Here is a 72,089-nt window from a genome sequence, read left to right as displayed (position 1 = left end):
TTAAAGAAAAGGTGTACAGCAATAACCCCAAAACAATTGCTGAGCTGAAAAGAGCCATTCAGGAGGTCATCGACAGCGTCGATGTTGCGACACTTCAGCGGGATATGCAGAATTTCGCTATTCGTCTGCACCACACAATCGTCATTGATGACAGGCATATCGAATATGTTGTTGTTGTGGTCTTCAGTCCTGAGACTGGTTTGATGCAGCTCTCCATGCTACCCTATCCTGTGCAAGTTTCTTCGTCTCCCAGTATCTACTGCAACCTACATTCTTCTGAATCTGCTTAGTGTATTCATCTCTTGGTCTCCCTCTACGATTATCACCCTCCACGCTGCCCTCCAATGCTAAATTTGTGATCCCGTGACGCCTCAGAACATGTCCTACCAACCGATCCCTTCTTCTAGTCAAGTTGTGCCACAAAGTCCTCCCCAATTCTATTCTATACCTCCTTATTAGTTATGTGATCTACCCATCTAATCTTCAGCATTCTTCTGTAGCACCACATTTCGAAAGCTTCTATTCTCTTCTTGTCCAAACTATTTGTCGTCCATGTTTCACTTCAACCGATCCCTTCTTCTAGTCAAGTTGTGCCACAAAGTCCTCCCCAATTCTATTCTATACCTCCTCATTAGTTATGTGATCTACCCATCTAATCTTCAGCATTCTTCTGTAGCACCACATTTCGAAAGCTTCTATTCTCTTCTTGTCCAAACTATTTGTCGTCCATGTTTCACTTTCATACATGGCTACACTCCATAAAAATACTTTCAGAAACGACTGCCTGACACTTAAATCTATACTCGATGTTAACAAATTTCTCTTCTTCAGAAACGCTTTCGTTGCCATTGCCAGTCAACATTTTATATCTTCTCTACTTCGACCATCATCAGTTATTTTGCTCCCCAAATAGCAAAACCCCTTCACTACTTTAAGTGTCTCATTTCCTAATCTAATTCCCTCAGCATTACCCGACTTAATTCGACTACATTCCATTATCCTCGTTTTGCTTTTGTTGATGTTCATCTTATATCCTCCTTTAAAGACAATGTCCATTCCGTTCAAGTGCTCTTCCAAGTCCTTTGCTGTCTCTGACAGAATTACAATGTCATCGGCGAACCAAAAAGTTTTTATTTCTTCTCCATGGATTTTAAGACCTACTCTGAATTTTTCTTTTGTTTCCTTTACTGCTTGCTCAATATACAGATTGAATAACATTGGGGACAGGCTACAACCCTGTCTCACTCACTTCCCTACAACTGCTTCCCTTTCATGTCCCTCGACTCTTATAACTGCCATGAGGTTTCTGTACAAACTGTAAATAGCCTTTCGCTCCCTGTATTTTACCCCTGCCACCTTTAGAATTTAGAAGAGAGTATTCCAGTCAACATTGTCAAAAGCTTTTTCTAAGTCTACAAATGCTAGAAACGTAGGTTAGCCTTTCCTTAATCTTTCTTCTAAGATAAGTCATAAGAACAGTATTGCCTCACGTGTTCCAATATTTCTACGGAATCGAAACTGATCTTCCCAGAAGTCCACTTCTACCAGATTTTCCACTCGTCTGTACAGAATACGCATTAGTATTTTGCAGCTGTTACTTATTAAACCGATAATTTCGTAATTTTCACATCTGTCAACACCTACTTTCTTTGGGATTGGAATTATTATATTCTTCTTGAAGTCTGAGGGTACTTCTCCTGTCTCATACATCTTCCTCACCAGATGGTGGAGTTTTGTTAGGACTGGCTCTCCCAAGGCCGTCAGTAGTTCTAACGGAATGTTGTCTACTCCCGGAGCCTTGTTTCGGCTCAGGTCGTTCAGTGCTCTGTCAAACTCTTCACGCAGTATAGCATCTCCCATTTCATATTCATCTATATTCTCTTCCATTTCTATAATATTGTCCTCAAGTACATCGCTCTTGTATAGACCCTCTATATACTTTTTCCATCTTTCTGCTTTCCCTTGTTTGGTGAGAACTAAATCCGATTATCTGTAGAGACGTTTACATGTCGAATAAAGTGTGTGCAAACCGTAGTTTGTAAGTAATTTACTTTTTTTCGTATAGCTCAATAAATGTCACCCGGTAATAAAGCATAAGATACAAAAACAGCTCTCAAACTTATTTAAATCATCTACATAGCACGTACTTACATAACAGCCACCAAGTTGTTACTACAACAAGATACCATCAACGCCCTACTAGGCTTCCTACGTATATATAATCCAAGACAAAAAGCACGAAGCCCACAAAGGAATTATCCGAAGAGTCGGAATTTTGGAACAATTGGATGATTTATTCAAATAAAGCTTTTCACAAAGTAAGCAGGCCAATAAAATGTCCTTACCCCTCTGCCTCTTATCTAAGCAGTTATCCGGCTTGCCATTGATTGATACAGCTGTTTGATATCCACAAGAGGGATGTCGTGCTAAATTCTATCCATCTGGTGCGTTAGATCGTCAAATTCGAGGGCTGGTTGAAGGGCCCTGCATATAATGCTCGAAAAGTTCTCAGCTGAGATGAGATCCGGCTATGTTGTCCGATAAGGTAGGTTTAGCATACACGGAGAGAAGCAGCAGAAACCGTCATTATGTGGGAACGATAGTTGAGCCCTCACGACGAGCGAAGATGTGTCTGGAGACGTCCTGGACAGCAGTGGGATACCAACCCAACTCTCTGGCGCCATACGGTCTGACAACCAGGAGATGCTATCCCTTCTTCTTGTCAATATTTTGTCCTGTCAGTGTTTCTCATATATTTCTTTAATCACCGATTCTCTGGAGAAGCTCCTCATTTCTCACCGTATCAGTCCACCTGATTTTCAACATTCTTCTGTAGCGCCACATCTCAAACGCTTCCGTTCTCTTTCGCTCCCGTTTCTCTACAGATCATGTTTCACTACCACACAGTGCTGTGCTCCAAATGTACGTCCTCAGAAATTTCTGCTTCAAATTAAGATCTGTGTTTGATACTTGTAGACTTCTCTTGGACAAGAATGCTCTTTTTGCAACTGCTTGTCTGCTTTTTACATCCTCATTCCTCCATCCACCATGGTTTATTTTACAGCCTAGGTGGCAGAAAACCTCAAGTTCATCTCCTTCTTGATCACCAATTCTGATGTTAACCTTCTTGCTGTTCTCATTTCTGTAAATTCTCATTACTTTCTTCTTTCTCCAATTTACTCTCAGTTCGGATTTTATATTAACTAGACTGTTCGTTCCTGTTAATAAATACTGTATTCTTCTTCACTGTCTCCGAGGATAGCAAAGTAATCAACAAATCTTATCATTGAAATCCTTTTACCTTCTCTTATTTCTGTCATTGTTTCTTCGATGTGTAGATTGAATAGTGGGAGCATAAGAATAGACCCCCGTGTTATACTTTTTTTAATCCAAGCAGTTCCTTCTTGATCTTCCACTCTTATTGATCACTCTTAGTCCTGGTACAAATTGTATATCATCCGTCTTTCCCTATAACTTACACCTATTTTTCTCAGCGTTGCGAACGTCTTGCACCATTCTACACGCTCGACCGCTTTTTCCAGGTCGACAAATCGTATGAATTTGCCTTGATTATTCTTGTCACGTTTCCATTAACAACCGCAACGTCAGAACTGCCTATCTAGTGCTTTTACCTTTACTGAAGCCAAACTAATCGTCGTGTACCAGATCCTAAAGTTTCTTTTTCCATTTTTTTCAATATTATTCTTGTCAGCAACTATTTAGCTGATTGTGCGATAATTCTTGCACTTGTCGGCTCTTGCAATCTTCGGAATTGTGTGGATGATGTTTCTCCGAACGTCTGATGGTATATCGCCAGTCTCATAGATTCTACATTCCAACATGTATAGTCATTTTGTCGCCACTTCCACCAATGATTTTATAAATCCTGATTGAATGTTGCCTATTCCTTTTGCCTTATTTGGATCTAAATGTTTCAAATTTAGATTCTAAGACTGGATCCCCTGTCTGTTCCCGACCGACTTCTTTTTCATCTTCTATCAAGTCATCGGAACAAGTCCTCCCCTTTATAGAAGTCTTCAGTGTGCTCCTTCCACCTATTCGCTCTCTCCCATTGCGGTCTTATTGTTACCGCTCTTGCTTTTCATTTTACTGAATGTTTTTTTGACGTTTCTGGACGCTGAGTCAGTTCTTCCGACAATAATTTCTTTTTCGATCTCTTCACATTTTTCATGTAGCCATGTCGCCTAAGCTTCCCTGATCTTCGTACTTATTTCATTCCTAAGTTACTCATATTTCTATATTCTTGTACTTCCCTGAACATTTTAGGAATTCCTTCTTTCGACGACCAAGTGAAGTATTTCTTCTATTATCCATGGTTTCTTTGCAGTTATATCCCTCGCACCTATGTTTTTCTTTCCAACTACTGTGACTGGCCTTCACAGAGATGTCCATTCCTCTTCAACCGAAATTCCTGCTGAGACACTCATTATCGCAGCAACTACAGCCTCAATCGACTTCAAGCGTATTTCTTCATTCCTTAGTACTTCCGTATCCAGTTTCTTTGTGCAATGATTTATCTTGTTTAGTCTGTTCAGCCTACTCTTCATCATAACCAAATTGTGATCTCAGTCTATATCTGCTCCTTGGTATGCCTTGCAGAACAATATCTGATAATCTGATTTCGATACGTGGATGATAACGTGCGCTCCGTTTTCTTGCCCTTCATGGCAAGCCATCCTGGGCTTTCATTTCAGCAAGATAATGCCCATCCCCAAATGACGAGAGCTTCTAATGCTTCAAATGGTTCAAAAGGCTCTGAGCACTATGGGACTTAACTTCTGAGGTCATCAATCCCCTAGAACTCAGAACTACTTTAACCTAACTAACCTAAGGACATCGCACACATCCATGCCCGAGGCAGGATTCGAATCTACGACCGTAGCAGTCGCGATTTTCCGGTCTGAAGCGCCTAGAACCACTCGGCCACCGCGTCCGGCTTCTAATGCTTGTCTTCGTGCTTGCTAAACCCTGGCTTGGTCCGCAAGATCGCCGTATCTCTCCCCAATTGAGGAAGTTATGAGAGGGCCTTAGTACTAGGTAGGAATTTTGACGATCGAACGTGCCACTTATCCCTGAGGAGGATATCGAATCAATAACCAAGCCGAATAACTGCTTGCGTAAAGACCAAAGGTAGACAAAGGCGTTTCTTACTCATTTTGTGAAACCCTTTCCCTTGTGTAAATCATTCAATTTTTCTGAAGTTGTACTCATTTGTTTACTGATTTGCGTAAAGACCAAAGGTAGACAAAGGCGTTTCTTACTCATTTTGTGAAACCCTTTCCCTTGTGTAAATCATTCAATTTTTCTGAAGTTGTACTCATTTGTTTACTGATTTGCGTAAAGACCAAAGGTAGACAAAGGCGTTTCTTACTCATTTTGTGAAACCCTTTCCCTTGAGTAAATCATTCAAATTTTCTGAAGTTGTACTCATTTGTTTACTGATTTCCATCTCATTCGGTTAATTCCTGCGTTGCTTTTTTATATCTACTTATTTACTTGTACTGTATCTCAGTACCTATACAATACCACGTACAACTGATCACTCACACTACACAGATAGAAAGAGATTTTCTTAGTAGCTTAAAAATAAAATTGCTCTCGCTCTCAGAGAACTCATCGCACGTCCATCCACAACCACTAAAATGTCTCAAAAAGGGTATACGAAAAAAAGTCTGGACTATATATAATAATTTTGTTTCTAAAATAGTGACCGGTTTCGGCCAGCGTTAGATCGTCTTCAGAACTTCACTGTTTCCTGACTGCAGAAAATGGTGGTACGGAGCATTAATAGCTCTAAGATGGCGTTAAGTGTGAACCGTTTTCCAGTGTATGAGCCTGTTGTCATCAAAGCCAATAAAAAGTTTATGAAAAAATTTGGGAAAAGTATTATGTATGATGTGGTTGTGAAAAAGTCATCTCTGACAGTGCGATCGTGACGTAGCAGAAATCATTAAACTAAGCATCGAATGAAAGAAAAATGAGCGTGAAATGCTGTCAGTAACTCAGCAAACGGAAAATTTTTCATTCTTCATTTCCGTGTGCACCGTTTCAAATTCTCTGCCCCTCACTGTTGCCTTTGAATCCAAACTCTTAAAACTGACACGTTTTTCCACACCGCACAGGAAACCACACCTCTACAAAACTCTGTACTTAGCTCCACACCAAAGAAAAGTCTTGTGCAGTTTCCAACAAGTCTTTAAAATACAGTCTTTCATCCAAGCAGAAATATTGGCGCTTGCTTCAGTAACTAACACTCTTATCTGCGATTGCCCTCGCTCCAATCTCTCCCTCCGTACTTCATAACTGCACTTCTCTGTCTGATGTTGATCTCTTCCAGATCGTATCGAAGCCCTTACTTCTGTCCTAATCTTCTACTCGTAATAGGTTTCTGCTGACCTCACGGTTAAGTTTGTTGAAAATATCGCATATGCAATGCGTGCCGGTTTCTCCACTAATATAGATTTTGTTGACACAAAGTTAACATAAGTAAAAGCACGTCAAGGACACAAAAGCAACATCAATATAAAACATATTTTTACTATGCTTCTTATTAAGTTTGATGCAAGATTTAAACGACTCCCACAACCGGGGCCACCTTTCGTAGTCACCTGAAAAGGGCTCCACTTTTAATCGTAGCAAAATCAGTGCATGCGGCCACAAACCGATGCAAGGTCTACATAGGAGCCACCCGCGCGGGCCGATTATGATCCAAAGCTCGACCTGCCTTGGCTTAACTCGTTCCTTCCAGGAATTATTCGATACGGCGCGATAATTCGTTTATTGCTGCTGTGGTGGCATTTTTCGGTCGGAAGAGCTTTCCGCATTTCGGCAGAATCATGGTGTCAGCGCCGCTTACCCCTGGCTGTTTGTTCGTAGTATGAAGGACGATTAGAGGTCCAGTGGCGGCTTGCGCAAAAAGAGGCAGTCTAGCGATCTATTATCACAAGCCTTTAAAAATGAATTGGCATGATAGAAGAGAAGGATCCGAATTCTTAGTGTGTATTATGCAGACCCATAATCAACAGATATTGAAAGTTGACAATGAAACGGCAGTAAAATACCATAAGAATTTAAAGATTTATTTGACAATGGCAGAGCAAAAAATTACAATGATTGACACATAGGGTTCGATGTTCTGTTCATCACGAAGCACTTAGTGTACAATATTCAGTCATGCAGAAGTGAAGAAACTCTAGTATGAATAGTAAAACTTTCGAAGTCGCACGCAGAATTCCAGTGTCAGTTGCTACAATTTCCGATGTAACTGAAGTGTGGAGACTATATATTATTGCAACGTGCGTTGATTAAGTAGGGTAGCATGCCTGGAAAGATTTCTGTAATTAAAACCCACTGCTGTAGAATTTATGAAGGAAAATTAGAAAATTCGGAATGGATAGCAGACCTCGCATCTTAAGTGGATTTGACTCCACGCTGCCCACAGTAAGACACTGTAAGGTGAGAAACAACTTCTTTCTGGTCTGATGGTGATCTATTTAAAAAGAAAATTGAGTTTTCTAAAGTTGCTAAATTACCTGGAGTGACTTGTTTTACTTGGTTAAAACGTGACTGTAGCCAACGTCGTATAAATTCGTCTTCATTTGTGACAAGGGGTTTCGACAGATGAAACCGTAATTTTCTGGTCTTCAAAAGAAAAATAATTTTACAAAATATTCGAGTTTGTTATGGTATCAGATTCTAACTTACAGTGAAAACGCTTTGTAACAAGAAAATTTTTGAAGATCAGAAAATAGTTATATTTGTTAAAACCGTTTCTCAAAAGTAAAGAATAATTTTTGCTATCTTGGCTGTAGAAAGTTTATCATTTAAAAAGGATATAGCATTATAGAAGAGACACATTCTGACAAACACACCCGCCAGGGTAGCCGAGAGCGCTAACGCGCAGCTGTCTGGACTCGGGTAGGCGCGCCGGCCCTGGATCGAATCCGCCCGGTGGATTAACGACGAGGGCCGGTGTGCCGGCCAGCCTGGATGTGGTTTTTAGGCGGTTTTCCACATCCTGCTAGGTGAATACCGGGATGGTCCCCACGTTCCGCCTCAGTTACAGGCGTCGCAGTCATTTGAAACACGTTCGCACTATTACACGATTTACTCTAGGTGCAGACAGCTGGGGTACACTGATTGCATCCCTGGGAGTACGGGGTGGCGGCAGGAAGGGCATCCGGCCATCCCTAACACTAACCTTGCCAAATCCGTTCTAACCACGCCGACCCTGCGATCGCTGCAGGACTATGACGTTAGCGAAAGAAAGAAAGATTCTGACAAACACAGTCCACCTGCTTAAACTCACTGCCACTAAAGAAAACGCGAGGTCTGAAAATTCATTGTGGCGTTGAACGAATTACAAGGATAAATTCCTAAACGCTTTGAGGACACTGTCAATCTTACATCCGGTTCCGAGCTGCCTCCGAGATCGTTTCCCATTACAGTTGAAAGCACTGCTATGTCGGTGGAAATGTAACTCATTGGCTTGCAGGGTGATTCCCGTTTTAATGACGAATACTTTTACGTTAAAACTGCCCAAGTTGTCTACATGAAGTAGCAAAAGAGTCGCAATATTTTATACTATGAAATAAGTCGCGATTGCGTGGCAACCTGAGTGCGAAAATCTATGAAACTGTGTAAGTGAGACAAAATTTGTTTCGATTGTTATCTATGTTGTAGCAAAGTGTGAGATATAGAACCAAGTCATATACATTGCTAGTGTACTGCCTTTTAAATGCGGCATGTTCCTCAGGTCCAGACAGCGTGGCATCACGACGAGGAAAATATGAAGCATGGCTGAGCACTATTACACTCGTGCCCGTCACCTGGACTCTTGATCGCCGCTGTGCTGTATGATTAACAGTGGAACACACGTAGAGTTTGCTTCCAGTTCCCTTAGGCGCCTTGTAAATAGCAAGCTTGTAAGAAGGCTGTTTAGGTTTTTAAGTTCGTAACGCGACGTACCGCTCTGTATGAAAATCACTGACAGTGCTGTGTGCAGTCAGTGGCTGGTTGCATTGTTGGAATATTAGCTTGTGTAGTGTTGGGCAGTTGGATGTGAACAGTGCGTGCCGTTGCGCAGTTGGAGGTGAGCCGCCAGCAGTGGCGGATGTGGGGACAGAGATGCCAGAGTTTTGAGAGCGGACGATATGGACGTGTGCCCATCAGAAACAGGTAATTTGTAAGACCGGATATCATGAACTGGTATATATATGTTGACTTTTGAACATTATTAATGTACATACATTGTTTGTTCTCTATCAAAATTTTTCATTTGCTACCTATGCCTATCAGTAGTTAGTGCCTTCCGTAGTCACAATACTTTATTTAGCTGGCAGTATTGGCGCTCGCTTTATTGCAGTAGTTCGAGTAAATTCAAATGACTCTGAGCACTATGGGACTTAACTTCTAAGATCATCAGTCCCCTAGGACTTAGAACTACTTAAACCTAACTAACCTAAGGACGTCACACACATCCATGCCCAAGGCAGGATTCGAACCTGCGACCATAGCGGTCGCGCGTTTCCAGACTGTAGCGCTTAGAACCGCTCGGCCACCCCGACCGGCAGCAGTTCGAGTAATGAAGATTTTTGTCAGGTGAGTGATCCATGAAAGGTACAGGTTATTGTTAGTCAGGGCCATTCTATTGTAGGGATTACTGAGTCAGATTGCGTTGCGCTAAAAATATTGTGCGTCATTTTATTGACGATCAGAATAAGTAAAGAGAGAACTGTCTGAGTATGTTCAGTTTTACTCAGCTACCTCTGTATCAAATAACGTAGAAGCTTACCAGTAAAGTAATTGATAATTTTTCTAAGGGGACGTTTCAAGCTTCTCTTTGTCTATATATTTATAGTATGCTTCGCTTTATCAGCGTACGAAGCATGTGACAATACTGGTGTCACAATCATCGACCGGCAAGAGTTCATAAACGGCCCTACCCACATCGCTCCAAACGTTGCCAACGGGTACAGATCCGTCTACCTTGTTGGTCGAGGTAAAGTTTGGCAAGCATGAAGAGAAGCACTAGAAACTCTTACCGTGTGTGGGCAGGCGTTATCTTGCTCATGATGGCTTGCAAAAAAGGGCAACGAGATGCAGCGTAGAATATAGTCGACGTACTGCTGCGCTGTAATGGTGCAGCGGATTGTAACCGAAGGGGTCCTGATAGGAAAACAGATGCCTCCCCTGACCATCACTCTCATTTGTCTGGCAGTACGGCGGGCGACCATCGGGTAGATATGGCATCCAACCACTGTCTGTGTGCCTTCAGACAATTCTTCAGGTGGTCATCGGAGCGGATCACAGAAGAAAACTGTACTTCAGTCAATGAGATTCCGAACCGAGGGTTTCTACTGCTTGCCAAACCTTGCTTCAGGGATCAAGCCCGCCGGACATCTCCCCAACTGAGTAAGTTTCCAGCATTATGGGCAGGGTCCTCCAAACAGCTTGGAATTTTGAAGATTGGACGTGCCAGCTGGACAGAATACGGCATGATGTTCCTCAGGATGAAATAAATACCAAGCCGAATTACTGCTTGCATAATGGGCAGAGGTAGACCAAGGCGTTATTGACTAGCGCATTTTGTAAAGCTCTTTCCCTTGAACAATTAATCCAATTTTTCTGAAATTGTAACCTTTTGTTGGTCTGCACATGTAGATCACATCTTCCGATTTGCGTCCCATTCGGAAAAGTCATTCATGGTGCATCGTTTCTGCTCTCTTAATGTGTACATTTGCCATAGCCGAGCAGCAGTTAGCAGGCATCAGTAGACTATGAATACGTTTATGAAATGTTATGTTTTATGTAATGTGTGCGCTGTGTGTTGCAGGGCCTGCACATCGGGTCTCCAGCGGAGGACTTGCATTACTTTTTGCACACGAGCGCCAGCCCGGAGCTGCTGCAACAGCACACGGACCTGCTGCTGTCCGAGTACCACAGCACGCTGCAGCACACGCTGCGAGCCCTGGGGCTGCAGCAGCAGGCGGACGCCTACCCACTGGAGCAGCTGCGCCGGGACATGGACCACTTCGCGCTGATCGCCGTCTTCATCACTTTCGGCGTGCTGCCGGTTATTGTCTGCACGAACCAGGAAGATGTACCTACAGACATTACAGCTGAAGATTACGACGAAAGGGTCGAGAGATTTCGTCAGAAGACCTGCAAGAACGAGAAGTTTCTAAAACATGTTGAATACCTCGTTCGTACTTTCGACTCCAGGGGACTTTTAGAGACACAAGTTGCATGAAGTTTCCTTCTCTCCTAAGATGACTTTACTCTGCCACACTCTAAAAAGCCTGTGCTCTGAGTGCGGTGACGAGAGATCTGAATTCGTAATAATAAAATCTTCTTCTTAAATCTTATGCTATCGTCACTTTTTCTCTTAGCTCTCATTTCTTATATATCTCAAGTATACTGTAATACTTAAATATTTACAGAAACTTTCACTTATGATGGTGAAAAAACTACACTACTGGCCATTAAAATGGCTACACCACGAAAATGACGTGCTACAGATGCGAAATTAACCGACAGGAAGAAGATGCTTTGATATGCAAATGGTTAGCTTTTCAGAGCATTCACACATTGTTGGCGCCGGTGGCGGAACCTACAACGTGCTGACATGACGAAAGTTTGCAGCCGATTTCTCATACACAAACAGCAGTTGACCGGCATTTCCTGGTGAAACGTTGTGATGCTTCGTGTAAAGAGGAGAAATGCGTACCACCACGTTTCCGACTTTGATAAAGGTCGGATTGTAGGCTATCGCGATTGCGGTTTACCGTATTTCGACAATGCTCCTCGCGTTGGTCGAGATCCAATGACTTTTAGCATAATATGGAATCGACGGGTTCAGGAGGATTATACGGAACGCCGTGCTGGATCCCAACGGCCTCGTATCACTAGCAGTCGAGATGAAAGGCATCTTATCCGCTTGGCTCTAACGGATCGTTCAGCCACGTCTCGAACCCTGAGTCACAGATGGGGACGTTTGCAACACAACAACCATCTGCACGAACAGTTCGAAGACGTTTGCAGCAGCATGGACTATCAGCTCGGAGACCATGGCTGCGATTACCCTTGACGCTGCATTACAGACAGGAGCGCCTGCGATAGTGAACTCAACGACGAATCTGGGTGCACGAATGGCAAAACGTCATTTTTTTCGGATTGCTCCAGGTTCTGTTTACAGCATCACGATGGTCGCTTTCGTGTTTGGCGACATCGCCGTGAACGCACATTGGAAGCGTGTATTCGTCAACGCCATACTAGCGTCTCACCCGGACTGATGGTATGGGGTGCTACTGGCTACACGTCTCGGTCACCTCTTGTTCGCATTGACGGCACTTTGAACAGTGGATGTTACATTTCAGATGTACCGTGGCAAAACCCTACATTTCAGCAGGATAATGCACGACCGCATGTTGCAGGTCCTGTACGGGCCTGTCTGGAAAAAAAAAGTTCGACTGCTGCCCTGGCCAGCACATTCTCCAGATATCTCACCAATTGAAAACGTCTGCTCAATGGTGGCCGAGCAAGTGGCTCGTCACAGCTTGCCAGTCACCACAACTGTGGTATCGTGTTGAAGCTGCATGGGCACCTGCACCTGTACACGGCTTCCAAGGCTTATCAAGTCCGTCATTACGGCCAGAGGTAGTTACTCTGGGTACTGATTTCTCAGGATCTATGCACCGAAATTGCGTGAAAATGTAGTCACATGTCAGTTCTAGTATATTTGTCCAATGAATACCCGTTTATCACCTGCATTTCTTCTTGGTGTGTCAATTTTGATGGCCAGTACTGTATTTGCCTCCCTCCTGTTAATGTGATTAATAGTGGCCGTACGAGAAGCCTGGACGTTAGTGTTTAAAAGAGTGGTGAAACTGTGCCCAGCTTCCCTAAGATATATTTCACGACGGGCCAGGTGACTTGTGCTGGTCCCTACCACCACAGATCTAGCGAAGCACGGAATTCGATTAAGCTGATGGTTACCGTGCGGTTGAAGAATGTCCATTGGATAACAGCCCCATTGGATTTGCTGTGGCTGTAACACATCGGCTTCTGGCTGAGATAACTCGTTACTAAAAATTCCTAAAGTGAAACTTTTAGCCACTAAATGAGATAGTTTGGTCTGACTAAAGTGCATTTTGTATTGAATTGTACTGTATTGTAACCGGGGACCTAGAAACGACGGAAAGGCTCCGTCGCCGCCCCAGCCGCGGTGGTCCACAACCCCACGACGACTACCGCAGTCCACTTCACCCCTCCGCCGCCCCACATCTAACCCAGGGTTATTGTGCGGTTGGGCCCGCGGTGGAGCCCCCAGGGAACTTCTCATACCAGACCAGTGTAACCCCTACTTTTGCATGGTAGAGTAATGGTGGTGTACGCGTTGAGAACTTGTTTGCGCAGCAATCTCCGACATAGTGTAACTTAGGCGGAATCACAGGAAGCAGCCCGCATTCGCCGAGACAAATGGAAAACCGCCTAAAAACCATCCACAGAGTGGCCGGTTCACCGGACCTCGACACAAATCCGCATGGCGGATTCGTGCCGGGTACCAGGCGCTCCTTCCCGCCCGGAAAGGCGTGCGTTGGACCACACGGCCAACCGGGCGGGCAAAAAAAGTGCAGTTTACTAACGCTTATCCAAGAAATGATCAATGAAACAGAAATTTACACTACATTAATTTTAAAATAAAAAGGATAACATTTGGATAGGCAACAGCGATGTATAACTGGAAAATACAGTATGTTGAATTAAAATTCTGCGATCACAGATATCACCTTTACCAAAACATTAACTCCGTCTCGTCATCAATTTTTCTCTTCCCGCCTTATGTAGCTCCTTTCTTTGGGCAACACGTATTTTACATGTTACTGAATTTGTATTTTATATAAATCGCTGTTTTACGAAAAATTTGTGTGAATTTCTAAGGAACCAAACTGCAGAGGCAATCGGTCCCTAGACTTACACACTACTTAAACTAACTTATGCTAAGAACAACACACTCACCCATGCTCGAGGGAGGATTCGAACCTCCGGCGGGAGATGCCGCACAATGCGTGACGTGGCGCCTCTAACCGCACAGCCACTCCGTGTGGCGCTCTGTTACAAAAATGTTGTGATTTCATATACATAAAAAATTCTATCATTCTTTCCACTTACCTGCACTCCATAAAAGGAATAAAAGCCTGAAGTTGGCACCATTACTAACCCACCTATATATTCGTAAAAGAGTCACACACATGAACTAGAGTAAATACGGGGTGACGATTATTGAAGTATGTGGAATAAAGTCCTCATAGCTGGCGAGCGGTTTGTGTTAGGACTTTCAAACTGCACGGTTGGCCGAGGAATATGATGGGAATTAGTAAATGAATATGGTTTGGCTTGGTGACGGAGCCCCCATTCATTTGGATGGGTTCGTCAATAAGTAAAGTTGGAGCAATTGGGGAACCGGAAATCCGCATTTTCCGATCTAGAAGTGTCTTTTCCTTCAAAGGGTGACTGTGTGGTGTGCAGCGTCCAGTCACAGAATAACGGTGCGATATCCCTTGATGACAAGTTGACTACCGAACGGTACATGAAGGTTTTTGAAGATGATTTCATTCTCTCACCCAAAGTGACGCTGATTTCGACATGATGTGGTTCATGCAAGATGGAGCTCGACGCCATCGATGAAGGAGAGTGTTGATGTCCTGGAGGAGCTCTCTGGGGACCGCTTTCTAGCTCTGGGGTACCCAGAGGTCTCTGGCATGGGCCACATTCTCCGGATCTGAACACATGCGACTTCTTTTTGTGGGGCTATATTAAAGAAAAGATGTACAGAAATAACCTCAAAACCACTGCGTAGCTGGAAAAAGCTATTCAGGAGGTAATCGAGAGCATCGAAGTTCAGACACTTCAACGGATCGTTAAGAATTTCGCTATTCGTCTGCGCCATATCATGATCAATAATGTCAGGTATCGAACATGTCGTAACCTAAATCCAAATATCTGTAGTGACATTTACATGTTGAATGAAGTATGTGCACGCCGTAGTTCGTAACTATAATTTACTGTTTTTTCGTATGGTTCAATAATTGTCACCCGGTAAGATTCTACAAGGTGCGAAAATGTAGTAACTAACTTTTCAGATTTGTTTCATTGAATCTAGCTGAAGATGTTATCTGTTAATTGGAAGAACAATGTCCACCAGTCTTACTATGTCACATGTAACAATCGACGAGCACACATCCAACACTTGGTTGCAATCTACCAAATTTACACCATTCCCTAAGTAATATCCTATAACTCCAAAACGATAGAAAAGCTGTGTCATTTTGTTGATCCAGCAGGAGAAAATGGCTAAAAACCACGCGCTTCTTTTCATATTACACAAGTAATCTCTCTGACGAGGAACCCAGAGAAAAACCACAGCTTCCTGTAGTTTTACTAGAAGTTGCTATGCCACCAAATACAGTGGACCGAATTTCGTTTCTTAGGTTCCATCCCCTCATATAAATACCAGGTGCATATAATGAAAGTGAAGCTACTCGTGGAGGTACAGTGTGGGCTGCGATTATCATGTTGTTGTTGTTGTTGTTGTCATCAGTCCTGAGACTGGTTTGATGCAGCTCTCCATGCTACTCTATCCTGTGCAAGCTGCTTCATCTCCCAGTACCTACTGCAACCTACATCCTTCTGAATCTGCTTAGTGTACTCATCTCTCGGTCTCCCTCTACGATTTTTACCCTCCACGCTGCCCTCCAATGCTAAATTTGTGATCCCTTGATGCCTCAAAACATGTCCTACCAACCGATCCCTTCTTCTAGTCAAGTTGTGCCACAAACTTCTCTTCTCCCCAATCCTATTCAATACCTCCTCATTAGTTACGTGATCTATCCACCTTATCTTCAGTATTCTTCTGTAGCACCACATTTCGAAAGCTTCTATTCTCTTCTTGTCCAAACTAGTTATCGTCCATGTTTCACTTCCATACATGGCTAGCGATTATCATACTGCAGCGAAAGTTGATTGATACGCTATTGCATTAATGCAGAATCTGTTTACGTTCTAAAAAAAGATTAGTTCATATTTTGACCACCAGGTTCAAATCTGGTGCCTTACTCCGTTTGTATAACGAAATGATACCCACGCCGTCATTTGACAAGCCATAACGTGAGTGAACACTATGGCTATCGAGAAGAGAGACAATGCGCCATTAGCGAAATTGTTTTATGTGAACGGCAGCAATTACAGTGCTACGTTGAGAGGTTATCGCTGACTGAAAGATCTGAGGAGAGGCTCAATGTCATTAAATGCCTACAAGAGGATGACAATGAAAGTCGAAAACAAGGGTGACCTTCATTGCGGCACCTGGAAGAGGAAGGCGTCCTATCCCAGTGGATGTTATGGAGAGGCTGCAGTTGCTATAACTGTCGATGCAGCACATCCCCCGTTGTAGTGCTAGTGCTCGTGCTGTGTCACGAGAATTGTCCATCGCGTGGTCAACAGTATGGAAAGTTCTACGATCTGTTTGACACTGGTATCCGTACATAGTCCAAATGGTGCAGCAACTGTGAAACCTCGTGATCTGCAGCAAAGTTCTGAATATGCTCTTAGATTTCTGACACATATCGAAGTGGCAGGGCAATATTCTATGGAGTGACGAGTCACATTTTACACTACAGGACGCAGTGCATATACAGAACCGCCGAATTTAGGGTATTGTTAAACCGCGTATTGTGCATGAGAGCCATTGCACACGCCGCATGTGACTGTGTTGTATGGATTCACAAGCAGCTTTATGGATTCTCTTCTTTGTCCGGTGTACCGTGACATCTGCACATTATCGAGACCGCACCCCACTGCATTTGACTGTGTAGAATCCGCTGTTTTCACGCAAGGTGGAGCAACACCCCATTTCCCTCACCCAATGAATGATCTGCTTAATGCAACATTCCGGAAATGTGTTATCTTCGGAAGTTTCCCAGACACATGACCTGCAAGATCATCTGATCTGAATCCATGTAACTTTTGGCTCTCGAGAGCTAAAAGAAAGCGTTTACGAGAGAGAAGTTGGGCCCTGCTCGACCTGAAGGCCGCTATACATGGACACGTTGTTGAGATTCCATTCTCGTGCGACTGTTGATCACGTCGTTTCACGGATGCAGCATCTCGCCTACGTCTCTGGTGTTCATGTTAAACACTCTGTGTGAGCGGCGTTTAATGTTAAAATCAACATTATGTCTTCCTCGTTTATTTGACCTTTTGTTCCCACGTAGTGATACTAAAATATTACATATGTAACCGTCTCTGCACGTTTTTATTGCATCACAGCGCCAGATTTGCAGCTGGTGGCACAAAATTGTAAGCTTTCCTTTTTTCATCTTAAATTGGTCCTGCATCAACGCTTTAAAATATTTACACGTTTCACTGCCACACGATAATTCAGGCCGCACTGGATCGCTCTGAGTAGCTGCACTTTAATCATAAACACCTGGTATTTTCGACTTCCTAACACTGAGAAAGCTTGAAAAGTTTACAACTCAGAAGCCAAGTTGATGCACTCTTTTACACGTATACAAAAGAACAGCAGAGATGGAATGCATGCAATGAAACTTACTTAAGTGTTACATGTAAATATCACAAAACATTCAAAATGAAATAATTCGTAGCTCTAAGAGGCTAAATATATACATAACTTTGCGTGAAGAAGTACAAGTTATAAGTAGTAAGGAAATTAAATTTAATTAGAACTTATTGACACAGTTTACTGAATGAAGTTGTACAAAAAATCGAATATAAAAGCAGCTACATTTTCACCAAAATTATAACTGTACTTTCACGTCGTAGCTAACAACTGTACTATTTTTTATATAAGCTTTAAAGCTCTCCCCGAGACGTAATATACATACGACATCTATGATACGGCACGCGTGTGAACAGGGATTAGTCTTCGGCAGAGTGCTCCAAAGTGATTCTTCTTGACCTGCAGTAATCTACACAACTGGCCATAAAAATTGCTACACCACGAAGATGACGTGCTACAGACGCGAAATTTAACCGACAGGAAGAAGATGCTGTGATGCGCAAATGATTGGCTTTTCAGAGCATTCACACACGGTTGGCGCCGGTGGCGACACCTACAACGTGCTGACATGAGGAAAGTTTCCAACCGATTTCTCATACACAAGCAGCAGTTGACCGGCGTTGCGTGGTGAAACGCTCTTGTTATGCCTCCTGTAAGGAGGAGAAATGCATACCATCACATTTCCGACTTTGATAAAGGTAGGATTGTAGCCTTTCGCGATTGCGGTTTATCATATCGCGACATAGCTGATCGCACTGGTCGAGATCCAATGACTTTTAGCAGAATATGGAATCGCTGGGTTCAGGAGGGTAATACGGAACGCCCTGCTGGATTCCAACTGCCTTGTATCACTAGCAGTCGCAATGACAGGCGTCTTATCCGCATGGCTGTAAGGGATCATGCAGCCACGTCTCGATCCCTGAGTCAAAAGTTGGCGACGTTTGCAACACAACAACCATCTGCACGAGCAGCTCGACGACGTTTGCAGCAGCATGGACTATGAGCTCGGAGACCATGGCTGCGGTTACCCTTGACGCTTTATCACAGACAGGAGCGCCTGCGATGATGTACTCAACGACGAACCTGGGTGTACGAATGTCAAAACGTCATTTTTTCGGATGAATCCAGGTTCTGTTTACAGCATCATGATGGTCGCATTCCATTTGACGACATCGCGGTGAATGCACATTGGAGGCATGTTTTCGTCATCGCCATACCGGCGTATCACCTGGCGCGATGGTATGGTTTGCCGTTGGTTAGACGTCTCGATTATTTCTTGTTAGCATTGACGGCACTCTGAACAGTGGACGTTACATTTCAGATATGTTATGACCCGTGGCTTTGCCCTACATTCAATCCCTGCGAAACTCTACATTTCCACAGGATAAGGCACGGTTGCATGCTGCAGGTCCTGTACGGGCATTTCTGGGTACAGAAAATGTTCGACTACTGCCCTCGCCAGCACATTCTCCACATCTCTCACCAAATGACAACGTCTTGTCAATGGTGGCCGAGCAACTGGCTCGTCACAATACAGCAGTGACTACTCCTGATGAAATGTGGTATCGTGTTGAAGCTGCATGGGCAGCTGTACCTGTACACGCCATCCAAACTCTGTTTGACTCAATGCCCGTTATTACGGCTAGAGGTGGTAGTTCTGGGTACTGATTTCTCAGGATCTATGCTCCCAAACTGCGTGAAAATGTAATCAGATGACAGTTCTAGTATAATATATTTGTCGAATGAATACATGTTTATCATCTGCATTTCTTCTTGGTGTAGCAATTTTAACGGCCAGTACTGTATGTCGTCAGCCGCTCAAAATCTTCCTCACACAGTTAAATATGGCGCTCTGTACCAACATCACAGCAGGTGAGATGCCTTTTTCATACACCACTGAGTTGTTGTTGTTGTTGTTGTGGTCTTCAGTCCAGGGACTGACTTTATGCAAGCTCTCCATGCTACTCTATCCTGTGCAAGCTTCTTCATCTCCCAGTACGTACTGCAACCTACATCCTTCTGAATCCGCTTGGTGTATTCATGTCTTGGACTCCCTCTACGATTTTTACCCACAACGCTGCCCTCCAATGCTAAATTGGTGATCCCTTGATGCCTTATAACATGTCCTACCAATCGATCCCTTCATCTAGTCAAGTTGTGACACAAACTTCTCCCCAAACCTATTCAACCTCCTCATTAGTTATGTGATCTACCCATCTAATCTTCAGAATTCTTCTGTAGCACCACATTTCGGAAGCTTCCATTCTCTTCTTGTCTAAACTATTTATCGTCCATGTTTCACTTCCATACATGGCTATACTCCATACAAATACTTTCAGAAACGACTTCCTGACACTTAAGTCTATACTCGATGTTAACAAATTTCTCTTTTTCTGAAACGCTTTCCTTTCCATTGCCAGTCTACATTTTATATCCTCTCCACTTCGACCATCATCAGTTATTTTGCTCCCCAGATAGCAAAACTCCTTTACTACCTTAAGTGTCTCATTTCCAAATCTAGTACCCTCAGGATCTCCCGACTTAATTCGACTACATTCCATTATCCTCGTTTTGCTTTTGTTAATGTTCATCTTATATCCTCCTTTCAAGATGATATCCATTCCGTTCAACTGCTCTTCCAAGTCCTTTGCTGGCTCTGACAGAATTACAATGTCATCGATGAACCTCACGGTTTTTATTTCTTCTCCGTGGATTTTAATACCTACTCCGAATTTTTCATCGGGGAGAGGCTACAATCCTGTCTCACTCCCTTCCCAACCACTGCTTCCCTTTCATGTCCCTCAACTCTTATAACTGCCATTTGGTTTCTATACAAATTGCAAATAGCCTTTCGCTCCCTGTATTTTACCTCTGCCACCTCCAGAATCTGAAAGAGAGTATTCCAGTCAACATTGTTAAAAGCTTTAAGTTTACAAATGCTAGAAACGTAGGTTTTCCTTTCCTTAATCTAACTTACAAGATAAGTCGTAGAGTCAGTATTGGCTCACGTGTTCCAACATCCAAACTGATCTTCCCCGAGGTCGGCTTCTGCTAATTTTTCCATTCGTCTGTGAAGAATTCGCGTTAATATTTTGCAGCCGTGACTTATTAAACTGATAGTTCGGTAATTTTCACATCTGTCAACATCTGCTTTCTTTGGGATTGGAATGATTATATTCTTCTTGAAGTCTGAGGGTACTTCGCCTGTCTCATACATCTTGCTCACCAGATGGTAGAGTTTTGTTAGGACTGCCTCTCCCAAGGCCGCCAGTAGTTCTAATGGAATGTTATCTACTTCCGGGGGCTTGTTTCGATTCAGGTCTTTCAGTGCTCTGTCAAACTCTTCACGCAGTATCATATCTCCCATTTCATCTTCATCAACATCCTCTTCCATTTCCATAATATTGTCCTCAAGTACATCGCCCTTGTATAGATCCTCTATATACTCCTTCCACCTTCCTGCTTTCCCTTCTTTGCTTAGTACTGGGTTTCCATCTGAGCTCTTGATATTCATACAAGTGGTTCTCTTTTCTCCAAAAGTCTCTTTTAATTTTCCTGTAGGCAGTATCTATCTTACCCCTAGTGAGATAAGCCTCTACATCCTTACATTTATCCTCTAGCCATCCCTGCTTAGCCATTTTGGACTTCCTGTCGATCTTATTTTTGAGACGTTTGTGTTCCTTTTTGCCTGCATCATTTAATGCATTTTTATATTTTCTCTTTTCATCAATTAAATTCAATATATCTTCTGTTACCCAAGGATTTCTACTAGCCCTCATCTTTTTACCTACTTCATCCTCTGCTGCCCTCACTACTTCATCCCTCAAAGCTACCCATTCTTCTTCTACTGTATTTCTTTCCCCCATTCCTGTCAATTGTTCCCTTATGCTCTCCCTGAAACTCTGTAAAACCTCTGGTTTAGTCAGTTTATCCAGGTCCTATCTCCTTAAATTCCCACCTTTTTGCAGTTTCTTCAGTTTTACTCTACAGTTCATAACCAATAGATTGTGGTCAGAGTCCACATCTGCCCCTGGAAATGTCTTATAATTTAAAACCTGGTTGCTAAATCTCTGTCTTTCCATTACATAATCTATCTGAAACCTGTCAGTATCTCCAGGCTTCTTCGATGTATACAACCTTCTTTATGATTCTTGAACCAAGTGTTAGCTGTGATTAAGTTATGCTCTGTGCAGAATTCTACCAGGTGGCTTTCTATTTGATTTCTTACCCCCAATTCATATTCACCTCTTACATTTCCTTCTGTCCCTTTTCTTACTGTTAAATTCCAGTCACCCATGACTGTTAAGTTTTTGTCTTCCTTCACTATCTGAATAATTTTTTTATCTCCTCAGACATTTCTTCAATTTCTTCGTCATCTGCAGGGCTAGTTGGCATATAAACTTGTACTGGGCTTCCTGTCTATCTCGGCCACAATTATGCGTTCACAATGCCATTTGTAGTAGCTCACCCGCACTCCTATTTTTTTATTCATTATTAAACCTACTCCTGCATTACTGCTATTTGATTTTTTATTTATAAGCTTGTATTCACCTGACGAGAAGTCTTCTTCCCCCTGCCACCCAACTTCACTAATTCCCAATATATCTAACTTTAACCTATCCATTTCCCTTTTTAAATTTTCTGACCTACCTGCCCGATTAAGGGATCTGACATTCCAGGCTCCGATCCGTAGAACGCTAGTTTTATTTCTCCTGGTATCGACGTCCTCTTGAGTAGTCCCCGCCCGGAGATCCGGATGTGGGACTATTTTACCTCCAGAATATTTTACCCAAGAGAACGCCATCATCAATAACCATACAGTAAAGCTGCATACCCTCGGGAAAAATTACGGCTGTAGTTTTCCCTTGCTTTCAACCGTTACACGAGTGAGTAATAATTAATCAAAAATAATTTCATTTTCCACGTTGACTATTCTACAATCACTGTCGTTTATGTCAAGCGATCAGATGATTCCGATGCTCTCCTATTTTAGTGCTAGTCCTGTCGTCGTAATTTTACAAGCCGTTCTGTGAGGAGGCGTACAAATGAGCGTTAGTCATTTTAATATGTAAGCGTCGTCGTAGCATATGATGCATTCAAAAAGAAACAAGCCAGGGGCTGCAAAATTAAAACCAGAGAATGAATTATAATTTTGTTGCCTGGGGAAGAAGTTGCGGTCCTTGGAAACGCCTTGAAGTCCCAAAATCACCCACAGAGGGATGTGGGTGCACACTCACGTGACGGCAGACCGAGCTTGCTCAGGCGTCGGCCGCACACTGCATCCAATCGCGCTAAAAAAAAAAAAAAAAAAAAAAAAAAAAAAAAAAAAAAAAAAAAAAAAAAAAGAGAGAGAGAGAGAGAGAGAGAGAAATCCGACGAAACATCGACATAGAAGTGAAGGAAACCAGAGAAACAATCACTTTTTTCCGTTGAGGCAGCATTTTACTTCATGTCTATTGAGGTACCAGAGACACACGCGAGCCGGCCGCGGTGGTCTCGCAGTTCTAGGAGCGCAGTCCTGAACCGCGCGACTGCTACGGTCGCAGGTTCGAAACCTGCCTCGGGCATGGATGTGTGTGATGTCCTTAGGTTAGTTAGGTTTAAGTAGGTCTAACTGATGGTTAGTTAAGTCCCATAGTGCTCAGAGCCATTTGAACCATTTTGAAGACACACGCCAGTTCACTACCGTATTTGACGCTTTTCAGGAAGATAGTGAACCATCTGCCTCTAAACTTACTTGCATTTGCCTTAAAGGATGACACAGTGTAAATGGATTTGTCGGTTAAGGTGGAGTTGTAACGAGGTACGAATTAATGGTGGTCTCATGATGCATTATAGAGAGAGAGAGAGAGAGGGAGAGAGAGAGAGAGAGAGAGATGAAGAAGTTGCTGCAAGTCATTTGACAATTTTTTCCTGACGTTCCGTCAGGATGCATCAGTTGTGTGACGTAGCCTGTGTTCGACTCGTATACAACCGCTTGTTCTGTGTGGCTCTTAGAGCAGTAAATCTGTCAGTCATCAGAGGACTTCTATCTCACTTGTGATTAAACGTGACACTTTCCTCTAAGTAAACGAAGATTTATGTGATGTACTCCATTCCTCTGTCCCATCTTGCGTGTAAAATCGATACTACAGATCCATAACTAAGATGATTCGAAGTTAGCCACAGGTGTTCGTGAGACACTGCAATCCCTGTGTATACATCTGCTTCACAGATGTCCTGTTTACATAGTGATGGAATGATTTGTAATTTCACATGTCGGACACTGCTGTTACGCGTTTATCTGTTTCCTTATAAGAGATATTCTCCATGGGTAACGATCGTTTTATACAGAACTGATATGGGCATAGTATAATATCTGAACCGAGATCAGATGTGAGCAATGGACGCTATGCATCTCTGGAAAGCTATTATGTGCATATTCACACAGAGCCACTGTTTCAGGAAGTAGCTTTCTTTCGTTGTACAGTTTGTCACCACAGTTTATCGTAGAGAAACCTCTAAGAAGGATGTATGTCATGCGCTGGAAATATTTTTCTTACACTGATATATTAACAGCGCTGCATTCTACATAACTGTTATATTGGAAACTCAAGCGATCTAACATTACAGGTTGTTTTATGTGCAGAAACGTGTAGGCTTAGGAGTGCGTGTGTTTATGTTCTCTCTTTCCAATACTCTCCTGGTCCTGATCCCAGACACTAGAACAATACTCTAAAATTGATAGCAGAGTTGATTTACGTAAAATGCTTCGAACTCCATCCGTCTGGAGCCCCATCACGCATAAAAATCACTCGTTTCATGTTCTTCTTAACCCTCTGCTAATACATCACAACACTTTGAAATCTGTTACAATACACGATAAGGGGTGCTAACTTCCTCGACATGGCCACATCTGGAGAAATCTTGGCTACTTCGATGGGGGAGGACTCGGCCGGCTCCATTCATTCACGATATGCAGAATGTAGCAGTCTACTTCTGGTCAGCTGCAGATTACGTCGGTAACCCCTCAGGGACGTGGATCTGTAGTACCTGTTTGTAGTCTGGAGAAGCACCAAAATTCAGTAGCAAAATCTAACTCCCTCGCCTAGTTCCGGTACTGTATTTTATACTACATTCGTGTTGCAGGGGCAGGCTTCATTTCCACTGAATGGTCAAAACACAGTTCCATCACAGTAACTCAGCATAGCCTTTTTCTACACGGGTTGCAGAAGGTGGTAGATATAGCTTTCTCCAGCTTTTACTATGTTCTGACTTACATTGGAATGATCACATGCACAAAGCTGGAGGGATAGTAGGACAGAGTCTTAGGGGGCAGCTGCAAGATGCACAGGGACTACAAAAAACCCGTTTGAATTTTACTGTAGCAGATAGGTTCGAGACAGGTAACTCATGAGATTGCCAGAAATATGATTCACTAGTGGCTGTAATCATTGAAGGACTTCTCCATAGGATCCAACGCAGGGATGTGGTTGATTTTAAATCATAGACATAATTTATACTGAAAGCATAGTACTAGATATCTGAAAAGCTAGTGAGCCATCCTGCAGCTTGCAATGGTGCTGTTGTAGGTTTCCCTCCTCTGTTGGAAGCCAGACTGTATCGTTTAGTTGACATGGTTGCGGTTGTTTGTATTCGCTTTGTGTTGACTGGCCCCACTTGTTTTCGCAAGCGTTGCCTGTCCGCTAGTGGCAGCAGTAACTGTGGCCCTATCTTTGGGGTGACGTCGTTGTTCTTCCGGGCGCTGGTGTAGACTTGCTTTCTTCCATGGTCTGATCCGTGGTTCCTGCTATTTCGGTGTTGTACCGCGTGCCGTTCAGTCACCTGATGTCCATGGTGAAAAGCTGAAAGATGAGTGCAGCGCCTAACGTCGTTGACGGGGCCCTCCTGCGCGGTCCTCTTACCCACGGCGATGGACGTCAGATGACTGAACGGCACGCGGCACAACACCGAAATAGTAGGAAGCAGACCATGGAAGAAAATAAGTCTACACCAGCGCCATGGATACAGAAATCGCCCTTTGTTTTAGATCGTAGATAAACGATTATTTTACTGTAAATTTTAATTTTGAGAAGTACAGATTTTAACCTTGACATTTATGAATTTAATTAAGTATACTTCGAGATAAAAGTAAATTACAAAAATCTGCTTAATACAATATGTGGATATGTAATGTAACAAATGTACCAGATGCCACCTGTCAGTAACACTTTAAGATTAAAATGACGTGCATTCTGCCAACCAGTTTTATGTGACGCCGCATGTGAAAGTTGCTGTGTGTGGACGGGTTACTCCTGTAACCGAAGCTGCAGGTATGTTCTGATACATTTGATATTGATCGGATAGGATAAAAAGGATTGCATTTCTGAAATAGTAAATTGGTATCAAAATGATTCATATGGCTCTGAGCACTATGGGACTTAACATCTGAGGTCATCAGTCCCCTAGAACTTAGAGCTACTTAAACCTAACTAACCTAAGGACATCACACACATCCATGCCCGAGGCAGGATTCGAACCTTCAACCGTAGCAGCAGCGCGGTACTGGACTGAAGCGCCTACAACCGCTCGACCACTGCAGCCTGCTTTTAATCAGTTCTTAATTTATTGCCATTAAGGCCTTCAGCCGTGAAACAATTCTTAAATTATTACCAATATTTTAATTCGTTGTTGATCTTAAATAAATTTTGTGTGAGTAAAGGAAAAGCCAATCAGTAGTAACTGTTTATGGCTCCGTCCACAATCGTAACCGAATCCTGCCTTCCTTGACCACCATGTCTCAGATAGTGTACATTTCTTACGACCTCAATCAGCACACCATCTACTACTGTTTGTGATCTTTCTCGATCAGTCATCGCCTATAACTCAGTGGATATGTCGCAGAACCTCTGACATGGCATCAAGACAGACTGCTTTACAAATGCTGGAGAAATATCTTGTGGCGGCAGTGTGAGGGAGTTGAAAATACCGGTTTCATATCACGCTCCTTAGCTAAATCACTTTCAAACTTCGGTAATTTTATTACGAGGGTTTTCCTTCGGCGACGTGTAACTGCACTGCTGTTGTACAATACACACTCCGGCGATAACCATTTGTATTATCTATCACGGTATTTTTCTGGAGAAACCACATCATTCAGAGGTAATGCCACACATCGATTTATAAAACTGGCATAGTTTTTAACATTGGTTCTTGTGTGCATCTGTGGAATCACGACCGCTTGTGATAGTAAAATAGTCGAGTTTCTTAACATCTTGCGGTTTGTCAGACGATTACGTCTCTCTTTCTAAGATACAGTGGTACCACTCGCAAGAAAAACTTATGAGACATGTCAACCATCACTGATCTTCGATCAGTATTATTTGGTATAGTCGGGAATCAGTTATTGACGAAGTATTATACATAGTATTAGGCGGTGCATGATAGAGCTTGTTTTGTGTAGAGAGAAGAGCAGAGTCGGTTCAAAAATGGCTCTGAGCACTATGGGACTTAACTTCTGAGGTCATCAGTCCCCTAGAACTTAGAAATACTTATACCTAAGTAACCTAAGGACATAGCACACATCCATGCCCGAGGCAGGATTCGAACCTTTGACCGTAGCGGTCGCGCAGTTCCAGACTGTAGCGCCTAGAACCGCTCGGTCACCCCGGCCGGCAGCAGAGTCGGGGCATGGCTCTCATAGTGATCACACCTATTGATACGTGCTCCACTGAAAATTATAAATATTGTGATACTTCGGTACCAAAATGTTTGACAAGTACAGTAAAGCGTGGAAGGATGTCCGATGTGTGAAATTCGGAACATTTAGTGACGTTTTAAATAAGTAAATATCCCGTGGCGTGTTGCTTACTAGCGAAGTTTAACATTTTGTTGCGTGAGACTGTTTATAGTAACATTTGACCGAGCAATTCTAAAAGAAATAATCCGTTTCAAACTTTCTATGAAGGATTACCATTAACTGGCTATGGTTACGAATGAGGTGTGCGTGTGAACTCTTTAGACATTGTACAGTTTAGAGTAAAGCCGTCGGCACACGGACCGTCCTATCGAAAGTCACCGTTGAGCGTGAAAGTTCAACGTGCTGCTGGACGCTCACAAACGGTGCGACTTGTCCACACGGCACGTGAGCCCCAGCGCGGTGTACGCGATCGCAACGCACTCCAGCGGCAGTTGTGGGATGTTTCTAGTCCGTAAATCACACTGTTTACTACAGGGGCGCCCGTGAAATTCCCATGTTAGCTCCATTAAAACGCACATTTTCTCCATTGCCCATATGCTAGTCACGTTGTTGTATAGGTAATATACACAATTAAAGGCTTCAATATCAATGTACATGTTTTAAGACGAAAAGGAGAGTGATATGTCCAGTCAGTAAGGACGCAGGCTTACAGAAGTTCCATTACAAACAGTGCGAAACAAATTTGAAATAGTTCTCCACATAAGATAAACATTGTTTCATCATTTTTGTAAAACCCCAAGGTTATTCTTACTTGATCACTGTTCCTACCCGGTAGCAGAACCTTTGCAGCATGTGAATTACAGAGGTATAAAGATATTTTGCTCCTTTTTCTTTTAAAAGTAGCGCAAGCTGTCCTGTATTTTTAGCCAATCGAACAAACTCACTTCGCAAAAAAAGGTGAATTTATATTTTCATAATATCAAATATTATATACTTGTATTAAACTAATAATAACGCGTCAGAACCTACTAAAAACGATAAACTTAGGAAAAAAATTTTTGACGTTGCGAGACGCGAACGACTGCCTTAACTTGCATCCAGCTCAGAATCACTAATGCTACTCACTACGCTTTTTTTGTTATCTTTTTTTCAATTTTTTGCCTTTTGTGCGTTCTGTTTTATATGTTGATTATAGTAAACATATATAATCACAGGATGATTAACGTTTATTTTCATCAACATTTCTAAGCAAAACTTAATAGTAGCACTATTACGGAATGGTTGTAACATATCTTTAACTGCAGAAGCAATAAATATACTGACAGAAATTATACTTCGGTGCGACAATTAAAGTGACCACCACTGGCGACGCACCACGCACCATTCCCGTCCTCTACCAACGATGTGTACCCAACCTATAAAAAAGGCAAGGAGTATGGGAAGCAATTCTTCAATAAGGGTTTAATGGATCCCTGTCAACGTCCGTTGCAGAGTGATCTCAGACACCTGACGATACTCGTCTGATCGAGAGTCCGTTAAAATCTAGATTGTCTCAGATCACAGCTCTAACCATTCATTGTTAGACGATGGAAACCTTAGATAATAATTTTCTCACCATAACTTAACTAAAAATAAGTCCAGTGACTAAACTTACATTGAAGAAACCACCAACCGCACTGTCCATTGACGGAAGAACGTCAGTGAGCAGAGAAATTAGGGAGAGGCCATCCTTGTTCATTTAATGCTGTCTTCAGTCAGAAATTGCATAGTATGAGTCAACGAAGATGTTGTTCCTAATCTTATGTTTTAGCCATAATGAAAGATCTGCTATTAGAGAACGTCATTCTACTTTGCTTTTAAGACAGTCTTAATCACCAAGAGTTTCAGTCAGGTGATCCCACTGGAGGGTTCGATTGCGCTACTGAAAGTATGTTGACAACGGAAAGGGTTGTGCGATCGCCAACGTTCCGTGCTAGCAGTCGCTATGAACACGCAATGCTCTACGCGCAGAACACCATATATTAACAAATGTGAAATGGTCTCTTGTAAGACACCAGTAATGTCTTACAGCCAGTGCGCTACACCTCACACCCAACCTCTGAGGAATGGACATTCGAACAGTACAGATAATATACTTATCAGCATTTCGATAAAGGAGCATTTATCCAAGCTATAAATGTATCGCCACTTACATCAGACATGGCAACAGATCTTTCATCATATCCGTAGTCTGCCAGGTAAGTAACAATCTTTCTGAAACACACAGATATTCTGCGGCAGTAAGACACGAGAAACTGGTCACCAGACACAGGTTTCTGGACACACATGATTCGTAGCCGGTGAAATGCCTTAAGCATAGTGTTCATAGCTTTTGAAATGTTTCATAGTGGCTAGTAAGTATTTTGTAATTGACATCAAGAGTTCAACAACCAACACCTGTTATCTTCGTTGATCCATTATGGACCGTGGGACAACGGCTGCCATGTATTTATTGATGCAATAATTTACCAACAGCCGTATGTAATATATAAATTTATTTTATGAACTTCTTATGTGCTACCAGTTTCGGCATTACATTGATGCCACCTTGTCACTGTCACGAAATCATTGCGCTGTATGTCGCTTATATAGGATGCTTCTATTGCGAAAGCTGAAAGGCTTTACTCTTCCGTTACTAGCCAGATTTTCTTCTTTTTTTTCACAGCATGCTCCATTCCAATGTTCGTAATACTACATGTGTGTGTGTGTGTGTGTGTGTGTGAACGAGTGAAGTGTAATATTTGTGTTGTATGATAATGAGAGAAGACAAAGGCTGACCCTGTGCCGGCACATAATCTACTTCTCGCGAAAACCACCAAGGGGACCGTCGAGCTTAGCGTCCACATCCGACGGAGGGGTCACACGTGCCTTCACTTCATGAGTCTCTGCAGACAGGTTTGGTATTTGAAACAGGATATTGACGCAACATCTGGTGATGAGAAATTGTACCTCAACATCTCTCCTCCCCTTGCTGGCCAAATACTGACAGTGAAATTCTTCTCCACTGCCAAGAATCGAACTGGCTTACCGGAGGGTCGTGCTCCACCGCGAAAGAGTGAATTAGCGACCTCAGTCATGTAGGCGGGCTCACTAGCCAGAGCATGATCGCATTTAAACTTGTTCTATGGAAACCCCTGATGTAGCCAGAATGTAATTTTTACACAGGAATAAATGTCGAAAAAGTCCTTTGTATCTCGAGTAGTTTTTTTTCTTTTAGGCTATAGTCACTCCAAATGAAGAGCTAAATGCATTTTGTTTTTCGTGACAGTCACCTTAATGGTTAAGTACTATTACCATAGAGGCACTATTGTCGTGGGTTATTTGTGAAGAAAGCTTCGGCTAGCTCTTATTGCAGTTGGAGTCAATTTATATGAATGTAATTAAGTCTATATTTTCAACAACCGCATGTATCTCGATAAGATACGCGCTTTCTAAAGTAGAAAGGATACACAAGTATGTAACGTGTTACCAGAGAAGACCGACACTCGTCCTGTCCAGGGTGGCAACACTGTATTGTATACTTTCTGGAAAGTGACGAGAAGGAAGACAGAGTACGCAACAACGTGGTCTTACAATTGATTAGCTATCACGTGCTAACGTCTAGATTCCCGAGCGAATTGTTTTTTTTCTCCATAGAAGTATGCCATAGATTTCAAGGATTTGAAAATATCTCATAACGAATCCAATAATAATCCGTTGTGTGGATACCATTCTTTATCGACAAATAATTTTGTCCATGCGATCTCCTGGCCGATATAAAGCGTCTACACGGCAGTTCCCTATAAACACTCCATTTCTAACCTTACACTGAATGTAATATACGTATGGAGTTATCAGACGTAATGGAGTTAATAAACGTTTTGTGGACCCATGTTTATTTAGATGGTGCCAGAGACACTACACTGTGATAGCAGCTTGCCTTCGGCATTTATACTCGACAGCAAGGGACCTACTGTACAAGGAGTTCCTGTCTTTATTGTATATACCGACCAAAACTATAGTAAAATATCGTTTTCTTATATGCTGGCTGCAATTCAAGACCAGTATTCAAGCATTCAGCCCATTATCAGTTGCTTCGGTATCAGATATCTGACACTGTCTGTCCAGGTATGGTCTGGCAAATAAATACTTTTGAACTGCAGCTCAAGGTATATGACAAAATCTTTTTTATCGGAGATTATTATCAATTCAGCACTGACTTCATGATGATATTTCTAAATTAAATATGACGTTGTAGCAAGCACTGTAAGGCACAATTAGAGACTGTATCTCTTGTTAACTGCTCTTGACTATACTTAGATAATTTTGTGATCGATGTTTCAGCGAGTCGAGCGATAAAGATCAGGCGCCAGCCAACATAATTTCTGGAGCACCTGGGGATCGCTCCTCATTCATGATTCATTATTTAATAAGTATAATTGCATACTTCTGAACATGGAGCAATACTGGTTGGCTGTTTCCTTTTAATGGTCAGTAAAATACTGGGGCATGATTGGAAGAGCAAAATGTGTGTGTGTTGCTCACGAGGCAGAATTTTTGCTTACGTGACTGTGTGTCAGGTTCCTGCTGACACTCTCCTGCAAGTGGGCAACCACATGTGTGACGTTATACATTCAAGGCCAAAGACAGCACATGCCGACAGCAGGCTGTCATTTCATCTAATATTTAGTAATTACAATTACGAGTAGCTTAAAATGGAACGATCAAATAGATGTTGTGAAGAAGGCAAACCAAAGAGTGCATTTTATTAGCTGAACACTTACAAGATGCCACAGACCTAGTAAATGAACTGCCTACACTACGCTTTTCCGTCCTCTGGCCGAGTATTACGGTGCAGTATGGGATCCTTACGGGATAGGATTGACGGAGGACATCTAAAAATTCCAAAGATTGGCAGATCATTTTGTATTATCGGGAAACAGGGTAGAGAGTGTCACGCATATGATAAGCGAGTCGGGATGGCAATCATTAAAACACAGTCGTCTTTCGTAGCGGCGAGATCTTTTCTCGAAATTTCAATCACGAATTTTCTCTTCTGAAAGTGAAGATATTTTATTGGTCACCAACATACATACGAAGAAATTATCATAGTAATAAAATATAAATCAGTGCTACATTTAAGTCCTCTTTTAACCTGTGTGCTGTTAGAGAGTCGAACGGTAGATAAATGGTCAAAAGATGGTCTGAAAAACACTTCTCCAGGCACTTAACTGTGAACTGCAGAGTAATCATGTAGATGTAGCTGTACCTGTACATACAAAGTTCAAGAATGTATATCTGTACTACTGTCATGCATTTGAGTTGATCAATGGATTCTCAATTTACGCTACCAGTACCCTTGTTTTCCGAAGCGTGGGTAAATATTGTAATAGAATGGTCAAAAATCAGGTAAAGTTATATTTTTTCTCCGTATATTTAGCAGTTTTTCTGCCTCACTCTCAGTTAATAGCAATAATTTTCGACAATGACTCCGCATTTCTTGCTTATTGAGTATCATTGGTTAGTGAATGTTATTTTCATTCGTAGAGAAAATGACACATCCTGGAACAGACTTTGTTCTGGACTGTATGTGGAAGGCGAAGTTATCATTATGATTGCAAGTTCTCGTACGTCTACTACCAATTTTAAGGTTTCTTGCAGCACGTTAGCCGGTGTTGCATCATATCCTCTACGCTATAGCTATGGGCTTGCCCTATTTTATGTAGTTTGCTGTTTGTAATAATCTTTTGATGGATCCCCTGTGCCACAGAGATCGTGCACTGAGTTGATCAGTCTGTTGTAGATATTTTCCCGTACGTTTTTCCACTCCTTGCAGTTATTCTCAATTTCAGCTTTGCTCGTATATTGCATTGCATACTTTCCTAGTCGTTGCATTTCCTTATGCTGCGTTTTGCACACAAGGATGTTCGGTGGCATCTGTCAACTGAGCAGAACAAGACTGATGAATCGCCCTTTAATTCCAGTCTCGGTCACAAATGCAGTTTTAATCCACGCGGGAATTTCAACTCAGTCCACACTCCACTTCATTCTGAAAAGCTGTAATTCTTTGTCAGTAATATTCATGGAACACTTCACTTCTTTCCTCAACGTAATGTGCACTGCTTTTGCCGGTTTTGTGTCGGTAACGATGTAACACTGATTAGCGCTTGTGCAAACTTGTGTTGTAGTTGTGTTACTATAGACAAATACGTATAAGAAAGTAAGCCCACTTCTCTATGGAAAAAAGAGAACAGGATGAGCGCCGAGCTTAACGTTCGCATCCGAAAGATTAGTCTTCACCATGATGTTAGACACATTCACTTAGTGAGACGCAGCAGAGAGTTTTCTGATTTATTCCAGGACCGTGATGTGCAAAGTGTCTGTCAGGCCACACGCGCCATATCGCCTCCTTCCCCGTCTGCCAAACACAATGGTGGGGAATAACCGCACGCTTAAAACCAATGCCGGTACTTCAGTTCTGAATAATCGTTATTTTTCGATATTCTTTGGTCTCTTCTATAGCAGGTATTTTTGTTTTCTTACTGATAAACAGATATGAAACCGATACGTCAGTACAGCATGGCAGTGGTGCTAAAAGTTTTCACAGAACGTTCTGTGGTTTCTGAAAGATAAGTATCGTTATTAAATGACAGGAGTCAACTTACAGATCAAAGCATTACAGAACGAGAATTTATGAATAAATTGGACAGTAAATGTTGACTAATCGATTAATTCATTACTGAACTTTTAACTATTCTTGTATAAGGAGTTTGCTAAATATTGCAGATATATATTATATTTTGCGTAATAATCAAACTGTTCACTTCAAGTTTTTGAAAGAACATTTTTGGTTTTACCAGTAAAAAATCTATTGTATTCAAATTATCCTTAAAAATAGAGATACATATATTTAACCAGAAATAATTAAAGAAAGAGAACCTATTTTACACAAAAGCTTATTATTTGTTTGTGATGTCTAAGAAAAAGTAAAAGGGAAAGTATGTTATGGAAACAATAATACATTAAAACCTTCAAAATATGTTGATTGTTCACAATAATATAGATAGTAGCTCATCTGCTGTCTCTCTCTCTCTCTACATAATATGCCTTTATCTGCTCCTCATTATTTTTCGAGAAAAGCAGCAAACGATTGACTGACTAATTTTTCTTTTATTTGCCTAATTTATTTCTCATTTTGATTCTGTGTAGGAGGGAGTCTCAGAATTTTTCAGTCTTTTTTCGATATCTAAGTTTGTGGCCGGAAATCGCAGGAACAAAAATGCTTGACAGTGAGTCATTTCAGAAACTGTTTATTTTGAGCGGTTTTAAGAGACGGGATAAACTGGAGATGAAAAACCGATTGTTTCAGCGGTAACCACCATCTCTACCAAACACTGTTAATAAAAAATTTTCCACCATGCCTTTCGAATCACTTGCCTCTAGCTCTAGTAACGCCGTTAGCGTATGCTGTACGCTGATCACCTACCTAATAGCAGGTATGTACATCTTTGGCAACCATAAAAGCGGCGACGCTTTGTGGCATGGAAGCAATGAGACGTTGGTAAGTTGCCGGAAGGAACTGGCACTACAACTGCACACACACGTCATTTAATTCCCGTAAATTCCGTGCAGAAGGGCAATGAGTTCTGGCGCCAAGTTCAACACATCCCGGACGTGTTAGAGGTGGTTCATATTTGGTGAGCTGGGAGCCAGTATATCATTGCAACTCTTCACTGTGTTCCTCGAACCACTCCATCACACTGCTGGCCTTGTGACATGGCGATTATCTTGTTGAAAAATACCATTCCCTTCGGTAAACATGATCGTCATCGGCAACCAGTGTACGATACTCTTTAGCCATCATGGTGCCTAGCACGAGCTCCACTGGACCAATGGATACCCACGCGAATGCTCCTCAAAGCACATTGGAGCCACTACCAGATTCTCTCCACCCCGCAATATAGGTTTCAAGGAGCTGTTCTTCTGAAGCCGTCGGATTCGTGCCCACCCATCAGCATGATGAAGAAGGTATCGGGATTGATCAGACCATGCAACGCTCTGCTCTGCCATTGCTCCGACTTCCAGTGCCGACGGTGGTGTGCAAATTTTAGTCGTAGTTCCGTTGTCACGATGTTAAGGCGTGGGTCGTCGACTGGAGAAGCCAATCTTTGGATGGTTCGGTGCAGTGCCAGTGCCAGCATTTAAAGTCTGGTGTTAGTTTCGCCACAGTTCGTCACCTGTCCTGTTCTACCCATCCGCCCAGCCTACGAGGTCCGACATCTGTACTAACGGGCGGCCACTCAACCCCACGACGTCTGGACGTGGTTCCTCCGTGGTTTCCCCACCTGTTGAAGAAGACACTCGCTTAAGCACTCCTCGATCACCCAATAAATCGTGTAGTTTCCGAAATTCTCGAGCCGAACCTCTGAGCCATCACAACCTGTCCTCGGTCAAACTCAGATACATTGCCCGGCTTCCCCATTTCACACACGGACAACGCGCTCACTAATACTGCATGCACCGTGCATATGTCTGATTAACCGTCATTCCTCACTACGTGATGCTGCTATCGCCTGGACGATATATCAGTAGTACGTCGGTGGTCATAATGTTGTAGCTTATCATTATACGTCTCCGCTTACTAACAATTCTATTTTCTTCGTTTCAAGGTCCAACCAGTTCAACCAGCATGGAGAGCGTGGGGAAAAATCCCAGCGACGACGAATGTACCCCATCGTGGCTGGACAAGGATTTCATTGGGAGGGCTCTGAAGAACGACGATCCTACCATCGACGCATCCAGTGTGGAGCTGATTTCTGTGCAAACCGCAGGCGGCGGCTACCTCAGTGAGACCCTCCGGGTGGTCGCGCGATCAACTGGTGGCAGCGGAGCTGCTCGGGAGACGTCGCTGTTTGTGAAGGCTGCTCTGAAACCGACAGGTGTCGCACGCGATGTGACAGCGTTTGGAGTGTACGATAAGGAGGCGATCGCTTACAGCCACTTTCTGCCTTCGTTGCACTCCGCTCTGAATAAGGTCGAAGGCCGAAAGTTTCAGCCACTGGCGCCGAAACTGTACCTGCAAGGTTCGGAACCGCTGGTGTTCATGGTGCTGGAGGACCTGTCCGCCACAGGCTTCCGGCCGTGGCCGCAGGGAGACAACCTGGACCTGGCCGCCTCCACCGCCGCCATCAGGGCCGTGGCTCGCATGCACGCCGCCTCTGTTTGCCTCCTCAGTCATGAGCGGTACTCGACAAAAGTCTTTCACCAGTCGTTGGTATTCAACGAATTTGTGCTCCAGTGTCTCGATACAGACGAGGCTACCTTTAAGGAGGACCTGCAAGTCTTGGACGAGAATCCGTGGTTCCGCAAGTATACGGACAAACTGCGCGCCAGCGCGAGGGTCCTGCTGCAGACACCAGTACTGAGGGTTAAGTACTGTGCCGTCGACTTCAAGGTCATGCTCCATGGAGACCTGCACAAAAGCAACATGATGTTCCGCACCGATGAGGACGGTCTGCAAGTCCGTTTGTATGATTTTCAGGTTAGTATAATCACTAGCACATTAGGATCCTGAGTGACACTTATTCCACCTTCACTTTCTTTTCGGTATTTAGACAACTTATACCTTAGATGAGACATGGGCAGACATTGGTGAACGCAGGCCTGATTCATATACTTTCTTAAGCTCGTGTGTGGCATCGTCACGTGACGCAGCAGCAGTGGTCTTAGGGCAGGAAGTAAAAATCTCCTACTTTTTTCTGTCCTGAATTCCTCTTAAAGTGTCATCCTGGTTTGTATAGGCATCAGTATGTATGTAATGTAGGTGATACATTCACGGTACACTGAACGATTGATTGAAGTAATTAAACTTTAGATTACTAAAGCTGTGTAATTGTATTGTCCTGCGATGTCTTGTGGCTGCTACTTCTACACTGATAAAATTATTCTCTTTAATTATCCAAAGTCCAGAATACGCTCGGCTTCAAGACTGCCTGTGTCGCAGTCATATGTTATTCAGCACCTTCTTTGAGTTGTCAAGGCTGTATGCCTGGTTGTTTAGGAAGGAGTTGAAGTTTGTAATGTCTGAAGATGGGTGTAATCCCGAAACGCGAAACATGTTCTAATAAAAGAGTCAATTGACCATCTCATGACTTTATTGCGGTTGTACACCATTGGTTGCCAATTATTAACATAAAAATGACCGCAGGCCTCAGACGGGATTTTATATCCTATATATCAAAGTCCAGACTAACGTAGCAAGACTGAATAGTTCTGCATTATAGCGTCAAAGTCTCGCAGAACATAAGCATTACTCGTTATGTCTTCGCTCAAATCTAGTGATACAGTGTTTTGAAACGAAATTGTAATTTGCCAATAATATTGAACTCGCAGTTATGGAAACTGGTCGATCTCGTAATGAAAAAGCAACTGTTCTTAAATAGGAATTTTCAAAGAATCCTCGGATGCTGATTCGATGCTGTTCAGTTCGCATTTGGTCATATGCTGCGCAGCCGTAAAGCAGAATTGTCTTAATTGCAGTAAAACGTTTCTGAATTTCGTTGACCATGCTTCCAGGTTCACCTGCAAACATCTCTAACCAAATGTTCGAAGTTCCCATACAGGAGCCTTTCCACAAATTAACCTGCTGGAAATAATTAAGACTTGTAGAATTATCGTTTAACATATCAGTTTATTCGTGCCGAAACTTACACTAATAACTTCTTTTTACCTTTTTCTATACTCGTCAGACACTTCAGCTCCGATCCATGTTACAACTGGAGTCCAACAACAGACATCAGGATCGTATAGATAATCAAGCTAGCGTCTGTTAATAGAGTGACCGTTGATGGTTAATTTTTTACATAAGCGATCCGTTGACCCCGAACCAGGTATACGTCACGGAGTAAACGCATTTCTCCTGCAGCCAAAATGAGCTAAATCATTGCATTTTATAAATTTTCACTATAGCAGCACCAATGGTCTCAGTATTCATAAATTAATGATAAATTACGACGAAACCTGTTTCTCTCCAATCATCTCAGAGCACACAACCAACGACGCCAATTGCTTGGTGCGCGCACCCCAATCCCCACGCCACCCCAAACGCATCCCCCTAGCAACCCCGGCACCCCCCACCCAACACAGACCCCCCCACCATCAGAGAGCCATCCTGGCACCCCCTTCCCGACACGGCATGCCAGCAAATTATGCCTTCCTGAGAGCACATTCATTTCATGTCCACGCTGTCTTCAAATGTTTACTTTTATTTACGTGCCATGAACATTGTTTTCTTGCTTACGACATCTTAAAGCCTCCTATTGCAAAATTCTGCAATGTCTCTTTCTCAGTATTTCGTTCCGCTGGCCGTATTGAAATCAATCGCTGGCCAGATGCGGCAAGCAGACCGCCCGCTGTCCACCCGTTTTTAAGATTGTCCTTGATTACAGATATTTTCTCACCCCACCGTTCCTCACAAAAATAACTTGCCTCTACCATCAGTTTCAATATAGCATAAATGTTTAGGATTTTGAAACTAATTGTTTTCAGGGTTCCGTAACTCAGTCGGACACTTTAAGACCGCTTTACCTCAGGAATGGATAGGCGTATGAAGTTAAAATTTATGTCACACACTATGGTTGGCGGTCCCTTGGTGATGCAAAAAAATGAAGCTTTCAAGACAATGCAATCAAAAGCTACGATCTTTTATGTCACACATTTTGATACTCGCAAGCTCTCTCAATAAAACCCGTAGGGTATCTCCCCCCTGACCTAGAGAAACATAATCTGAGGAGAAGCAAGGTATGAAAGTAAAAGCAAAGGAAAAACATCCGATGATTGTTCATTTGTAATTATATCACAGAGAAGAGCAACTTTATGCCACTTATTGTCCATCTGCCCGTCTGTTAAGGATGATCGTTCTCAGGAAATGGTGGACATATCAAGTTCAATTTTTTTTTCACATACTAAAGTCTATGATCCTTTGGCGCTGTAAACTATTTAAGCTTCTAAGTCGATCCAGCCAAAAGAGACGGCCATTTATGTCACATATTCTGATATCTTGTCAGTACCTATATCGATAACGGGAAAAAATTCGGCAAAATTCTCGATTTACAGGATGGGTAAACTATCTATATACATAAAAGTATGCGGAACCTTCGATGAGCGAGTCCTACTCACGCTTATTCGTTTTTTTACGTAATAACATTAATTTGTGTAAATCAGTGATTAATACGTCATCCAAGCATAACATTAAAGAAATTTTTCAGAAAATTACTTCATTTTAAAAGAATTCGTCACAAAATTGGTACAGCGTATCTGTCATACAATTCATATTAGATGTATAACAGCGAAAACTTTGACTTTATTATTTCGGGAGCATAAAGTGAAAGCATGCGATCGCCATTATCAGTATTTCAATTATAATTATGAATGTGTAGAAAATCTGGAGACTATGGCTACACAAGTGTGAAAACGGAGGGAAATGCTGTTAGTTTTGGCCGTTTTCATCCACGCTTGGTAAAATTTGGATTTATTTGAATTCCGCCTTACGCAAAACACTATTTATTACCTTTTATTCACCCAAACACGTATTGACAAGTATGTGTCATCTTCTGCAATTCAAATTTATTTTAAGGTATAATACAAAGTTAATGGCTGTTTATCTGTTGTAAGCCTAAAATTTATAGTGTGTACATATCATTTGCTTTGTTTCGATTGCTTGCCTCAAAATTACGTTCCTAGCGGAAATGCATTTTACACATCAACTTTTCGTCATTTTTTTTTTACAATATGTCATCTGCAAATCACGAAGAAAATTTATGCATTTTTGAAGTATTTGTTCGTGAGTATTGGTTAAATATGTTACGTTACTTGCGTCTTGCATCGCATTCCATATCTCTGGTGTGTATCTCTTTCTACTGCTGTTGTGTGCACTGTTCGTACGCCGTTATTTTATGCAGTTTCACTCTCACCTTTACTTCACACATGTTTTCCACAAATAAGGATTTGAGCACAATTCTTTTGTCTCGATACCTACTGGGAGGTATTACTGTCGCTGCTCACTTGTTTATCGTTTACCTGAAGTTTAGTATGGCGCTAATTGTAAACGTTTCGAGAGAACTATTTCGATGCCTCTGCAGGGGCATAGCCGGTCTGTACACCGACCCACTTCTCAACCACGCAGTAGTAGTAGTAGTAGCTTTATTCAACTGTAGCTCTCTTTTTACAAGGATATAGGACATTTCGAAGTATTTACAAGCTTAGATCAATTTAAAATAAACTAATTTGTATACACATACATTTACAGACTTCTAGTTAGAGACAATCATTAGATTTACTTCCCAGAAAGAGGAAGAGGTGTAAGTAGTGGACAATACATAGATTAGGGTTAAGTCTTTCTAGAAAAGTAAAAAAACATAGTCTTAAGGTGTTATGTGGAATGTTGGATGTTTTATAATCATTATAATTATTTATTTGTGTAACATTTTTTTACCAAACCCCTACTCTGTATTATCTAAGTAATCTTTCAATGCATAAAATGTATTGTATAACAGGTACTTTCTAGCTGCCTTTTTAAATAAGTGTATTTTTGGAATTTCTCTTATCTCTTTTGGTAATTTATTGTATAGTTTTATAGCTTGGTAGAAAATTTTGTATTGAGTTCTATGTTTATTTGTTATTGTCAAATGTAAGTTGAGTCTAGCTCTTGTTCCATAGTCGTGGATAGAACTGTTGGTGCAGTAATTACCAATGTATTTTCGGATGTATACAACTGCTTGTTAAATGTCTTCACATGCAGCAGTTAAAATCCCCAGTGTTTTGAACAGATCTTTACAATGAGCTCGACTACCATTTTTGGTTATGATTCTTATTGCTCTTTTCTGGAGTTTGAAAATTATGTTCATATTTTGTTCATTTGCTCCCCAAAAAAAGAATGCCATAGCTAAGAATTGAGTGTACATATGAGTAGCACGTAACTGAAAGACACTGCATGTTACGCACTGATGATAGCATTCTCAGGGCATAACATTCTGATGACATTCTGTTTGCAAGTACCTTTGTGTGTTCACTACACTTCAACTGAGAATCAATATTCATTCGTAGAAATTCTGTATTTCTTACACAGAGGTGCCATCTTCATTTAATTTAACATTGTCATTTTCCCTCTTCAAAGAGAAATTAATGTCATTAGTTTTCTTCATGTTCAATGTCACTTTATTGCTTATTGACCAATCGTAAACTTCCTTGAGAACTTCATTTGCGTTCTCTGCAAGGAGTTCTCTTGTTTCTCAGTGACTAAAATATTGCTGTCATCAGCGAAGAGAAATTTTTTTGCTGTGAGTGACACTACTGTGATAAACATTAATGTATATCAGGAACAGTATTGGTCCTAACATACTAATACCTTAAAGAATCCCTATATTAACGTATTTTGATCCTGATAAGTGTTTCACTAAATGTGTAGATCTATTTGAAGTATCTGCTCTTTGTACGCTACCTGCTAGCTATGATGAAAACCAATCATTAGCTACCCCTCTTATTCCTAATGCTCCTAAATTTATTTAATAGAATCTTGTGGTCACCTGTATCAAAGGCCTTAGAAAGATCCAAAAACATGCCTGTGACACACTCACCTTTATTAAGAGCACCAGGTACAACCTTTGTGAATTCTACTACGGCTGACTCCGTATTTTTGCCACTTCGGTAACCAAACTGGGTTTGCTTAAAAGATTATATTCATTCATGTAGTTTATTAATCTGTCTTTCATAATTGCTTCTATTATTTTTGAGAATGGCGACAGCAGGGAAACGGGCCAGCGATTTTCTACGTCTTCTGCATTACCTTTCTTAAGCAAAGGTACTACTCTTGCCTGTTTTAACTGCTCTGGAAAAGTCCCTGATGTGAATGATTCATTTATTATATTTGTTAACAGGCCCTGTATAGTCCATATGCATTGTTTCAACACACACATTGGTACTTCATCTAAGCATACTGAAATTTTATCTTTTAGTTTCTGAACTGTTTTATTGGCTTCATTCTCTGTGGTTGGCAGTAACATCACTGTATTTAGTGCAACATTATTTACAGGTCTTATATTTGTTTTGGGGAATTTTTCTGTAACTTCTCCGCAATACTTGAAAAATGCTCATTTAAATAGTTTGCTAAGTCTTCGGATCATTTATTACCTTATGTTATCCTGCGTTTCTTTGCCTTTTTTATACCGTACCTGACAGCTTTGCTTTTATTCTCTGCGTTATATATTATTTTGTCATTAAATGACTTTTTTTGAAGCAATCAGCACCTTCCTATAGATATTTTTGTATCTATGATAGAAATTTAAGAATTCTGAATCTTTGTGACTCCTTTTCATGGAACTGAGGTATTTAGGTGTTTCGGATAACTTCTTAATACCTGCTGCTGTCCATCTGTTTTTGTGAGATGTTGATACAGGCATGCCTTTTCAAAGTTCAAATTAAATAATGTGGAGAACTTAGAGAATTTCATATTCACATTGGTTTCCTTATACACTTCATCCCAGCTTTCTTTAGCTATTTCCTCTGAAAAATCTTTTACTTTGATTTCTGATGGCTGTAGTTTGTAGGCTTGTAGTTTAGGGAATAATTCGATGATTGATTTTATTGTTGTTATTTGGCAGAGGTGGTCTGATAGACCGAAATCTTGTACAGCTACATTTTTCTCTGTCCACATTTGTAGCCACATGGTCGATTACTGATGCAGTCATTGTAGTAATCCTTATTGTTGACCAATATGGACATGCCAAAACTTTGAAGGACGTTTATGAGGGTGCTGCTGGATTCATTTATGATACTAGTGTTGATGTTAATGTCCCCACGCAGAATTATCTTGACATTTGTACATGATACTTTATCTAGAACTTCTGTTAGTTTTTTGAACAAAATGTCCACACTACCACTGGGAGATCTATACACACATAAAATGACTAATTTCTTGATTATATCAAGCCCTTTTAATTCAATATCTGATATTTCAAAGCGTTTGTCTTCACTTACTGTACTGAGGTCATGTCTTGATTTGAGCTGTGCTCATTTTCTGATATAAATGCATGGCCCTCCACCCCTTGAAGTAGTTCTGCAGTAAGAGTTTGCCCTTTCATACGATGATAATATTACATGTTGGATTTCTGGCCATCTACACCTGTGCTCAGTAACACAATCTACTGTGCAGTTCCAAGATTCGAGCTCAACATCTAATAGTTGTATTTTGTTTTTTATTGATTCCGTATTTTGATGGAGGATTGTTAAGTCTGTGAAATGCCCCACGTTACTTTTTCCAATTGTTTGTTTTTCTTTGTGACATTGGGTATGTGTCATATTTGGAGTGTTAAAACCTGTCATGTGAGTGACTGTTTCTGTATTTTTTAGAGTGCTGGAGATATTCTTTAGGCAGGAGCACCTGTTGTCTGGATTTATCCTAAAAAGAACTTACTTTTCCTACCCGTGACAACAGGTATCTGACCATGTGTGGCTCGAGATCCTCCCTCTATACTTTCATAAATCAGCTGTACCAATCTTCCCTTCCCAGTCCCTTCCCAGCCCTATTTAGGTGTAGGCCATGCCTAGTGAAACCCCATCTGTTGGTAGCCCTGATGGGCACCAGAGAAACACGAGCAAAGTTGGCTGCACTCAGAGCCATCCCTAGCCCCGCATAGATTCGTCTCACAGCTCCATCAAGGCGTGGTCAATCATTACGCTGGAACAGCTCAACAATTATACGTTGATGCCATGAGTAAGGGAAGCTTTCTTGTCCTATGTCATATACCCAATCCCCGTCCAAACTGTTTCCTCACCAACCCACTATCACTACATGGTCCTCTTTTGTAAAGTCCTTACATAAAGACCCTAAGTCCTCTATCACAAGACTTAGCCCTGCATTTGGGTTGAAGATACTGGTGGCCTGGTACGCCTGAGGGCCTACAACTCGCCCATGGCTACTTCCTAGCAGCAGCACTTTCTTCTTCCTAACACTTTGTACACCTCTAGGTTCTTGGTCTCCGTTGAAGTGTGCTGCACATTTTATTCTCCTCTTTCCACCTCAGGCTGTTCTCCACTTAACTCTGGCTGTGGTAGATACTTGTTTTTGGTGTTCATTATAAAACTGTCAGCTCGCGTTCTCTTTCTTCCTATCCCCCTACCAGCTGCCACTTCCCAACCACCATCCTACCCTCTATCTCCTTTGATCCTTATCAGTTCCTTCCTTGCATCCTCCAACTGTGTCTGAAGGGCACAGATTTTCCTTTACTGTTTCCCAATCAAAATATTCCTACTGCATACTCTGCAGTTCCAGCAGAGAGCCTCTTCTGTTATACCAACAGTCTCCTCACTCCATCCCCCCCCCTGCCCCCCCTCCCCCCCAGTGAAACTATTTCCTACAAGATTGGTAACAAATCCCTCTCCTCACTACCCTGTAACAGCTCCCATATTTCCCACTCATGGTCAGTTTCGAAAGAATAATTAAGTTTAAAGAATGTTTTAAATTTGTCAGGGACGTGAGATTATGGGGTATGTAAACAAAAAAACCACAGAGAGGTTTTATGTACTGTTGTAGTTGTTTTTGTACTGATTTATAGATACAATGACAGAATAATAACTTTGTAATTACTTTGCTTTGGTCAGGTTTTTAAACTTTTATAACTTGGAAAATTTAGGCCTAGCTTGCGTCTAGTAAACAATACGAAATGTGTTAGTTAAATACGATTTAGAAACGTTAATTACACTTCTATTGCAACAATAGACACAGATGAAACTAGTAGTTTTCACTATCAAAAAAACTTGAATAGAATTTTTTTGTGTTTATGTCACGCAAAATTATGTCGCGACTATCGGGACTTCGCATAACACGAAGTTCTTTCAAGAACAGGCTCTGCTGGGTAGCTAATACTCAGTTATGCGACAAGAACACCCATTACAGCAAGTACAAGAAACAAATAGAATTTAAATTTGACACTATTTACTCTCAAATAAGTTCTTTTAGCGAACGAAGAAAATACCCGTGAATTCACTCGGCTTCCATCTTGAGCACATCCGTGTGACCGTGCAAAAATTTAACACGATATAGAGGATGCTCCTCTGAACAATTTAAGGTAGGAAACGTGGGCTCGCAGAAGCCAGCTTAATGAGCTAATAAGCTCACATTACTGTATACATTTTTTTACAACAGTTAACTGCAAATATAATCACTAACACAATGAACGTACAGTTTGTACTTTTCTTACGAAATCGGCTGAAAATGACTCCCATCAACCTCAAAGCAAACAGAAATTGGCGACCAAGATTCTGACACAACGTGACAAATATCCCTGATTTGTTTCGAATCACATCACAAGCAGCTACAATTCTGGCAGCTAATTATATCTCCCTGTCCACTGGGTCTTCATACATAAGTGACTTTAGATACCCGCATTGGAAATAACCAAGAGGATTCAGGTCAGGACCTCCTCTTCCAGTCCAGAGACCAGGAAATGATGTACCGGTACTGCTTTATCGTATTGTACTGTACGTCTATGAATAACTGAGTAGTGACTGGGTCTGTCGTTGACTCATAGAACTTTGTATCATGGCACAATATAAATACGATACAACAGAGCCGCCTTCTGGATAGCAAAATAAACAAAACCTGCATCATGGATTCCTGGTCCTTGCAAGAAATAAAGAATGTACATGAAAATAAACAGCACAGTACGTGTAAACGTGTATGCATGTTAGTTGTAAATAGGTTGGAAAACAGTAACGCTAGACAAAGCGGCAGACAAGTTTACTTCCACATCTCTTTAAGCTGGCTTCTCCGGCCCCAGGTTCCCTATCTCAATTTGTTCAGTGGAGGATGTGCTATTACATTTCTACACGCTCTTACGGAAACATCCTGTTAAGCTGTCCGCTGTTTTCGAGACCCTTAGTTTTATTGCTACGTAATACACCAGTAAGTTGGCTAAATTTTGGAGATTGGCGTATGTAAAAGTATATAGCATTTGAGTAAGTTGTTATTTGAAGGTTCGTAACCCGTGACTGTCCTATTGGAGCTGTGCCTGTACCTGGCAAGAAAGCAGCTACTGAGGAAATGTTTATCAACAGATCTTAGCCAACAAGACCATGAGTATGCTTTCTGGTCACAAAACTGTTCGGCATTATCCTGTCTTAAATCGCAAAGTTGTCGCCGTCTGTGATTTGCTGTTTCGTAAAGCAGAAGTCTTGGTTTAGAATCGCTTCTCCTGTATGGAAGTTGGAGACAAATGTGCCATTTCTCTGTGTACTGTCTATATGATCAAAGCTATCCCGGCAACAGCCGAGTTGACCACTGGACCGCGGGAGGCGAACCCGGTAGTAAAGGAGTTGGTGAGTATTTAGATCTCAGTAGAGAAGCAGTGACAGCAGAATGAGTCGTCAAGAGAACTCACGGATTTCGAGCATGGGCTAGTCACTGGATGTCACCTGAGTAAGAAAATCCGTCATCTACATTTCAACCCTTCTAAAGCTGTCCAAGTCACTTTTAGTGCGTTGCTCACGTCCGTAGGTGTAACCTTAAAATACCCCACATGTGCTAATTGAGCAACAGTGATTACAGGCAGCCAGACCATCAACAGGATCTCCTGGGACTGAAATATCAACTAAATAGTAGAAACAGTTCTTTTCAGAGACCATTAACAAGAAACATTGAACCAACTATCAGACTCCTTCAACTGAATATCGAAAGTATTAGCAGGGCAACAATGTTACTATCTGTCAAAATTTTTGCTGAACAACAAATCGATGCTGTCACCATTCAGGAAACTCTCGTTTCCAGCGAAGAAATATTCCGAAGCCGAGATCGATTTCCTGGATATTCTGCACTTGAAGTAATTTACCAAGAGGTGTATTGAATTGCTAATTATTTCCGTAACATCATAAACGAAGCTTCACTGATTTCTGTAAGTGTGGAGGCAGATATACATACAGTTGTCATACAATTGCACGGTATTACTATTACAAATGTTTACCAACCACCCAAAACAACATGGCCCGATTTTGCTCTACTCACAGCAGAACATACTGCAATTTACATGGGAGACTTCAATGGTCACCACGAACTTTGGAAGTACTCTCAAAATGACGAAAATGGGAGCATTCTTGCAGAATGGGTTGAAGAGAATAGTCCTCATATAGTGTTTGGTATCCAAGATCAAGGCACTTTCAGGTCACCTGCTTGGGACACGGATTCAAATCCTGACTTATGTTTTTTTAGCTGCAACGAAAGTGGGTTTCCCATCAACGCCACAAGGAAAGTAATAGATGTCTTTCCTCACATCCAACACAGACTTGTAATAATACAAACTGGTTGCAGTTTTTCTGTCATACGATCAATCCTGCATGCTCGATTGAATTTTCAGATAGCTGACTGGACGAAGTTTTCAACAGAACTGGCTAAGACCATTCGCTGGATACCTCCATCACACCGTTTCATTGGTGTAGCAAAAGCGACAGCAACAGCTAAAAAGTGTATGCCAAGAGGATACAGAAAAGAATATGTTCCAAGACGGAACGATGAAAGTGTGCCAACACTTCCAGCAAAGTGGTGACCCAGAGATAGCTGTGGAATTATTGTCCAGCTTAGACATGTCTCGGAGGCAGGAATGGGCAGAATCAGTCTAAAATACGGACTTCACCCATTCGAGCAGGAAAGCATGGAGTCTTCTGAGAAGACTGGGAGAAAGTGCACCAGCATGCATAAAAAATTCTGAAGTAACACCAGACCAAATTGCTTCCCACATCATTACTAGCTCAAGAGTGCTTCCCGTCAAGAGACATACAAGACTTATCAGACGACAGCTTCGTGAACTGAAAAAGATGGCAACTCCCTATTCTGAGTCGCAGTCCACACAGTTTCAGACATTGACTCAGGGCTCAAGGACCTCAAACCTCTTAAGGAGCCTGTATTCGATGGTATCCATCCAGAATTCCTGATCCATATTTGGAGGAAAACCTAAGAAATGGCTGACAGAATTCTTCACTGACATCCTGCAGGATGGTCAACTTCCATTGGGGTTTAAAAAGGCGAAGCTAATATCTGTTCTGAAACCTGGCAAATCTAGAAACATGGTAGAAAGCTATCGCCCTATTGCCCTTCTTAGCTGCTGCTACAAGCTTTTTGAAAGGCTAGTATATAACAGAATAAGTAGCGCTCTCCTAGAGAATGTTCCAGTAGATGAGGCACGCTTTAGACCAGGGCGTAGCTTCTGCGATCAAGTATTATCTCTCACATCCTTCATAGAGTCAGGATACCAAATGAAGCAGAAAATATCTGTGGCGTTTCTTGATCTAACTGCCGCCTTCGACACGGTGTGGAGGGAAGACGTCATCTCCAAATTTCTCCGCAGCAAATCCTACAGAACAATGGCTCGACTGATTAACAGCATGCCAAGCGATCGGAAGTTCCAGGTAATCACTGGAAGTAACATAAGTATGGAGAGGAAGCTAAACAGTGGATTGCCCCAAGGATCAGTTTCTCACCATTACTGTTCAATCTATATCTATTTGATCTACCTGACACTTCGTCCAGAATATGAAGGCAACAGAAGAGACTTTAACCAATGACCTGCCTGTATTAGATAATTACTCCAAAATCTGGAGATTCCAACCCAGTGTGAGTAAAACAGAAGGGTGTTGCTTCCATTTAAATAATCAGTTGGCGAACGTAAAACTGGAAGTAAGTTTCAGAGACATAATTCTTCGTCATAATTGGAACCCGAAATACCTTGCTGTCATCAAGAACCGTACACTATGCTTCAAACAACGCCAAAAAGGTGCGTTGGGGGGTCAAAAGTTGAGGACTCGCAACAACTTCCTCCATAAACTATGCAGAACTACCTGGGGACCTTCAGCAACCACCAAGCGAACTTCAGCTCTGGGCTTGGTGTACTCAAGTGCTGAGTATTGTACACCTGTTTCGATGAACAGTCATATACAAGGCTTGTTGACACCCAGCTGAATACGACAATGCGCGTAATATCTGGCGCAATCAGGTCTACTCCAGTTTATTGGCTTCCACTGCTGATCAGTATAATACCTCCTGATCCACTCGGATGTACTCCCTAATGAGGGAATTCCACAAGATCTCCAGGAATTCTAACCTGCCCGTGCACAGCGACCTGCCACTCTTAAATCGTAAGAGACTGAACTCACTCCGTCCAATTCTGTGCGATGCTGTTGACATGGTTGCTAAGGATTTCAAACCTCTTGAAGAATGGAAAAAGTCGGAGGGAAGCAGTGACAGATGTGCGGCTGCATGACATCTTCTCTGGTGCTAAACTTCCAAGTGGATTCGAACTACCACGCAAGACCTGGACTACTCTCAACAGAATCCGTACCGGCCGTGGCCAATGCAGGGATGCTCTCTGTAAGTGGAAGAAGCCGACTAATCCAGGCTGTGACTGCGGGGCTCCATACCAGATTGTTCACCACATTGTCAGTGAATGCCGGATTCGAGCCTATCACGGTGCCGAAGACGACTTCCTGCTAGCTTCTAACCTAAAAAACCCGACAAAATGTAATATATCAACAGATTATATCTACCAGATAATACGCTTATCGTATATATAAAAAGAAACATGTATTTCAGGCCACTGATGATGCTTCCCAAATAAATGAAGCGAAACGCGTATGGCAACAAACAAACTGCCTTTATTTAGTTGCATAGACGGCACATACCTCCACGAATTTAAAGCAACTAAAGGATAAGACGGAAAACAGTTAAAAATGACGATGTACTTATGTATATACAATTTAATTTTATGATATGTCTGTATTAGCCATACACTAAATAATAAAATAGTAGAAGGATTCACTCGTGAGTTCCAAAGTGCTATCAGCAATCCAGCTAAGCACAAAGACACTGCATCGGGAGATCAAATGAAAGGGATACATCGATCAAGCACCTCCCTATGAGCCGCACTTTTTTGTGATAGTGCTAATAGACACTCTGGGTCTGTAAAAAGAGGCGCCGCTGGACAGTCGGTGACAGGAAAAGAGTGATTTTGAATGTGAATCACGCAGCACCCGACTTCTCTCTGCTGCAGTCTGATAGAAAGATTTGTGTTTGGGAAATTCCCGGAGAAGGTTACCTCGCGTCATACGTAGCGCCAACTACGAAGTGTGGAGGAGACTGTGTTACGGTATGGCGATGTGATCGGGTAGTCGTGCCCTTATTGTGCCTGGAAAACGCCAAATTCCGAAGGGTATGAAAATGTTTTAAAGCACTGTGACCTGCGTACAATAGAAAGGACTTCGGAGACTGCAGACGTTTATATCGCCAAGACAGAGCACCCTGCCATAAAGCAGCATCTGTGAGGAGATGGTCTGTTGACAATAACATACCTGAAACGAACGGGCCTCCACATATTCCCGACCTGAACGCAATGGAACACCCGTGGGATGAGCTAGAACGTCAACTTCGCTAAAACCTCAGTGTCCAGCATCACTGCCTTCTTTGGTTACGTTTCTTGAGGAAGAATGGAGACATCCAGATCCATTACTGAAAGTGTCCTCAGCAGATTTCAAACCATCATAATAGCGAGAGATGGGCACATTCCATATAAATGTCCACTATTAGGCGTTTACATAAGGTATTGTACATTTTAGGAAGGGAAGAGTTTATTCTCGGCCTTGTACAGAGATAGTGACGATGTAAGTGATTTTGTTTCTGTACGTTACCAAACGTTGCGCATTAATCGAATTCACGTATCACCTAGAGCTGTGAATTACAGTTCATCATTCTCAGACAGTCAAAGATTAGTTCTTAGACAGCAAGGGCCAAACTGTAATCTTTGGACCCACTGATTTGTGGAATTTTTCGGCCTAAACACGTTTGTTTTTCTTTCCTGTTATTCGGAGAGTTTCACTTGCGTACTCATAGATTTAATCAACAAGTACATTGCAGGCTACATTTGAGATAGACCTATTCATGTAAAGGGTACCTGTCCTAGGGAAATCGGTGCGAATCATCTGTTGTAGGATGATGGTGGCCTCTCTTTCACTATTTTTAATCTACACACTTTATATACATGGTGTTTAAGTTGTTGAATTTTTCAATTCTCCTAAATCATGTCTTTGTGTTACCTGGCTGTGAATTCACATTTGCAGTTAATTAATTATTTTCAAATATTGTATTGAAATTTAGCTCACTTTTCTCTGCTTATTCTTGTAGCGGCTGTATCAATTTTACCTCTATTTCGATGTTTATAGGTAGAATTTATTGAAATTCAGGGAAGGGAGATGGGTGGTTTTCACAATGTTTTCACTTCCGCCTCCAACTTTATTTAACACAATAATGGGAAACTGTATGCATGTAACATACACCATTACATTTTTATCATTACATCTCGTTCTCATGACGTAGAAATTCACGAGTCGATAAACTGTAACTATAACTTCTATTCTCCTTCTCTCTCTCTCTCTCTCTCTCTCTCTCTCTCTCTCTCTCACACACATACACACACGCACACTGTTTCCTGTGTTACCCAGCCCCCCCCCCCCCCCATCATACCGATGTTGCACTTCTTTCTAACGGTACGAATCCTACGAATGCCACCTGACTTCGCATCATTCTAACTATTTTCTGTGCTGTTGCGTTTCAGTTGTTTTTGAATTCTCTTCTTGCTATAGATAAGGATAGTTAACGTGAAGTTAATACATTTGGTGTGGGAAAGGAAAATATCCGAGAGCTTCACCGGCGGTTGTTAATTTGGTGCACAGATTCGAACCTGTCTCGCTCACCTCATAGACTCGCGTAAGGAAGAACAAATTCGATGTTCTTCCCATGTTTAATTCATTAGATACGGTGCCAAGCTCAGATTACGAAGGAATCGGCCACGGAACCTTTTTAGCACTCTTGCCCGCGTTTTAGTTCAATTTCTCTCGCAAATCAGCTCTTTTCTCTGTATGAGGACCTTTTGTAATGGAAACAGGTTATGGTGTAAATAAAAGTCCATCACCAGTCAAATACTGAAATGTGAGTCGAATAATGTTCAAGAAAAAATCCAGATAAGCATTGGCATCGTTGAATGTTGTTCCGTGTTTAGCAACGGCATTCTAGACGCATTTAGGTAGTAATGCAATACAATGGGCAAAGGAATAAATCAAGAGGTAGTATGTGTAGTAGCACTTTAAAAACTCTCACTTCTTAATTGATCATTAACTTGTCACGTGAACTAAAGCACTAAAAATTTTTATGGGGGATCAGAGGAAAGAAGGACGTCCTTAGGAAATTATTAGACAGTGCAACCGAAAAATTATGTTTGTGAAACCGAGAAGAATTACGTATACTGACGTCCGCGGACCACGGATTTTTTTGCAGGAGGGTGGCTTGCGTGCCTAAAAAATACAGGAGACCATGCCGTGGATACAGGCGCAACTGTTCAGTTTGTGAAGATAACGTGACGTTCTACATAATGTTTTTTTTATTTGTCTACATCGCACATGTATATAGTTCATTAATGACTCAGTACTTGATTGTAAAACTTGTGACGAGTTACACACGATAAGTAAAATGTTACGATGATTGCAAGCCGACCGCGGTGGTCCAACGGTTCTAGGCGCTCAGTCCAGAACCGCGCTACTGCTACGGTCGCAGGTTCGAATCCTGCCTCGGGCATGGATGTGTGTGATGTCCTTAGGTTAGTTAGGTTTAAGTAGTTCTAAGTTCTAGGGGACTGATGACCACAGATGTTAAGTCCCATAGTGCTCAGAGCCATTTGAACCATTTGATGATTGCAAGCACAATCCAAGCTGGTCACGCCACTAAATAAATTTGCGACCTAGATAAATGAATATTTTGTACTGAAAATTAGAGTAGCTGTTCCACATGACCACAGATGTTAAGTCCCATAGTGCTCAGAGCCATTTGAACCATTTGATGATTGCAAGCACAATCCAAGCTGGTCACGTCACTATATAAATTTGCGACCTAGATAAATGAATATTTTGTACTGAAAATTAGAGTAGCTGTTCCACATACTTGACCACGCCAAATTTTATAAAAACAACATGTTGTTGTTATTTTTGTTGTGGTCTTCAGTCCTAAAACTGGTCTGATGCAGCTTTCCACGCTGGTCTTCCTTGAGGAAGGCTTTTCAGTTCTTTATAATTACCTTACTGCAATCTACATCCATTTCAACTTGCTTACTGTAGCTAATCTGTGGACTCCTTCATTACTATTTATGCTCCCTCGTCTCTTGATACACACGTCTCCATTACCAAACTGACAGTCCCTTAATGCCTCAGAGTGTTTCCTATAAACCGATCATTCTTTTAGTGAAGTTGTACTATATCACAAATTTATTTTCTCTCCAGTTGCATTCAGTACCTTTTCATTAGTAATGCGAACTAATCATATAATCTTCATCATTCTGTACAACCACATTCTAAAGCTTCTTTCATTTCTTGCCTGAAATTCTTGCTGTACGCGTTCCACTTCCGTGCAAGGCTACACTCCTGACAAATAATTTTAGAAAAGACTTCTTAATATTTAGATTTATATTACGTGCTAAAATACACTGAAGAGCCAAATAGACTGGACACCTGCCTAATATCGTGTAGGATCCCCACGAGCTCGCAGACGTGCTGCAACCCGATGTAGCATGGACTCCACTAACGTCTGAAGTAGAGCTGGAGTGAACTGACACCATGAATCCTGCAGGGCTCTCCATAAATCCATAAGAGTACGAGGGGGTGGAACAAGACATCCCAGATATGCTCAATAATGTACTTTTCTGGGGAGTATGAGGGCCAGCGGAAGTGTTCAAACTCAGAACAGCGTTCCTGGAGCCACTTTGTAACAATTCTGGACGTGCAGGTCTCGCATTGTCCTGCTGAAATTGCCCAAGTCCGTCGGAATGCACAATGGACCTGAATTGTTGCAGGTGATCAGACAGAGTGCTTACGTACGTGTCACCTGTGAGAGTCGTATCTAGAGTTATCAGGGGTCCCGTATCACTCCAGCTGCACACGTTCCACACCATTACAGAGCATCCGCTAGCTTGAACAGTCCCCTGCTGACATGCAGGGTCCATGGTTTCATGAGGTTGTCTCCATACCCCTACAAGTCCATTTGAAGCGAGACTCATTCGACCAGGCAACACGGTTCCGCTTATCAAAGAGTCTAATGTCGGTGTTGACGGGCCCAGGCGAGGCGTAAAGCTTTCTGCCATGCAGTCATCTAGGGTACATGAGTGCGCCTTCGAGAGCCCATATCGATGATGTTTCGTTGGCACTTGATGTCCCAGCAATCCAATCAGCAGCAATTTGCAGGACGGTTGCACTTCTGTCAGGTTGAACGACTCTCCTCAGTCGTCGTTGGTCCGTTCTTGCAGGATCTTTCTCGGGCTGCAGCGATATCGGAGATATTCACGGTACACTTGTGAAGTGGTCGTACGAGAAAATCCCCACTTCATCGCTCCTCGGAGACGATGTGTCCAATCGCTCGTGAGCCGACTATAACACCACGTTTAAACTCATTCACATCTTGATTAAATGCCAATGTAGCAGTTGCGCCAGACACTTGTTGTCTTATAAGGGCGTTTCCTACTGCAGCATCGTATTCTGCCTGTTTACATATCTCTGTATTTGAATACATATGCATATACATGTTTTTTTTTTTTTTTTGCTTTTTTGCGCTTCAGTATATTTTTTTTTTTTTTTTCAACCACCGTTTTTCCGCCCTAGCCAACTTTGCAGCGCCTCTACTTGCGTCACTGTGAGTTATTTACTGATCAGACTACATAAGGGTCGTCCCGGATCGAATCGGCCTGACAGATTAATGACGAGGGCCGGTGTACCGTCCAGCCTGGATGTGGTTTTTAGACGATTTTCCACATCACCCTAGGTGAATACCGGGCTGGTCCCCATATGCCGCCTCTGTTACACGGCTCACAGACAACTGAACACTTTCGCACTATTCAATAGATTAATCTGGGTCAATGTGGAGGCTGGCCGTGTGGCATCGCCCGATCTGCCTGTGAGTGGACATGTGGCCGCACCTTCAGCAAGGTCCGAGCAGGCACACGTGGAGAGGAGTTTACTAGTTATTGGGAGATCCAAGTTAGGCGGGTGATGGAGCCCCTTAGGGAAATAGCGGAAAGGTCAGGGAAGAAGGCCAGTGTTCACTCTGTCTGCTTACCGGGGGTCTCTTCCGAGATGTGGAGGAGGCCCTACCGGCGGCGATAGAGAGCACTGGGTGCACCCGACTGCAAATTGTTGCTCATGTCTGCACCAATTACTCCTGCCGTCTGGGTTCAGAGGTCATCCTAAGTTCATACAGGCGGTTGGCGGAAATGGTGAAGGAGGAAAGCCTCGCTCGCAGGGTGGAATCAGAGCTAATTATTTGTAGTATCGTTCCCAGAACCGCTCGCGGTCCTATGGTTTGGAGACGAGTGGAAGGCTTAAACCAGAGGCTCATACGATTCTGCGGAGATCTGGGGTACAAATTTCTCGACCTCCGCTGTCGGGTGGAGAAATGTAGGGTCTCCCTGAATAGGTCAGGCGTGCCCTACACGCTGGAAGCGGATACAGGGGTAGCGGAGTACGTGTGGAGTGCACATGTGGGGTTTTTAGGTTAGAAAATTTCCTTCCTAGGCCCGCCAACACGCCTCCTGAGTAGGCAAAATTCAACAGGGAATAACAATATTAATGTGCTAATAGTAAACTGCAGGAGCGTCTATAGAAAGGTCCCAGAACTGCTCTCATTAATAAACGGTCACAACGCCCATATGGTACTAGGGACAGAAAGCTGGCTGAAACCAGACGTAAATAGTAATGAAATACTAAACTCAGATTGGAATGTATACCGCAGAGTCAGGCTGGACAGTGAGGGGGGAGGCGTGTATATAGCGATGTTGTTGTTGTGGTCTTCAGTCCTGAGACTGGTTTGATGCAGCTCTCCATGCTACTCTATCCTGTGCAAGCTTCTTCATCTCCCAGTACCTACTGCAACCTACATCCTTCTGAATCTGCTTAGTGTATTCATCTCTTGGTCTCCCTCTACGATTTTTACCCTCCACGCTGCCCTCTAATACTAAATTGGTGATCCCTTGATACCTCAGAACATGTCCTACCAACCGATGACTTCTTCTGGTCAAATTGTGTCACAAACTTCTCTTCTCCCCAATCCTATTCAATACTTCCTCTTTAGTTATGTGATCTACCCACCTATAAGAAGAGCAATAGTATCGAAGGAAATTGACGGAGATCCGAAATGTGAAATAATTTGGGTGAAGGTCACAGTTAAAGCAGGCTCAGACATGGTAATTGGATGTCTCAATAGGCCCCCTGGCTCAGCAGCTGTTGGGGCTGAGCACCTGAAGGATAATTTGGAAAATATTTCGAGTAGATTTCCCCACCATGTTATAGTTCTGGGTGGAGATTTTAATTTGCCGGATATAGACTGGGAGACTCAAACGTTCATAACGGGTGACAGGGACAAAGAATCCAGTGAATCTTTTTTAAGTGCTTTATTTGAAAACTACCTTAAGTAGTTAAACAGAGAACCGACTCGTGGGGATAACATATTAGACCTTCTGGTGACAAACAGACCCGAACTATTTGAAATAGTTAACGCAGAACAGGGAACCAGCGATCATAAAGCGGTTACTGCATCGATGATTTCAGCCATAAACAGAAATATTAAAAAAGGTAGGAAGAGTTTTCTGTTGAGCAAAAGTGACAAAAAGCAGATTACAGAGTACCTGACGGCTCAACACAAAAGTTTTGTCTCAAATACAGATAGTGTTGAGGATCAGTGGACAAAGTTCAAAACCACCGTACAATATGCATTAGATGAGTATGTACCAAGCAAGATAGTAAGAGATGGAAAAGAGCCACCGTGGTACAACAACCGAGTTAGAAATTTGCTGCGGAAGCAAAGGGAACTTCACAGCAAACATAAACACAGCCAAAGCCTTGCAGACAAACAAAAATTACGCAAAGCGAAATTTAGTGTGGGGAGGGCTATGCGAGAGGCGTTCAATGAATTCGAAAGTAAAGTTCTATGTACTGGCTTGGCAGAAAATCCTAAGAAATTTTGGTCTTATGTCAAAGTGGTAGGTGGATCAAAACAAAATGTACAGTCACTCTGTGACCAAAATGGTACTTAAACAGACGATGACAGACTAAAGGCCGAAATAATAAATGCCTTTTTCCAAAGCTGTTTCACAGAGGATGACTGCACTGTAGTTCCTTCTCTAGATTGTCGCACAGATGACAAAATGGTAGATATCGAAATAGACGACAGAGGGATAGAGAAACAATTAAAATCGCTCAAAAGAGGAAAGGCCGCTGGACCTGATGGGATACCAGTTCGATTTTACACAGAGTACGCGAAGGAACTTGCCCCCCCTTCTTGCAGCCGTGTACCGTAGGTCTCTAGAAGAGCGAAGCGTGCCAAAGGATTGGAAAAGGGCACATGTCATCCCCGTTTTCAAGAAGGGACGTCGAACAGATGTGCAGAACTATAGACCTATATCTCTAACGTCGATTAGTTGTAGAATTTTGGAACACGTATTATGGTCGATTATAATGACTTTTCTGGAGACTAGAAATCTACTCTGTAGGAACCAGCACGGGTTTCGAAAAAGATGATCGTGTGAAACCCAGCTCGCGCTATTCGTCCACGAGACTCGGAGGGCCATAGACACGGGTTCACAGGTAGATGCCGTGTTTCTTGACTTCCGCAAGGCGTTCGATACAGTTCCCCACAGTCGTTTAATGAACAAAGTAAGAGCGTATGGACTACAAGTGAATTGTGTGATTGGATTGAAGAGTTCCTAGATAACAGAACGCAGCATGTCATTCTCAATGCAGAGAAGTCTTCCGAAATAAGAGTGATTTCAGGTGTGCCGCAGGGGAGTGTCATACGACCGTTGCTATTCAAAATATACATAAATGACCTTGTGTATGACATCGGAAGTTCACTGAGGCTTTTTGCAGATGATGCTGTGGTATATCGAGAGGTTGTAACAATGGAAAATTGTACTGAAATGCAGGAGGATCTGCAGCGAATTGACGCATGGTACAGGGAATGGCAATTGAATCTAAATGTAGACAAGTGTAATGTGCTGCGAACACATAGAAAAATAGATCCCTTATCATTTAGCTACAAAATAGCAGGTCAGCAACTGGAAGCAGTTAATTCCATAAATTATCTGGGAATACGCATTAGGAGTGATTTAAAATGGAATGATCATATAAAGTTGATATTCATTGGAAGAATCCTAAGGAAATGCAATCCGAAAACAAAGGAAGTAGGTTACAGTACGCTTGTTCGCCCACTACTTGAATACTGCTCAGCAGTGTGGGATCCGTACCAGATAGGGTTGATAGAATAGATAGAGAAGATCCAACGGAGAGCAGCGCGCTTCGTTACAGGATCATTTAGTAATCGCGAAAGCGTTACGGAGATGATAGATAAACTCCAGTGGAAGACTCTGCAGAAGAGTCGCTGAGTAGCTCGGTACGGGCTTTTGTTAAAGTTTCGATAACATACCTTCAACGAGGAGTCAAGCAGTATATTGCTCCCGCCTACGTATATCTAGCGAAGAGACCATGAGGATAAATTCAGAGAGATTAGAGCCCACACAGAAGCATACCGACAATCCTTTTTTCCACGAACAATACGAGACTGGAATAGAAGGGAGAACCGATAGAGTTACTCAGGGTACCCTCCACCACACACCGTCAAGTGGCTTGCGGAGTAGATGCAGATGTAGAACCTAGCTGCAGAGAGTTGGGGTACACTAATTCCTTCCCGGGGGGGGGGGGGGGGGGGGGGGTACGGGGTGGCGGCAGGTAGGGCATTGGGCAACCCCTTCAACTAACATTGCCACACCCGGTTAAGCATGCCGACTCTGCGTCTCCGCGGGAAAAACGACACAGGCAAAATAAAGAAAGAAAGAAAAGACTACATAAGGGTCGTCAGCCTCGCTTTGTCCCGCGGCACTGAGTTAAACTTCTCACGACTACAAAATCAATACTAAAAAGCCGGTAGCTATCTGAATACTCTCAGAAAGACCCCTCCATCCAACCACGTTATTGGAGCGTGTACTCCGTTGACAGCCAGTGTACTGCTGTATCTACTGACTCCTAGCAACACCACCGATAATCTCAACAACAAGCAGGAACACATTTTTAAAGTCTGCAGGGAAAAAGTCCGACAATACCATCACACACAAATATCCACGAAAACATGTGTAGCTAATACTTTAATTAAACACTACCTAGTCTCTCTCGTTTACTAAATACCATTTTTTAAGCGCTGCTCCGCAAAATGGCCTGTTTACGGACATTTTAGGCACTATGAAACTGGTCAGATATTGCGACGTAAATGCATATCCACCACATGATTTTGATCGTCACCTAAACAGTATAACGCTCCTGCAAAGCATCATCTCGCAGCCTTCAAACACAGCCGTCTGTAAGGTTTCTTTACGATTGTGAAATAGCGCCTACGTGCTCCTAGTTAGGCCGTGAGACAGAGGGGACAGTGACCTGGGCTGCACAATAGCACTGTGTTATCATTTGGGGCGCTATGGCTGAAGACTGTTTACTAGGGTCAAGTATATCCTGTCGGTTCGTTATCGAGTGGACGCAGATAGACGGACGATAGTTTAAACAGCCTCTGGTGGGTTGAGCTAGCCATTGTATTGTATCTGGTCGCTTCCGATCAAGGAAGGACAAAGACACTCGTCTCTGACTTATTTCTGGGAATGAGCGAGTGCACTGCTGCCAGCGCTCTTAAGCACGTTCCAGTTAATGATACAATTCATAAATACTAAATTATATCGACCGGGAAATATTAGAAACAAGTCAGCTTGGTGATACGATGAGTTTTAAGACGTAAGCCGATAACGTTATCGATTGCGTCCAAGTGCTGTACTCGTCATCTGACATGCAAGTCCGAGCACGTTTCAGCATAATATATGTCGGCAAAGTTTATATTCACACAGGTTGTATACAATTTGCTACTTTCCTTCTCATTGTCAATATGGCAGTTTTCGAGTTCTTGCAAGGGCACTAATCTCCGTTCTATTCATTACAAAGCTTTCGATCAGCAACGGTACAGGCAACCTTGGGAGATGTCTTCCTTGCAAGACGGTGGTGTGCTTCTTTAGAACTATTTCAAAATTGCCTGTGCACATGGCATCTTTGTTACTGACTGTAACATTTTCTCGGACACAGACGACTGCAATATAGTATTGTGAGAGCTTATATGAGGACAATTTGGGGAGTAAGGTCCGATCCACGCTAGAAATAAGAAATGTTTTATTTCCAAAAGCCACCTACACTTTCCAGCTACTTGTCTATATAGTTGTCGCCCCGACTTAGACATTCGTCACAGCGTTGTACTAACTTTCCAATACCCTCGTCAAGAGCGCAGCCTCCTGTGCTTCCCGTCAATTCTCTATGCTGGTCTACAGCACGTTGTCTGCGGCAAAAGCGGTTCAGATGAGCAGAGATGAAACTCAGGGAGGAACAATTCCCATCGAAAACGCTGAAGGAGCATCTTCGTTGCTCCAGCAGACTGCGGCCAAGAATTGTCATTAAGAAAGAAAAGTGTGACAGTTATGTTATGTGGGCTGCATGATGTCAGGCGAATTGTCTCACCACACCCTCCTCCTTGAAGGGAAACATAATTTTATAGGCGTCTTTACGTGCTCACTGTGCAACTGTCCAATAGATCTGTGCAAAGCTTCATTGGATTTTCACTACTATGGTTTCCATTTCGAGCCTGATCTGACCTTACTTTTGGTTGTCATGTTTTCCCTTTTCCCTCTCTTCGGTTCCAAGGCACAAAATGACAGAGTACGAACTTCATCGCCAGATATCATCTTTTCAGGCTATGACGTTTCATGGTCTTGTCTTTGGCATGAAGGTTCGTAGTCTTTTCTTTGGCAACTTATATTTCCATCAACAAATATATCTTCCTCCGTAATGCAGCGGTAGCGTTATTGGCTACCACGCAAAGGGGCCCGGCTTCGATTCCCGGTAGTGTACTGGGTACTGTGTATCCTTTATTATTATTTTCATCATCACTGACACTCAAGTCGTCGAAATGGCGTCACCTAAAAGGATTTGGAATACGGCGGCCGAACCTCGAAGGGGATATCTCGGCCAATAAATGCCATACGATCATTACATTTCCTTTTTGAATGTTCTATGTTAAGATCTGTCCCACGGATTTAGTTGGTCAGTTTTCCAACATCATGTTTTTGCCTGTTGCCCTTTAGCTCCGATCCTTTTTTGTATCTTGGTTTGGAATCATTTTCCTACCATAACGTTTTCAAGGTTTCGTTCAGAACGTTTTCAAGGTTCGTTCAGAAAGTGATGTATGAATCTAAGCTCGTGAATATAACAGAACCATGTAAATATCGAGTATCACGCACAATACCTTTATTTGCTTTCGTGAACTACAATGAAGAAGTGCGAAAATTCATTTTATACTTCACCTTGGATTCCGAATGTTTATATGACATAGAAGTATTTTCGTCTGTTAAAGAACAATTCGCAGGTAGCTCCCGATATTATGTTACTACCATATCTGAAATCAACGTACTGCTGTAATACTTTCGTTAATACTTGTTCATAAATTTTGCTGCCCGCGGTCCCACGGCTATCCTAACTGGCAGCGGAAGCACAGATCACGTGTATGCTTCCCAGCAAATCGCTATTCTCCTATCAAGGATCTTTCCGACTCAGGAATGGCCTTATGAGTCCAAATGCAAAGATACTTGAACAAATAATCATAGACATTCTCATATAAGCCGCATTAATGCATTTTTTTATAACTGAATTCATATTCGTTTCCATCTTTACTGTCTCGACCGTACATTATGGATATGTTTCTGGGAAGAACCTAGTCATCCTAATTTGGTCTAACTCCAGCTTCAGCGAGGTCTTATTCCTCAGTCTGCTGAGTGAACATGTGTGCGCATTTAATTCACCGTTATCATGCTTATAACGGTTTCTGCTGCCACGCAGACAACGTGATCACATACGATTATCAGCCGAAACAGACAACAGTCACGTCGGAAAAAAAAAGAACGAAAAGCACTGCAGTCGTCATAACGATAGAATTAGTGAAGCATGGCACACTTCTGTAATTTCAAGTATGATACTGGTCGTCTGAGTGACATCCGCTCGTACAAAGAGCGACCCTTGCAATACACGTTCACCTGATCACCGATCGATTTCAACAGCCGTGCCACCCAAAACACCGGCACGGTTTGGAGTGAAGTAACTATTGCTCAAGGGCACTGTCTATGACAACCGTACAAAAGTACAGAGATACGTGGTTCTACAGTTCAGGCCGTTAGTACTACTTTCATAAATGTAAATGCCTACGTTGGGGATTTCTGTAGATCAGACAGCGTCCCTCGCACACTAATGTAAGAGCGTATTGCTGACATATCCTGCGCATCTGTTTATTTTCCTGCATCACCCTACTGGAGATCTGTATCAAAACCAATTTCTAGCTTTTTGAAAATGCTTCGAGGAACGTTATAGGCAGATGACGGCGCTTCCTTGCCCGTCCTGTTCACGTGATAGCAGTTTTCTTAGCACAGCTGGCAAATTGTCAAGCAAGTCCTACACGTCTCACCTAATATGTCTTGAAACATGTTCTCACGTATGTGCAGAACGATATCTTAGCATGGTTACATTTAAAATTGAAAGATCGAATATGAGATGCAGAAGGTGATTGTGGTTGGCTGTCACTCCATAATACCTTGACAGACCGTTTTACAATCATCACAGGAAGGTAATAATACGCAGTACAAAGAACTCTAACGTACCCAAGTTCACAGCTAATTCATAACATTCTCATGCTGTTACCTACCTTCACAGTTTAGCTTACACTAATCAGACTCACTATGTCTAATCCTTGAACTTCATAGCCCTACCCATAGTTCTCTTCAAGTTGTCCGAGCCTAATTCATCGAAAAATCTCAGTAACAACGTAGCAATGCTATTTTATAAACTCCTTTGCACAGAAAATTAGTTTAAATATGCCTAACGTTTAGAGTACTATTTTGTGAGTAAGTAGTACACCGAAGTGCCAAGGAAACCGGTATAGACATGCGCATTCAAATACAGAGATACGTAAAGAGACAGAACCCAGAGCAGCAGTCGGCAACGCCTATATAGGACAACAAGTGTCTGGCGCAGTTGTTATATCGGTCAGTGCTGCTACAATGTCAGATCATCAATATTTAAGTGAGTTTGAACGTGGTGTTATAGTCGGCGCACGAGAGATGGGACACAGCATCTCCGATTTAGCGATGAAGTGCGGATTTCCCGTACGACCATTTCACGAGTATACCGTGAGTATCAGGACCGCGGTAAAACATCAAATCTCCGACATCGCTGCAGCCGCAAACAGATCCATTAAGAATAGGACCAACGGCGAATGAAGAGAATCGTTCAACGTGGCAGAAGTGCAACCACTGATTTGGGCTTTTGGAGTCGAAGGCACACTCGTGTAACCTTGATGTCTGTGTAACCCAAGGCTTTAGGCCTCGCCTGGGCCCGTCAACACCGGCATTGAACTATTGATGAGCGGAACCGTGTTGCCTGGTCGGACGAGTCTAGTTTCAAATTCTATAGAGCGGAGGGACGTGTACCGGTATGGACACAACCTCATGAATCCATGGATTCGGCATATCAGCAGGGGACTCTTCAAGCTGATGGAGCTCCGTAATGGTGTGGAGCGTATGCAGTTGGAGTGATATGGGACTCCTGATACGTCTAAATATGACTACGACAGGTGACACGTATTTAAGCATCCTGTCTGATCACCTGTGTCCATTCATTTCCTTTGTGCATTCCGACGAACTTGGACAATTCCAGCAGGACAATGAGACATCCCACACGTCCATAATTGCTACAGAGTGGCTTCAGGAACACTTTTCTAAATTCAAACACTGAAAAGGCCACCAAACTCCCCAGACGTGAGCCTTGTTGAGCCTATCTGGGATGCCTTGCAACGCACAGTTCAGAAAAGATCTCCATCCCCTAGTACTCTTAAGGATTTATGGACAGCCCTGCAGGATTCATGGTGTCAGTTCACTCCAGCACTACTTCAGACATTAATCCATGCCACGTCGTGCTGGCGCACTTCTGCGTGCTTGCCGGTGCCCTACACAATATCAGGTAGGTGGACCAGTTTCTTTGGCTCTTAAGTGTAAATTGTGCAAGAAGGAAATGAGTGCATATGTTCTGAACAGTATTTTGGTGCGTTCAAGCGAATTCACACACAACAGTGCCTAAAACCAAGTAATTAGAAAATGTCTGAAGGTGAAGATACATTTTTCATTAATAAAATCAGGAAACATCTTCTAGAATAACAAGAGCTATAGCGGACAGATCGATAGGCGTGTCTGACACCTAGCTACACCAGTGCTGGTTCTAGAACATTTTTCGACACGAACGACGTATTATTTACCCCTCACACCCTTCTCCCCTCGGCTTCCTCAGTCATTAGTTACTTTTCCTTGAGCTTCTGTTGAGCCCGGTGAAGATTTTGCTTGTGTCCTTGCGACAAAACACGATTCGACGCTTCTGTCGCTTGGACCTAAAACCAGACCTGATTCCTACACATCCTTGAAACCCACCTTCCAGCCATAGCATACGTCAGGCCGGTCACTCCCTCAGCACTGAGACACCTTCACCAACTTCCAAATATGACGCATTTCCAGTTAACGTGTGGCTTAATACTGCGGCAGGAGGATCTCCCAGTCAGTGATGTCTGCGGTGTGTAAATCACCATACGCACCGTTTTAACGAGGTGCGTTTCATATTTTGAAGAGAGGGCAGAAACAATTTTAAGTGGGTATTGTAACATATCCTGTAAGTCAGATTAAATTATTTTGTAGCAGTAGAGTGTTAAACTGCTCACTGACGGGGAATATTGCAACAGCTGCCGCTGGAAACGAGGTGACTTGGAAATTTTTTAAAATAAGATTTGGTGGTATAACATTCCCCGCTGTGGCTGATTCTGCGTGCATTACCGTTTTCTTCGGTGTTGTTTTGAGGAGACAGGCGTAGTATTCGCTGTTGGACAGCAATAAATTGGGTGATATGAGACAGTGTTAAATTGCAGCACAATGCCACGAAACATGTCGCGGTGCACAGCAATACAAATCGGATTTCGAAGCTATTGAAAATAAGACTGCATGCTCTAACAGAAATGAGATAAATAATCACGTAACAGTACGTGTAAGGAGCGTCGTCATCACATCACCGAACTTATGCTTCACAGCGATAACGAACAGCTGAAACATAAAATCCATACATATAAGTAATTAGGAATACAGGACAAGTATGTCTAAATAAAATTAATTCACAATATGTGAAAATTATAACATCTATTTCGTTCAATTTATATCTACTGCAATATACATCTTACATGTTGAACGGCAGACAAGGGAAATCCGAGTGAAGGACCCAAATGTTTGTTCATTTGTCTCACAAGAAAAAAGACGTCTGAAAATCTAGTGAAGACACGTGATTCCCTTATGAAGCAATCGATAAAATACCTTCCCTCTACTTAACTGAAGACGAGACGAGCACATTAAGACTTAAAACTCTGTGTAGCATGTAAACTCTACACTAAGCTTTTAGGCGAGAGATTTTAGTGGGTTCAGAGTGGCAAGATCATCCCCATTCAGTCCCACGGTCAACTAGCCACATTTGTCCGTTGTACACGTTTAGAATTTCCTTCTGAATTTCTCTTCGTTTCAGAACTTGACACCAAAGTTGATTTTAGTACTTCTGAGCTTGTGTGTGTGTGTGTGTGTGTGTGTGTGTGTGTGTGTGTGAGCGCGAGAGTGCGCGCGCTTTAACATGTGTCAAGATGTGCAAGGATTTTTAATTCTTGTTGAATTTTTATAGTTTTGTTACTTTCAACTACGCCACTCACAAAAACATTTTATCATTGGCGCGTAAGACCAAGCAGTCGTGATCCCGAAACAGTGCATCACCATCATCATCATTATAAACAACAACCAGTTCTACTACTACATCGAATGGCGTGACTGAAGAACTGTGCATTGCCAATGTACCGACACATGCAATATACAGAACTTATCCACAGCGGCGCCAGATGCAAATGGAAAGTGTTTGATACATTCGAGAGACAGAATAGTCAAGCTGCACTAAATTTCATCTTTCTGACGTTGAAGCTCCGGTTGCAATTTATCGTGTTTGCTATCTCTTTTTCCCTCCTCTTCCCTCTTCTACTCTCTCTCTCTCTCTCTCTCTCTCTCTCTCTCTCTCTCTCTCTCTCTCTCTCTTTAACATACCTTCTGCAAAATACAGTGTGTTTTCCTTTTTCTAAATCCCTTCCCGTGCTAGCTTCGATACTTACGTGTCATCCTAGCTGTCTCCTGTTTAATTTTTGTAAATCAGAACACAAACTTTGCTGCTGTTGTCTATTTTAAGTCAAATGACTAGAACATGTGCATTGTATTTTGTTGTTTTTCACCTGAAACTGAATTAATTTTAAAGATTAAATTGTTCATAATGACCTATTATTTTTACGTTTTATGCCTTGTCTGATCGGTAAAATACTCGCAAAAAAGGCTTCTTTGCTCAAAAGTCTTCGTTTTTGTATACTTTTCCCGAGAATAACGGTAGTTCAAAATGGCTCTGAGCACTATGGAACTCAACTGCTGTGGTCATTAGTCCCCTAGAACTTAGAACTACTTAAACCTAACTAACCTAAGGACATCACACACATCCATGCCCGAGGCAGGATTCGAACCTGCGACCGTAGCAGTCGCACGGTTCCGGACTGCGCGCCTAGAACCGCGAGACCACCGCGGCCGGCAATAACGGTAGTGGATGACGTGTTGAGAATACCTCCTAAAAGTCTAAAAGTAACAGTAGTCAATGTTTAAGTTCAGAATATCCCCTAAACATCAAAACACGTAAAATAAGGCCAAACAGTACAATCCAGCCTTTGTAATAAGTGCAGTTAAGTGTTCGGTAACACTAAATATCGAAAGGTACGTGTTATTTCTTTAGTGTTGAGACAGGGAAACAACCAATAGTTCGTGTAATACACTCTAAGACAAAAAAAAGAACGAAGACACACCTCGAAGAAGTTATTTGAATAGGACAAAAGTAGGTAGACACGTGGCAAAAGCAAACTGTTACAATTTCAGAAGAGATTGATGACTCATTTAAGAGAAGGAAATTCTCAAAATGAGCAACTCAGTGAGGTGTTGCTCCACATGTGACCCTTACGCAAGCAGCTGTCGTCTTGGCACAGATTGATAGAGTTGTTGGATGTCGTTCTGAGAGATATCGTGCAAAATTCTGTCCAATTGCCGCCTTAGATCGTCAGAATCCCGAGATGGAAGGCTCTGCAGATTATGCTCTAAGGTATTTGGCGACCTTGCTGGCCAAAGTAGGGCTTAGGAAGCACGAAGAAAAGTAGTAGAAGAGTGTGTGGGAGGGCATTACCTTGATGAAATATAAGCCCAGAAAGGTTTGCCACGACAAAACGTGTCGTAGAATATCGTCGACGTGCTGCTGAGGTGTGAGAGTGCCGCGGATGACATCGAAAGGGGTCCTGTTATGAAGTGACCATTAGTCCCGGATCTCGGTATTATGGCGGGCTAGAGGCAGGTTGGCATCCCATCGCTGTCCAGGGCGTCTTCTGACTCATCTTCACCGATCATCGGGGCTCATTTCGAAGAGAGACTCATCAATGAAGACAATTCTATCCTATCTTATGAGATTCCAGGCCAAATGTATCCAATACGAAAGCAAACGGGCTTATTGGGGTAGGCGGCGCAAGGGACGCAGTGGGCTGAGCCCTCTTTCTGTGATTCCCCTCTTGATGGTCCTTGTGGTCATTGAAGCATAACCTGCACGTCGGATCGATTATAATGATTAATCTGCGGATGAGTGACGATTGCTCGGTCCTCACATTTTGTTGGCTCCCTAGGTTGACAGCTTCCTTTTTGTTCCGCCATGGTTTCCCATTCTTGGCTACATTGTCGAATGCTGGTATCGCCCCTATTGAAATGTCGAACGATTCGCCGATTACTGCAACCTCCCCCAGATGCTGACATCTCTTTATATTGTTCACATGCCTGTCTACGAGGCATAGTTACTGTCCAACTGAGTTCATGGAATGAAATTTGCAAAGACTTTATGCACTGGTATCGACCTGCCCCCTGTTTAACATGGTTGCCAGCTCCGCGGTTTTTAAACGAGGGTGAGTCAAATGAAAACTTTAAATTTGTAATAACAAATTGAACTTTCACGCCGTTATCCTGTAAGTTGGTATGCGTGCTACAATCTGCGTGCAGAATGGCCTGTAGGTGGCAGCATAGTGCAGATGCACACATACCGTCGCAGCATCAGTATAAAGATGGCCGCCCCAACAGCGACTTTCACCTGGGAAGAACAGCGTTCTGTTATTCGGTTTTTGAATAGTGAAGGTGTGAAACCTACTGAGATTCATCGACGAATGAAGGTTCAGTGCGGTGATGCATGTCTGTCACAGCAGCAAGTCTACGAATGGAGTAGGAAGTTCGCAAATGGTGTGACTGCAGTGGAAGATGCTCCTCGTGCAGGTCAGACACAACGAGTTGTAACTCCACAAAATACTGCGGCAGTTTGAGCCATAGTGAAGGAAAACCGCCGAGTGACCCTGAATGACATTGCAGCGTGTTTACAGATTAGTCATGGGTCAGCACACGACACTGTGCATGATGCGCTCCAGTTTCACAAAGTGTCTGCAAGATGGGTGAAACGGCAGCTGAATCCTGAAATGAGAGAACGACGTGTTGATGCTTGTGAATAACTTCCTTGGCGCTATGAACGAGGAGGTTATGGCTTCCATGCAAGAATCGTTACTGGGGACGAAACCTGGGTTCACTTCCGCGAACCGGAAACGAAGTGAGCGAGCAAGGAATGGCGCCATTCCTCATCACTAAAACCTAAGAAGTTTGGAACAGACTCATCAGCAGGGAAGGTTATGTTGACTCTTTCTTGGGACGAAAAAGGCGTCATTTTGGAGCATTACATGAATACAGGGACCACTGTTACCAGTTCATCCTACACAGATCTCCTAAAAAATCCTCTGCAGCCTGCAATCAAATCAGAGCGAAGTGGATTGCTATCAGCAGGTGTCCCTTTGCAACATGACAGTGCAAGCCCCCACACTGCCCGTACAACAGTTGCACCAATCACAGTCCTGCATTTTGAGTGTCTTCCTCATCCACCATACTCACCAGACCTTGCCCAAAGCGATTTCCATATGCTTGGACCACTCAGAGACGCAATGGAAGGAAAGAAGTTCCGTTCTGACTCAATGGGAGGAAAGAAGTTCCGTTCTGATGAAGAGGTACGCCAAGCGGCGTATGAGTGGTTGTGTGGATTACCAAAAGAATTTTTTTCTGAGGTAATTTATGCACTTTGTAACCGCTGGACGACTTTCATTGAGCGTGCGGGAGATTATGTTGAAAAGTGATACAGCTTTGTACCAGCAAAATAAACAATATTTTGTAAAAAATTTAAGGTTTTCATTTGACTCACCCTCGTAGTATAGTTCCACTGAGGTCCACACAAAGATGTCGAAGCACGTGTGGCGGACAAAGCAGTCAGAGTTTCTAGAAACCAAGCTCGGGCTAATTTTGTTTGCCTTGTTTTAAAGTATAAATTGATATGCTTGTCTGAGATATGAAATTATCTCAAGTGTATGTTCCAGGGCTTGCACGTGGGATCTCCAGCGGAGGACCTGCAGTACTTTTTACACTCCAGCGCCAGCCTGGAGGTGCTGCAGCACCACACGGACCTGCTGCTGTCCGAGTACCACAGCACCCTGCAGCGCACACTGCGGGCCCTGGGGCTGCAGCAGCAGGCGGATACCTACCCGCTGGAGCAGCTGCGCAGAGACATGGACCACTTTGGGACAGTAGCTGTCATAACAGCCTTCAAAATCCTGCCGTTCTTACTCCGCACCGACGACATGGGGCTTCCGCTTGACTCACAGTCTGAAAACTTTAAGGAGCAAATGGAGAAGTTCCGCCGAATATCCTACAGGAATGAGAAGTACTTACGGTACTTAGAGTGTCTCTTGCCTGTCTTCGACTCCAAGGGATATTTCGAATCACAAAGTACGTGAACGCTCTGACCCAATTACCTTCTCATCTTAATAAAGTTCCTAATCAGTCAATGTTTAATTTTATCATCTGTTCTCATACTTCCATTTTCAGCAGTTAGAAATTCATCATTACTCTTTAAACTCTATGATGAGCTATGAACTGTTTCCTGTTTTGATATTTTGGAAATGGTGTTGACTCACATAACAGCACATTCTGCTCAACTATTCGATTTAAGGCACTATACCGTCGGGACAATGTTTTCTTGGAGAATGTTTCACTGATTTTCTTCAAGCACTTTTTTATTAAATTTTATTACACTGTCAGTAATCAATAAACACAGTACCTGATATTCCTCTTAATGGAATGCAGTTGGGTTCGGATTTCAGCAAAATTTGGCCAGTATTCTTTTGGCTGGCATAGGAATCTGATTTTCAGCAGTGCATGAACGAGGGCAACGTCAAATTTGCAGTCGTTTCTCTAAGTCCCTTTATACTTGTTGTCTTTCAGGGTAGTTAGTGAGTACTAACGCATTACCAATGACGACTTGAAAACGTGTGTGCTACTGTACACCCTGTGCAGCCTGTAATGGCTCCCACACAGAATGCCTCGTTTTTGTGGTATACGATCGATTTTCTACGACCTGAATTTGCAAAACAAGAGCTTAAGGAGTTCCTTGAGTGAAGAAATTTTTAGTTTGAAGTGTGTTTTTAGAACTTCTACACGCCGTGGGATACAAATACGTGGTGCGATAAATGTGAACTACACCATGACGAATAATTCAGCCATATGATTTGGTTAGCCTACTTTGAAAATTACACAACATGTCATAATTTAAGAGCTAAATTATCTTCTTTTAAGGAAGGGCGCATTGTACTTTTACTCATACTGATGAGTGATTAATTCCTTATTTATCGCCGGCCTTGGTGGCCGAGCGGTTCCAGACGCTTCAGTCCGGAACCGCGCGACTTCTACGGTCGCAGGTTCGAATGCTGCCTTGGGCATTGATGTGTGTGATGTCCTTAGGTTAGTCGGTTTAAACAGTTCTAAGTTCTAGGGGACTGATGACCTCAGAAGTTAAGTCCCATAGTGATCCAGGAAGTAAACACTTCTAACGAATGAATGTTCGTCTTCTGTGTAAAATGGATAATCAACTCAATTTACCAATACTTATATTTTCAGTAAGAATATCATACATTTCTTGATTGGAGTTTCACTGTCTACAACTTTTTTCGAAATGAAAATATTACTAAATATACATGGAGCACAAAGATGACTAGATCCCTTATTGATAATGTAACTGCTAACACGAGGACAGCCTCATAAATGATTGACGCACATACTTTTAGAGGACCGAATATTGAGTCAGATCTCTCCATGATCAGCTCAAACTTCAGATTTGGATTAAATGGAGGAAAACGAAACAGAAAAATAGCCCTAAATGTGTAGGGAAACACAAGATTCACCTCCTCCTAATGAAAAGTTTTAGATATCTCTTTGAGTCAGGATTAGCTAAACTGTTGACTGTAAGAGCTCTAGATTCGACTGAAGAAGAACGGCAAACCATTAAAAATGCTATTTTGGAAACAGTTGCCGAGGTTCTCAGCAAAAAACAGTGCAC

The 72,089-nt window shown here is 42.4% G+C and overlaps 2 protein-coding genes across 2 annotated transcripts in view; both read left to right on the top strand.

Annotated features, from left to right (window-relative positions):
• Positions 1-11,387, top strand: part of LOC126336179 (uncharacterized) — a 23,646-nt gene extending 12,259 nt beyond the window's left edge. Inside the window, exon 4 of the mRNA XM_049999684.1 lies at positions 10,856-11,387. Within this exon, the coding sequence (XP_049855641.1) occupies positions 10,856-11,272 (417 nt within the window). The 3' untranslated portion in view covers positions 11,273-11,387. The remainder of the gene's footprint in view (positions 1-10,855) is intronic.
• Positions 11,388-29,468: 18,081 nt separating this feature from the next.
• LOC126336178 (uncharacterized) lies at positions 29,469-70,542 on the top strand. The gene is made up of 3 exons (XM_049999682.1): positions 29,469-29,518; positions 35,969-36,840; positions 70,075-70,542. Exons 2-3 carry the CDS (start codon positions 35,989-35,991, stop codon positions 70,489-70,491), a joined length of 1,269 nt encoding a protein of 422 aa, XP_049855639.1. The 5' UTR covers positions 29,469-29,518; positions 35,969-35,988; the 3' UTR covers positions 70,492-70,542.
• The last annotated feature ends 1,547 nt before the right edge of the window (positions 70,543-72,089 follow it).

This window comes from Schistocerca gregaria, chromosome 2, assembly GCF_023897955.1.
Source record: "Schistocerca gregaria isolate iqSchGreg1 chromosome 2, iqSchGreg1.2, whole genome shotgun sequence".
Lineage (NCBI taxonomy): Eukaryota > Metazoa > Arthropoda > Insecta > Orthoptera > Acrididae > Schistocerca > Schistocerca gregaria.
This window is presented reverse-complemented; position numbering and strand designations above follow the sequence as displayed.

Bases quoted from the DNA above. Each gene is read 5' to 3' on its own strand.
- LOC126336178 (XM_049999682.1), top strand. From the start codon at position 35,989: ATGGAGAGCGTGGGGAAAAATCCCAGCGACGACGAATGTACCCCATCG. The intron at 36,841-70,074 runs GTTAGTATAATC...TGTATGTTCCAG, and splicing joins TCCGTTTGTATGATTTTCAG to GGCTTGCACGTGGGATCTCC.